General features: G+C 38.4%; 2 protein-coding genes across 2 annotated transcripts; one reads left to right on the top strand and one right to left on the bottom strand.

The window, feature by feature from the left end:
- Nucleotides 1–7600: 7600 nt before the first annotated feature.
- LOC127131922 (uncharacterized) lies at nucleotides 7601–24896 on the bottom strand (the record flags this gene model as incomplete). Its single annotated transcript, XM_051060805.1, has 3 exons — nucleotides 24508–24896; nucleotides 24153–24378; nucleotides 7601–8512 (listed from the first exon to the last, which is right to left on the bottom strand). Coding segments are annotated over exons 1-3 (1527 nt in total), but the record flags the coding sequence as incomplete, so codon positions are not given.
- Nucleotides 24897–49759: 24863 nt separating this feature from the next.
- LOC127128556 (pentatricopeptide repeat-containing protein At2g36730) lies at nucleotides 49760–51889 on the top strand. Its single transcript, XM_051057902.1, has one exon. The coding sequence runs from the start codon at nucleotides 49829–49831 to the stop codon at nucleotides 51341–51343; it is 1515 nt and encodes a 504-aa protein (XP_050913859.1). The 5' UTR covers nucleotides 49760–49828; the 3' UTR covers nucleotides 51344–51889.
- Nucleotides 51890–68335: the final 16446 nt, after the last annotated feature.

The following is a 68335-nucleotide window of genomic DNA, read 5'->3' as shown; positions in this document are numbered from 1 at the left end:
CCCCATGTGCTCAAGATGATTGGGTATGTGGAAAACCTTGAGAGGTTGGGTTTTCCCCTCGGAAAGGAACTTGCGACTGATTTGATCTTACAATCGTTGCCAGATAGATTCAGTTTATTTGTCCCAAATTTCAATATGAATGATATAGACAAATCTCTTCCTGAACTGCTAGCCATGTTAAGAATTGGTGAGCATAATCTGAAGTCAAAAGGGAAGTCTATTATGATGATCGGAAATGGATAGAGACAGAACAAAAGACCCACCAAGCAGGGTGATAAAGGGAAAGGCAAGGAAGTTGCCAAACCCAAACCCACTGTTGCTGCTTTGAAGACTAGTGGAGGCATAACAAAGGAAGGCCCCTGCTTCCATTGCAGTAAGACCGGACACTAGAAGAGAAACTGCTCAAAGTACCTGGAAGATAAGAATAATGGAGTAGAGACTTCAACTTCAGGTATTTTTGTTATTGAAATTAATTTATCTACTTCTGCATCATGGGTATTAGATACTGGATGCGGTTCTCACATTTGTACCAATGTGCAGGGGCTAAAAAGGAGTAGAGATTTGGCAAAAGGTGAAGTTGACCTACGAGTTGGCAATGGAGCAAAGGTTACTGCTTTAGCCGTAGGAACTTATGTATTGACTTTACCTAGTGGTTTAATAATTCAGTTAGAGAACTGTTATTGTGTACCTTCAATTAGCAGGAATATTATTTCCGTTTCTTGTTTGGATAAGTTTGGTTTTTAATTTATAATAAAGAACAATTGTTTCTCAATTTATTTGAATGACATATTCTATGCTACTGCACAAATGAACAATGGACTATATGTCCTTGATCATGAAATGCCTATTTATAACATTAATACTAAAAGGATAAAACCTAATGAGTGAAATCCAACTTACCTTTGGCATTGTCGATTAGGCCACATAAATGAGAAACGCATTTCCAAACTCCATAAAGATGGACTCTTGGACTCTTTTGATTATGAATCATATGAGATATGCAGATCTTATTTAATTGGAAAGATGACAAAGTCTCCATTCACAGGAAAAGGTGAAAGAGCTAATGATCTTTTGGCCCTCATACATACTGATGTATGTGGACCACTGAACATACCAGCCAGAGGAGGTTTTCAGTACTTCATCACATTTACTGATGATTTCAGTAGGTATGGTTATGTGTATTTAATGAAACACAAATCAGAGTCCTTTGAAAAGTTCAAGGAATTCAAGAATGAAGTACAAAACCAACTAGGTAAGAATATTAAAACTCTTCGATCAAATCGAGGTGGTGAGTATTTAAGCCTAGAGTTTAATGACCATCTGAAAGAGTGTGGGATCCTATCCCAACTTACTCCTCCTGGAACACCCCAATGGAATGGTGTATCTGAGAGAAGAAATCGAACCCTGTTAGACATGGTCCGGTCCATGATGAGTCATGCCGATCATCCAAACTCCTTTTGGGGACATGCATTATTGGCAGCAACTTACACACTTAACCGTGTTCCATCCAAAAAGGTTGAGAAGACGCCATATGAGATATGGAGTGGTAAGAAACCACATATGCCTTACATGAAGATTTGGGGTTGCAAAGTTTATGTGAAACGACAAATTTCAACTAAGCTTGAGCCCAAATCTGACAAATGTTTATTTGTGGGGTATCCTAAAGAAACAAGAGGGTATTACTTCTACAATCCTTCTGAGGTCAAAGTGTTTGTTGCTTGAACTAGAGTTTTCCTAGAAAAGGATTTTATTTCCAAAGGAATCAGTGGGAGGAAAGTAGAGCTTGAAGAAATTCAAGAATCACAAAGCATTGATACACCTATGGAGGAATTAGAGCAGGAAACACAAGTAATTGTGGAAGAGCAACCTGCTCAAGTAGAATAAGACCAGCGTAGGTCAAGCAGGATACATCACCTACCAGAGAGATATGGATATCTCATAACTGATCAAGGTGATGTATTACTCATGGATCAAGATGAGCCCGTGACCTACCAAGAGGCCATAACTGGTCCCGAGTCTGAGAAGTGGCTAGAAGCCATGAAATCTGAAATGGATTCCATGTACACAAACCAAGTTTGGACCTTGGTTGAGCCTCTTGTAGGAGTTAACCCTATAGGATGCAAGTGGGTCTTCAAAAAGAAGACTGACATGGATGGTAAGGTACATACCTATAAGGCAAGACTGGTTACAAAAGGATATAAACAAATTCATGGGGTTGACTATGATGAAACCTTTTCACCAGTTGCAATGCTTAAATCTGTTCGGATTTTACTTGTTATCGCTGCATATCATGATTATGAAATATGGCAGATGGATGTCAAAACTGCTTTCCTTAATGGGAATCTTCTTGAGGATGTGCACATGACACAACCTGAAGGATTTGACATACCAGAAAAAGCCCAAAAGATATGTAAGTTACAAAGATCAATCTATGGATTGAAGCAAGCTTCCAGAAGCTGGAATCTTCGTTTTGATGAAACAGTAAAACAATATGGATTCATCAAGAACGAATGTAACACCCCTTTTTCTATCCCAAAATACTTAACATATAATCAGAGTAAATAAGCACGCATATAAACAAAAGGGCGTCACATCGACGTTTTTAAAAACTAAGAGCTTTCAAAAACCAACATCATTCATCATCGATATACAATACACCTGGTCATTTCAAAATAACACATTTCAATTATCATGAATATTCAAGAATATGCGTTTGCAGCGGAAAATAATGAATATCCATGCATTTCATAAAATGATTCATGTCCCATACCATGATCATCTCTGCATAATCTCTTCAAGATAAACTAAAACCATATCCAGGATATTTGGCACTGTGGCATCCCAAACAGCGAATTTCAAATAAACATGTTCACAAGTAATAACATAATACGTATCCAAATCAGATATGAGTTCAATACTACTAATCTACCCCGTGTTACATGACCAGAGCATTGACTCACTACTTAGTCTCTAAAACAAAGCACCGGAACTCTCTAACTAATCTCGAGTGAGTTACCGCCCACTTACTTCCACAATACTACTCTGGAGTATCTGCACGATGCCATGTAAAGCAACATTCAAACAGAAGGATGAGAATTCAAATCATTATGACGAAGTATAATAAAGCACAATGATTAAATCAACAATGAACAGAATTCATTACACCTTGTATAACCATGTAAATAATATTAACCAACATTTAGTTCACATGTTGCAAACATCCGTCAAAACTCAAGGAGTATAATATTAAAATCCAATACTATATTCCCAAATATACGCGTAACTACAATTATCACGTAATCACATATTTTGCCAAGTTATGTATCCAAACATCACCAAATTCAATTACCATATCTCATACACACATCACAATCACAACAATGCATACACTCCATTATCACATAACTCTAATGTGACTCAATGCAAGACATCTGACTATATGCATGTGGTACCGCAATGTGAACCCAACGTTTCACCGCTTTCTGATTCAATATCTAGAATCCAAGCCACGCTTCCGATCCGGACAAGATCAAAGCCACTACGTCTATTTCCAATTAAGGATCAACGTCTGCTACGCCTATTTCCATTCAAGGATCAACGTCTATTACCATGTGAACCCACAGTTTCACCGCTTCCACCATGAAGCCGACCATGCCATGAATGAATGTACAAATACCAACACATATGCAATTAAGATCATCTCTACCATCTTAACATTCCACACATCCCCATAATTCAACTCGATGTATTATCCACCAATGGTACATATACACATTCATAACAGCATATCACTCACAAATATAGGCTAATTATCAAATACGCACACTAGATTTCATTTCAAATGAATACAACTTTTAAAATCTCAATTTTTCATTTTTCAACAGCGAGTAACCGGTTAACGCTCGGGGGGTAACCGGTTAACACAAAACAGAATCAACTTCTGGGCAGGTTTTTAGCAAGTAACCGGTTAACGCTCGGAGGGTAACCGGTTAACATAAAACAGAATCAATTTCCTGCGCAGATTTTTAAGCAAGTAACTGGTTAACGCTCGGAGGGTAACCGGTTAACACAAAATAGAATGTAGAATTTTTGGGCAGGTTTTTAGCAAGTAACCGGTTAACGCTCGGAGGGTAACCGGTTAACACAAAACAGAATGCAGAATTTTCTGCGTTTTTCATCGTTGGAGGACTTTCAGGCCTCCGATTTCGATTCCGTAAAAAGCCAAACATTCAGAAAATTATAACTCATACAATACTCTAAGTATATAACATTAATTTTCAGTTTTAACACAATCAAATTACCACAAATCAAGAATACTCATCAAGACCTAACAATTCCAAAACCATGCAAATTAGGGATTTCAACCTAAACATATTTCTACCCATTGCCCCAATTATACTAACCCATAATAATAAGGATTCTCCCCGTTACCTCTTCAATTTTCTGGAAACCTTAGCTTCCCTCTTGTTCTTCCCCTCTTCTCCTTACTTTTCCTCTTTTCTTTCTCTATTACCGTCAATGATCAAATGAATCCTATTTCTCACTCTCCTCACCTCTTATATCCTAGTATTATATTTGGGCTTAAAGAATGATACCTCTAATTTAATTATTAGGCCCAATAAGACCTAGTATTATACTATCTCTATTTAATTCAAATAAATTAAACCAACTCAATATGTACACCAAGTTAATTAATTCAATTATTCATTATATCTCATATCAACTAAATAATTAATTAACACACCAAATCAATTAATATATTCAATTATTATACTACCTAACAACCAATTAATTACTTAACACTCCAAATAAATAAAATAAAATATAATAATAATAATAATAATATAAAAAATAATTACTAAAATTGGGTTGTTACAACTCTCCCCCACTTAAAAGATTTTCGGCCTCGAAAATTTACCTCAAACGAACAACTCCGGATACGATTCCTTCATCTTATCCTCGAGTTCCCAAGTAATATTGCCATTGGCGGCTCCGCCCCATATCACTTTCACCAAAGCAATCTCCTTACCACGAAGCTTCTTCACTTCTCGATCTTCAATTCGCATAGGTGATGTATCAATCGTCAAATTATCCCTCACTTGAACATCATCTAATGGGACAACATGCGATGGATCCGCAATGTACCTCCTCAATTGAGACACATGGAACACATCATGAAGATTAGAAAGTGATGGTGGTAATGCAATCCGATATGCCACTTCACCTACCCTCTCGGAAATCTGATAGGGACCAATGAAACGCGGCGTCAACTTACGTGACTTCAAAGCTCTACCAACACCCGTTATTGGCGTAACTCGAAGAAACACATGCTCATCTTTCTCAAACTCAAGAGCTTTCCTCCTCTTATCATGGTAACTCTTTTGACGACTCTGAGAAGCCTTCATCTTCTCTCGAATCATCTTAATCTTATCCGTAGTCTCTTGAATCAACTCGGGTCCAACCACAACACTCTCTCCCGATTCGTACCAACATAAAGGAGTTCTACACCTTCTACCATAAAGAGCCTCAAAAGGTGCCATTCCAATACTCGAATGGAAACTGTTGTTATACGTAAACTCGATCAAAGGCAAGAAACCATCCCAATTTCCTCCTTGTTCCAAAACACAAGACCTCAAAAGATCTTCAAGTGACTGAATAGTCCTCTCCGTTTGACCATCAATTTGCGAATGATACGCCGAACTCAAACGCAACTTCGTACCCAAAGCACTTTGCAAACCTTCCCAAAATCTCGAAGTGAACCTCGGATCTCTATCCGAAACAATGCTCGACGGAATACCATGTAAACACACAATCCTTTCGATGTACAACTTAGCAAGTCTCTCCATCGAATAATCCATCATCATCGAAATAAAATGAGCACATTTCGTCAACCTGTCCATAACAACCCAAATCGCCTCACAATTACTCGATGTTCTCGGCAAACCCGAAACAAAATCCATAGAGACACTATCCCACTTCCACTCGGGAATAGATAACGGTTGCATCAAACCAGACGACTTTTGATGTTCAATCTTTGAATTTTGACAAGTCAAACATGAATACACAAATTCCGCTACATCCTTCCTCATACCTTGCCACCAAAACATCTTTCTCAAGTCTTGATACATTTTAGTAGCACCAGGATGAATACTCAAACCACTTCTATGCCCTTCCTCGAGAATCCTCTTTCTCAAATCCGCAACATCCGGAACACAAACTCGATCACGACACCTCATGATACCATTCTCATCAATCCGAAAGTCACCACCTTTGTCTTGATTAATCAATGTCATAACATCGACAAATTTCAAATCTGACTTCTGACCTTCTCTAATCTCGTCAAGAATGCCAACGTAAGCTTCAACATACCAAGTTTAACACACGAAGGCGTCGCTTCACAAACCAAACTCAAATCTCTAAATTGCTCCAATAATTCAAATTCTCGAATCATCAACATAGACATGTGCAATGACTTCCTACTCAATGCATCGGCTACAACATTCGCCTTTCCAGGATGATAATTCAAACCAAAATCATAATCTTTCAAGAATTCCAACCATCTTCTTTGCCTTATATTCAATTCTTTCTGATCGAACAAGTACTTCAAACTCTTGTGATCACTAAACACATCAAATCTCGATCCAAACAAATAATGTCTCCAAAGCTTCAACACAAACACAACGGCGGCCAACTCTAAATCATTCGTCGGATAATTCCTCTCATGAACTTTAAGTTGCCTTGAAGCATAAGCTACCACTTGCCCTTTTTACATCAGAACACCTCCCAAACCCAACAAAGAAGCATCACAATACACAACGAAAGTTTCTAACGGATCCGGTAAAATCAAAATAGGAGCCGTAGTCAATCGTCTCTTAAGCTCTTGAAAATTCGCTTCACACTGCGAAGTCCAAATGAAAGCTTGACCTTTCCTAGTCAACTGCGTCAATGGTAACGACAACTTAGAAAATCCTTCAATGAACTTCCTATAATAACCAGCCAAACCAAGGAAACTTCTAATCTCAGCAGCAGATTTATGAGCTTCCCACTGAGATACAACTTCAATCTTCGTAGGATCCACAAAAATACCACCACTCGAAATCACATGTCCAAGAAAACTTACTTCACTCAACCAAAACTCACATTTAGAGAGTTTAGCAAACAACTTCCTCTCTTTCAACACCGATAACACAACCTTCAAATGCTCGGCATGATCCTCTTTACTCTTGGAATAAATCAATATATCATCGATGAACACAACAACAAACTTACCCAGATAATCATGAAAAATTCTATTCATATACTCCATAAATACACCAGGTGCATTAGTCACACCAAAAGGCATCACGGAGTACTCGTAGTGACCGTACCTTGTCCGAAAAGCAGTCTTTTGAATATCTTCAGCCTTTACACAAATCTGATGATACCCAGACCTCAAATCAATCTTGCTAAACACACAAGCTCCAACCAGCTGATCCATCAGATCGTCAATCCTCGGAAGTGGATACTTGTTCTTAATCGTCACTTTGTTCAGTTGTCTATAATCAACACATAATCTCATAGAACCTTCTTTCTTCTTGACCAACAGAACAGGTGCACCCCACGGCGACACACTAGGACGAATAAACCTCTTCTCGAGCAAGTCTTCAAGTTGACACTTCAACTCTTTCAACTCAGAAGCAGATATTCTATAGGGAGCCATCGATACAGGACTAGTTCCAGGAACTAAATCAATCGAAAACTCAACCTCACGTTTCGGCGGTAAATCACTTATATCTTCCGGAAATACCTCCGCAAATTCACAAACTATTGGCAATTCTTCAATCGTCCTCTTCTCACGAGTATCCAAAGTTGCCAACAACATAAACAACTCAGCACCACCTTGCACCGATTCATCAACTTGCTTAGCAGACACAAACCAATCTTCCTTCGCACCAACCTCAGGAAAAATAACCGTCTTCTCAAAACAGTTGATATACACCCGATTAAATTCTAACCAATTCATACCCAAAATCACATCAAGTTGCTCTAAAGGAAGACAAACTAAATCAATTCCAAAATCCCTACTAAAGATACTCAACGGACAATTCAGACACACATAGGTAGTAGAAACAGAACCCATAGCAGGTGTATCAATAACCATACTTCTACGCATATCAGATAATATAAGATTCAACCTCTTAGCACAATCCAAAGAAATGAAAGAATGTGTTGCACCGGTATCAATAATGGCAGTCAAAGGTGTACCATTAATAAAGCACGTACCTTGGATTAGCCTATCATCGGTAGTAGCCTCCGCACCAGACAATGCAAACACCTTTCCCTTCGCTTGCTCCTTCTTTGGCTTATCACATTTGGTACTAATGTGACCTTTCTCACCGCAATTGTAACAAGTCACACTTGAACCAACTCCACACTGGTTTGCTGTGTGACCACCCTTGCCACACTTGAAACACGTCACAGAATCCTTACTACAATCAACGGCACGATGACCTTCAACGCCACATTTGAAACACTTAAGTGGAGTAGAAGATCCCCCCCCCCCCCCCCCACTTGGCTTCTTGCCAAAACTAGATTGTCTCCTCTTGTCATCATACGGTTTCCCACGATCCTGGTTTTTCCCCTTTAAACTCTTGTAAAAATAAGCACTCTCCCTACTATCCTCATCATAAATCCGACTCTTGTTAACCAACTCCGCAAAACGAGTAATCTGTTGGTAACCAATGGCCTTCTTGATATCGTGTCTCAAGCCATTCACAAACTTCAAGCATTTAGGTCTCTCAACATTAGCAGTATTGTAATGAGGACAATACTTGATAAGCTCTTGAAATCTAGCAGCATATTCCGCAACAGTACCATTTCCTTGCTTCAATTCAAGGAACTCCACCTCTTTCTTCCCACAACAATCTTCTGGAAAATAGTTCTCCAAGAAGACATCACGGAAAAGAGCCCAAGTAACCTCAATGTTGTCTCCTTCAAACCTCTGAAGAGTGTTATTCCACCAATCTTCAGCTTCCTTCTCAAGCATATGAGTACCAAACTGCACTTTCTGAGCATCAGTACAGTTCATGACTCTGAAGATCTTCTCAATTGCCTTCAGCCAAGCTTGAGCTTTATCAGGTTCATGCTCACCCTCAAAGACAGGAGGATTATTCCGTTGGAATCTCCCCAAAGCACGGAACTCATCATCATCTCCATTTCGGTTACCAGCATTTGCTTGAGGGATCTGACCAATGGAGTCAGCCAACATCCTCAGCGCCTCAGCAATGGCATCATCATTCCTACCTGCAACCATCGTCCTGAACAGCCCGAACAACTAGACAAACAGTATCGATCGTGTCAGATACACAAATCGAATACAACAGGATGGAAAACCCTAACGACTATTGACCAACTGGTCGACCATGCTCTGATACCACTAATGTAACACCCCTTTTTCTACCCCAAAATACTTAATATATAATCAGAGTAAATAAGCACGCATATAAACAAAAGGGCATCACATCGACGTTTTTAAAAACTAAGAGCTTTCAAAAACCAACATCATTCATCATCGATATACAATACACCTGGTCATTTCAAAATAACACATTTCAATTATCATGAATATTCAAGAATATGCGTTCGCAGCGGAAAATAATGAATATCCATGCATTTCATAAAATGATTCATGTCCCATACCATGATCATCTCTCCATAATCTCTTCAAGATAAACTAAAACCATATCCAGGATATTTGGCACCGTGGCCTCCCAAACAGCGAATTTCAAATAAACATGTTCACAAGTAATAACGTAATACGTATCCAAATCAGATATGAGTTCAATACTACTAATCTACCCCGTGTTACATGACCAGAGCATTGACTCACTACTTAGTCTCTAAAATAAAGCACCGGAACTCTCCAGCTAATCTCGAGTGAGTTACCGTCCACTTACTTCCGTAATACTACTCTGGAGTATCTGCACGATGCCATGTAAAGCAACATTCAAACAGAAGGGTGAGAATTCAAATCATTATGAAGAAGTATAATAAAGCACAATGATTAAATCAACAATGAACGAAATTCATCACACCTTGTATAACCATGTAAATAATATTAACCAACATTTAGTTCACATGTTGCAAACATCCGTCAAAACTCAAGGAGTATAATATTAAAATCCAATACTATATTCCCAAATATACGCGTAACTACAATTATCACGTAATCACATATTTTGCCAAGTTATGTATCCAAACATCACCAAATTCAATTACCATATCTCATACACACATCACAATCACAACAATGCATACACTCCATTATCACATAACTCTAATGTGACTCAATGCAAGACATGTGACTCTATGCATGTGGTACCGCAATGTGAACCCAACGTTTCACCGCTTTCCGATTCAATATCTAGAATCCAAGCCACGCTTCCGATCTGGACAAGAACAAAGCCACTACGTCTATTTCCAATTAAGGATCAACGTCTGCTACGTTTATTTCCATTCAAGGATCAACGTCTATTACCATGTGAACCCACAGTTTCACCGCTTCCACCATGAAGTCGACCATGCGAGGAATGAATGTACAAATACCAACACATACGCAATTAAGATCATATCTACCATCTTAACATTCCACATATCCCCATAATTCAACTCGATGAATTATCCACCAATGGTACATATACACATTCATAACAATATATCATTCACAAATATAGGCTAATTATCAAATACGCACACTAGATTTCATTTCAAATGAATACAACTTTTAAAATCTCAATTTTTCATTTTTCAACAGCAAGTAACCGGTTAACGCTCGGGGGGTAACCGGTTAACACAAAACAGAATCAACTTCTGGGCAGGTTTTTAGCAAGTAACCGGTTAACGCTCGGAGGGTAACCGGTTAACACAAAACAGAATGTAGAATTTTTGGGCAGGTTTTTAGCAAGTAACCGGTTAACACTCAGAGGGTAACCGGTTAACACAAAACAGAATGCAGAATTTTCTGCGTTTTTCATGTTGGAGGACTTTCGGACCTCCGATTTCGATTCCGTAAAAAGCCAAACATTCATAAAATTATAACTCATACAATACTCTAAGTATATAACGTTAATTTGCAGTTTTAACACAATCAAATTACCACAAATCAAGAATACTCATCAAGACCTAACAATTCCAAAACCATGCAAATTAGGGATTTCAACCTAAACATATTTCTACCCATTGCCCCAATTATACTAACCCATAATAATAAGGATTCTCCCTCTTACCTCTTCAATTTTCTGGAAACCTTAGCTTCCCTCTTGTTCTTCCCCTCTTCTCCTTACTTTTCCTCTTTTCTTTCTCTATTGCCGTCAATGATCAAATGAATCCTATTTCTCACTCTCCTCACCTCTTATATCCTAGTATTATATTTGGGCTTAAAGAATGATACCTCTAATTTAATTATTAGGCCCAATAAGACCTAGTATTATACTATCTCTATTTAATTCAAATAAATTAAACCAACTCAATATGCACACCAAGTTAATTAATTCAATTATTCATTATATCTCATATCAACTAAATAATTAATTAACATACCAAATCAATTAATATAATCAATTATTATACTACCTAACAACTGTAATACCCCAAAATTTACCCTTTCATTTTTCTTGAAAGCATGGGATTATGTTTCACATTGCATTAACATCATACTAGGTCATACTCATTGCATACTGCATTAGTGTCTTGGAAATCAGGGTTTGATTGACCACTCCTTAACAGAAGGAGCCCACACAAAGCAGACTGAGAAATGAACTTCATTCTCCAAATATACAAGTCTCAAGGGGTTCCATATGTCTTATTATGGTCCCCAGTTCATCAGTAGAAGATTCAAAGCTCTCATAGTGTGCATCTGGATTTAATCAGAAATCAGGGTTTCATGGCTATCTGCAACAGGCAATGTTTGGTGGAAAGGAAAGGGCTCATTCATGTCATGATTAGAGAGGCATCTTGGCCTAAGAAGGTTCATAATCATCTCACAAAGATCCATTGGCAATCAGTGCAATCAGTTCCTAGTCATTTTTACCCTAAAACTAGGGTTTGGTATAAAATCAGTCTATTTCTGATTCCTTGGGTGAAACTCTTTTCCATGGCCCTCCATATGTCCACAAGGGTCTACATACAAAAAATCGACTTTTCATTTGAGCCGGAGGTGCTTCAATTGATCAATGGAATCAGAAATTAGACGGTTTGGGAAAAGTCAACTGTGGGGCCAGAAAAGTCAACTCCTGACGTTTTGAAAGTGAAATCTCAAAATTCATGCCTAAGGGAGCCTACATGTGAAATTTGATCAAGGTTAGATCATAGATTCATCATTTAATCAGGAGTTGGAAAAGTTACTAAATTTGGAAATAGTTGACTTTCCATTTAAGGCAAGTTTTCAAGGTTTTTGCACCCACTTTAAGCCTATATTCCATCAAGATGCAAGCTCCATTTGAAAATTTCTCCAACATGAAAGTTGTTCCTCTTGTTCCAAACTTTCTATAGATATAAAGTTTGTTTTATTTTGATTAAAATTGAGAAAGTTATGATCGGTCAAAGTAAGACATTATTTTAGGACATGAAAGATGTTAAGCTCTTTCCACTCATCATTTCATTTTGTGTTCAACATGAAAGATGTTAAGCTCCATGCCCTCTTTCTACTGTTTGCATTGCCTTGCCATTTGGACATGTATTCATCAAGATACAAAGCCTCAAAGTCACCCTCTTGAACTTATTTCCAAAACCATGTCATGTTGCACAAACCAACCAACACACTCTTTTCCTCATTTGGCCATTTGCTTTATGTTCACTCACTTAAGTTTTACCACATTTAGCCATTTCTTTTCACACCTCATTTTCACATATGTTGTTCATGAATCCAAAAAAATCATTTAAGCCCATTAAGACACTTTAACCCTACATATTTAAACATCAAAAAACCCTAATCTAAAAAGGGTTAGCTGCTGTATTTTCAAGGCAAGGCAAGAGAGAAATATCAAGTGTCATCCCATTTCCATTTCACAAGTCCTTGAAGTTTCAAAGAGCACCTCATTCTTCCTTCCATTCTTCCAATACCAAGAGGCAGTGGACCTTGCATCCACTAGGTACCTTTACTTCTCCATTTTCATGACCATATATCCATATTGCTCATCATTTCATCCATACTTCATTTTATTTTTCATTTATTCCATGCTTGCTTCATGCTATTTTTCACTATGCCATGTTTGTTTCATGCTAATTTTTGTTGTTAATACTATGCTCTGCATGCTTGTAAAGTCCTCACCATGAGACATTATTGTTGAACTTAAGTTTGTGTTGTTAAATTTTTTGTTGAATCCGGGTGCATGAAGCCCCCTTGTTGTTCGCTTTTCTACATGCTAAAGTCATTATTTTTCATGAAACAAAGAACCATTGTGTTCTACATGTTCCATACTTGAACTTAGTTTTTTACATCATCTCATTTGGAGCCCTGTAGCATGAGTTATGTTGGTTTGAAAATGGAGGAAATGGGCTGCGTTTTTCATGTGTGCTGAATCTGGGTGCATGAAGCCCCCTTGTTGTTAGCTTTTCTACATGTTAGGGCCATTATTTTTAACGAAACAAAGCACCATTGTGTTCTACATGTTCCAAACTCAAACTTTGATTTTTACATCACCTCATTTGGAGCCCTGTAGCATTAGTTATGTTGGTTGGAAAATGGAAGAAATTGGGCTGCATTTTTCGCATTTGCTGCATTTTGCATGGCTGTTTTGTGCTTGCATGAGAGAGGGTGACGCGGCAGCCTGCTGACCGCTGGATCGCGTGCGCCATGCTCCATCCCATCCGTCCGCCTGGCTTTTTGTCCTGTAGTGGCTTTAATGAGCCTTGACCAATTGAGCAAGTTGACATACTTTTTTAATGAACATTATATTTTCTTTGTCACATGCTGGAAGTCCGATGGACCTGGGCCTGCGCCCCATTCGCTAGCTGCACCCTCATGTTTTGGCCCATTGCTATTATAACACACTTCCATTTATTTCCTTTCTTAATTCTTTTTTTATTTTCTGTTTTGTTTTTTAATTAATAAAAATATTTTATTTATTCATAAAAATACCAAAAAATATTTTTTACTTTCCTTAATGTTTTATTTAGTTTATTTAATTTTTATTTTCATATTTTATTTATTGTTAATATTTTATTTCAATTATTTATTTCAAGTGTTTCATTTTAACACACTTATTTGTATTAATTTTATTTTCATGACTTAAAATTATTTTTAACTTCTGATTTTTGGGATGAGGGTTGACCAATGTCTCATGGTAAACTTGACCTTTTATTGGAATTTTATTTCCCATTTTCAATTTATTTTGGATTTATTTTTGACCTAGTTTGCTTGGTTGACTTTTCATTTGACTTCTTTTTTATTTCAATTAATTTATACACTAATTTTCATTATTTTTGAAATCTTTTTGGGGGATGATGATGTCCTGACCCCACCTTACTTAGTTTAATTTTTCATAATTTATTTGATTAATTTACTATTTATTCTTAATTTATTTCTAACCTAGTCTTGTTGTTTGACTTTTGGTTTGACCTTTGTTTTGATTCAATTAATTCAATAACCAATTCACATTATTTTTGAAATCTTTTTGGGGGATGATGATGTCCTGACCCCACCTTACTTAGTTTAATTTTTCATAATTTATTTGATTAATTTACTATTTATTCTTAATTTATTTCTAACCTAGTCTTGTTGTTTGACTTTTGGTTTGACCTTTGTTTTGATTCAATTAATTCAATAACCAATTCACATTATTTTTGAAATCTTTTTGGGGGATGATGATGTACTGACCCCGCCTTAGTTAGTTTAATGTTTCATAATTTTCTTGATTAATTTACTATTTATTTGATAATTTTCAAGTTGACTTGACTTTTCAGTTGACTTTTCCATGATTGATGTTTGACTTAAAGGATTGCTTAGGGCAATTGAAGAGATCTTTTGATCCTACCTTGTTCATCTCATATGCCATGTATTAGAGGCTTTTCATCTTGATTTTATTTGATCCTTGCATCATTTCCCGATTAAATTATTCAATGATCCTTTGTGTTCATAGTTTTATCTGTCTGATTCATCTGATATTTTTTATACTTGTTTCTTTCATCCATGCTTCTATTGTTTGATTGCTTAACATGTTTATACCTCTCATGCATTGTCTAATGCTTCATTATTTCATTCTTTGATTATTTGACTTGATCATATACTTGTTTATATATCTTATTGTCTGATTAAACTGTGGCCTACTTGTATGTTGTATGAGGCACATATTACTATTGTTTGATTGCCATGGACAATCCCCATTCATAACAAATGTACCCCTCTCCCATGAAGTGTATAATGTTTATTCTTTCATTCTTTATTCATCTGTTAATACAAGAAATAAAATGAACATCTGATAACCATTTCAAAACAAGATCAAAACCTCGATCCAACGTCGAGTAATCATTTTCAAAACTTAACAGAACCAACACGTATTTCTCCATCCTTTTGTAAGTCGATTGCTTCATGCATCGCCATTTCTCTTGTAAGTCGATTGCTTCTAGCATCGCCATCTACCACCCGTAAGTCGATTGCTTCAGGCATCGCCATCTACCTTTATCCTCTCCTTTCTCCATTCGTCGATTCTTGTTCCGTTTAGGTAGCATCCATTAGGTAGAACCCTTTGTATGATAACATAGGTAGAATTCCCTTATTCTTTTGTATGATAACATAGGTAGAATTCTCTTATTCTTTGCATGCTAACATTAGGTAGATGTTCCCATTTGTAAATCCTAACACTTAGGTCCATATTGCATGACTATTCTAGGGCAGAGTTTCCCCATTCTTTAGACCTTTCCGAGCGTCTCTGATCCTGTGGCATGTCACTCAGTTCTATTGCAAAGAGGTAACTGCCTAAGACTCGATTCAGCGAGTTGCGACACCTGCTGCTAGGACGTGAACACATTGCCCACCTTCCTTTGACACAACTGGTGTCCTCCTTTGTAAGTCCATGTTCAGATGGCAACCCCTAGGTAGCCGAACTACGGCAACTCTGATTCTCATATTCAGATGAGATACGTAGGCACGAGATGTGATGTCTTGCCGAGTTCTTTTATTTGTTTTTGACTGACAACTAACAACTAATCCTTGCTTGTTTTCGCCCTCGTTGCGATTCTTTTCTCTCGCCCTCGTTGCGATCAAGACCTTCCCTTTCTCTGTCCCTACTTGCAATCGAGACCCCTTATTCCCGTAGTTAGCCAAACTACGGTTTGCTCTGATTCTCATTCCAGATGAGATACGTAGGCATAAAACACGATGTCTTAGCGAGCACACTTCTCTTTAACCCATAGGTAGCCGAGCTACGAAGACTCTGATTCTCATGCTCAGATAAGATACGTATGTAGTGGATGCGACATCCGTGCGAGTCATTTTCTTTTGACTTCTTTTAGTAAATAGTACATTATATAAACACACACCCTTTAGACAAGAACAACAAGAGTGGATCCCGTAGAGTACTACAGATGCGTAGGGGTGCTAATACCTTCCCTTCGCATAATCGACTCCCGAACCCAAGATTTGGTTGCGAGACCTTGTCTTTTCCTTTCCTTTCTCCAGGTTTACTTTGAGCGTTTCCTTTCCCTCCTTTGGGATAAATAACGCACGGTGGCGACTCTCCTGTCATTTCTTTCTCGCCGGTTGTTTTTTCGCATGGTTGCGACAGCTGGCAACTCTGCTGGGGACCCGGTTTCCCTAAGCGAGTCCCTCCTAGATTTTTTAGGTTTCTTGTTTGTTGGGTGTTTATTCTTTTGTACAGTTATTTATTTTTTCAGCATTTACCTGTTTTACCTTATTGCATTCATGTACATATGTTTGTTGTATCTGTGGGTTGTTTGTTTGTTGGGGTGGGATGTTTTATGAGAGATAAGCCCACTACCCAGGCTTGAGTGTACACACAGGTTTTAGAGTGGATAGTCATGAGGCTTGCGTGGCATGTTGCTGCGTTAAGTCGTTCATGAAGACCTACACCCAGACGAGGTTTCTTTGGATATGTTCTGTCCTATGGGTGTTCCATAACGACAAATGTTCCTCTAGAAATCGTCGACTCTGGTGACCATTTCCCGAGGACTCAGTCAAGGCCTCTCCTCCGAGACGTGATTATGTTAGCTCTGGTGGGCGTATTCTCGCTGATCAATCCGAGGACCCCGAGGCTGGGAACTTGCTTTAGGATGTCTTGTTGAGGTGAGTCAATGGAGGTCTTTTTGTCTCGTAATAATGCCAGACCTTCAGTGGTAAACGTATTATTCGACTGAAGGGCTGAAGCTGACGAACTTCTGTTCTTAGAACCTACCAGTGAGGGGCGGGCTAAATTCAGGAAACCTTAACCTCCAACCAACCTGGTTTTCTAGAGCAGAGCTTTGATCTTGTATTATATTCCTCAGTGGGTTTCTCTTCAGACAATGCAACCTGACAGATGTTCAAGCGGATACAGCAACCCTGATTTCCATGTCACTTCATTGCATCACATCATTTTGCATTCATATCATTTAACACATGTTTTCCACTAGGGGTTTACATCTTCTTCTTGATTCCGGTCGGGGTTTTCTGGTTCTCTTAAGATGGACATTGGCAGAAAGAGACATGTCGCCTACAAGTTTCATGTGGTTTGTTTGGATCCCACTCAGCAGCTAATGAAGTCAATGGATCATGATTCGCTAGAAGGATTCCGGAAGGATTATGGGTTGATTCTAAGTTTCGTCACGGTTCTCTCCAAAGATCAACACGATGCTCTCTTCACACTGCTGCAGTCCTATGACCCTCCATTGAGGTGTTTCACGTTCCCGGATTATATCTTGGTCCCTACTTTGGAGGAGGTTGCCAGTTTTCTCAGAGTTCCTATCAAGCCGCAGTTGATATTCTACAGTTCTGAGTTTCTGCCCGATCTCAGCATGGTTGCTTCAGCCACATATTTGGGGAAATCAGTCTTGAAGTCTAATATGTGTCAGAAGGGAGGAGTCAGTGGTTTTCATTTGAGTTTCTTAGTGGGAGAAGCCAAGAAGAAGATTCAAGATGGTGATTGGAGGGGTTTCAATGTTGTGTTGGCTCTTTGTGTGTATGGGATTGTCTTGTTCCCTAATGTTGCCAAATTTGTGGACGTAGACGCAATACGCCTTTTCGTGTTGGGTAATCCAGTGCCGACCTTGTTGGGAGATTTCTTTCATTCAGTGCATCACAGGAACGAGAATAGGAGAGGAGGAGTGGTGAATTGTTGTGCGCCTTTGTTTCACAAGTGGTTCAGTTCTCACCTACCCAAGTCAGGAGCGTTCGTTGACCTCAAGGACTCATTGAGTTGGTCGAAGAGACTGATGGGGATAAGAGCTAAAGATATTTCTTGGTGGTCATACCAGAACTTGCTTCGGGCGAATATTATTCACAGTTGTGGGAACTTCCCTAATGTACCGTTGGTAGGAAGAAGAGGAGGAATCAACTATAATCCTTCTCTAGCAGTCAGACAGTTTGGATATGCTTTAAGAACTCCGCCTTTGGAAAAGGATGTCGAAGAATCTTTGTTTTTCCATTCTTCATCTGATCTGACTGTATCTTGTAAGGCAGCTGAGGCCTGGCTCAAGGTGATCAAGAGAGGAAGGATTGTGCTTGGAAAAGGAGATTGCAGGACTTATCCTCAGTACGAAGATTGGCTTCAGGGAAGAGTTGAAGAGTTTGGTCTGCCGTTTCCTATTGAAGAACCTTTGTATCCACCAACTCCTGAGCAGTCAACAATGGTGAGCCGAGAGGAGTATGACAAATTGAAGAGTGCCATGGAGGAGCTTCAAACTGAAAACACGGAGTTGAGTGTGAAATTGCAATACTATATGCACTTATACCGTGAGGCGGAATATCAGAAGGGGGAAGCTATCAGATTGCAAGAGGAAGCAGAGAAGAAATTGGCTGTGGAGGTGAACTTCTTCAGGAAGACTGACAAAGCCTTGGGATCATCCAGTTCTGAGTTGAGGAGAGTCAAGCAGCAGTTAATAGATGCCCATGGTAAGTTAGCTGGGTGGCAAGAGCAATGGGATGCATTTTCAGCTTCTCGGAGAGCAAAAGAGGAGGAGATGGTGGCCGAATTGACTGGTCAGATGAAGAAGTTGAAGATTCAGGTGAAGGAGAAGAACAATGAGCTCCTGTGCGCCCGTTCAACCAATGGTTACATGACAGATCAACTCGACAAGGCTCAAGAACAAATTGAAGAACTCAAGATGCTGGCGGGTTTGAAGAAGCCTAGACTTGAAGAGGTATTCGAGGAGAATAATGGGGGTTATTACATAGAGCCAGCTCCGGTGGAAGAGGTCAAAGCGGGTGCCTCTATCTCGTCATTCAAGCAGGCACAAGCCTTGGTAGACTCAGGTGTTGCTCCCGGTTGGGGACGTCTGTTGGAGTTACCAATGAAAGAAGACAAGTTCGGGATTGGGTATCAGCCAGCTCTTACTTCTACAACTTCAGAACCTCAGACTCGACAGGGGCCGATTACTTTCTCCAGTGCTGGCATCATTCAGTATGGCCAGATCTCTGTAATCGATGAAGAAGATGGGGATAATGACTGCGACATTGACAATTGGGTGCGTCCGAGGATCCCGGGTGAAATTATCAACAATTGGTCTTCTGAGGAGATTGTCCAAGTCACTTTTCTGGAGGAGTAATTTTTCTTTGTTTATTCATGCATGTCCAAGTCTTACGTTCCGCCCAGGGCGTAATGACTCATTGTAGGGCTCATCTATGTGATTACCTGCACTATTTATCATAAATAAAGGACGTCTTTTTGCATTCAAATATTTTGTTCACTGTCTTTCTATTTTTGTAGTTTTCAAAAATCAAAAATCAAAAAATATTTGGCAATGTTTGTTTAGTTTTCACTTTTTTCACACTCATAAGCACATACCATCACTCATGCAGATGCACATCACCGGATTCTATTGATAACGGTTCTGCTATGGCTCGCTTCGACTTTGAAAACCCGGTCTTTCAAGCTGAAGAAGAGGGTGATGAAGACTGTGAACTCCCTAAAGAGCTTGCCAGGTTGTTAAAACAGGAGGAAAGGATCATTCAACCGCATCAAGAGTCTACTGAAGTGATTAATCTTGGCACCAAGGACGTCAAGAAAGAAATCAAGATAGGGGATGCTTTGGAAGATGATGTGAAGAAGGGGTTGATCGAATTGCTGCGAGAATATGTTGACATCTTCGCCTGGTCTTATCAGGACATGACAGGGCTTGACACAGACATTGTGGTGCACCGTTTGCCTCTCAAAAAGGATTGTCCTCCGGTCAAGCAGAAGCTCAGAAGAACAAGACCAGAGATGGCTGTCAAGATAAAAGAAGAAGTGCAAAAATAGTTGGATGCAGGGTTTCTAGCAGTTACCAATTATCCGCCATGGGTTGCAAACATCGTTCCCGTACCTAAAAAGGATGGAAAGGTGTGGATGTGTGTTGACTACCAGGATCTGAATAGAGCTAGCCCTAAAGATGATTTCCCATTACCTCACATCGACGTTTTGGTGGATAACACAACTCAGTTCTCGGTATTCTCCTTCATGGATGGCTTCTCTGGCTATAATCAAATTAAGATGGCACCAGAAGACATGTAGAAGACAACTTTCATAACCCCATGGGGCACCTTATGCTACAAGGTGGTGCCGTTTGGTCTAAAAAACGCTGGAGCAACATATCAACGAGCTATGGTGACTCTTTTCCATGATATGATTCATCATGAAATCGAGGTTTATGTTGACGATATGATTGCCAAATCTCAGACAGAAGAAGAACATTTGGTGAATCTGCAGAAATTGTTTGAGCGTCTGAGGAAATTCAAGCTGAGGCTTAATCCGAACAAGTGTACTTTCGGGGTGAGATTTGGAAAGTTGCTGGGTTTTATTGTTAGTGGAAAAGGGATTGAGGTGGATCCTGACAAAGTAAAAGCAATACAAGAGATGCCTGAGCCAAGAACAGAGAAACAAGTCTGTGGTTTCTTAGGGAGGTTGAACTACATTGCAAGGTTCATCTCTCACCTAACAACCACGTGTGAGCCAATATTCAAGTTGTTGAGAAAAGATCAGGCTATCGGGTGGAACGATGATTGTCAAAGGGCTTTTGAAAAGATAAAAGAGTATTTGCAGAATCCTCTTATCCTCATGCCTCCAGTCCCAGGGAGACCGCTGATTATGTACTTGACAGTACTCGATATTTCCATGGGTTGTGTTCTCGGTCAACACGACGAGACAGGTAGGAAAGAGCATGACATCTACTACCTGAGTAAGAAATTCACAGACTGCGAGTCGAGATACTCAATTCTTGAAAAGACATGTTGTGCACTTGCATGGGTTGCTAAGCAATTGAGACAATACATGCTGACTCACACAACCTTATTGATCTCTAAGATGGATCCAGTCAAGTACATATTCGAGAACCTAACTCTCACCGGAAGGGTTGCTCGTTGGCAAATGGTACTGACAGAGTACGACATCCAGTATACATCCCAGAAAGCCATCAAAGGGAGTATTCTGTCAGACTATCTTGCTCAGCAGCCGATTGATGATTATGAGCCAATGAAGTTTGATTTTCCAGACGAAGACATCATGTTCCTCAAAATGAAAGACTGTGAAGAGCCAGTTGTTGAGGAGGGACCTGATCTAGATGAAAAGTGGACGTTAACGTTTGATGGGGCCGTCAATGCCAGAGGAAGTGGAATTGGTGATGTCCTTACCACTCCGAAAGGTGCCCACATGCCTTTCATCGCTCGTCTGACTTTCGAGTGCACCAATAATGAAGATGAGTATGAGGCTTGTATTTTGGATATTGAGCAAGCCATTGATTTGAGAATCAAAACTTTGGACATCTTCGGAGATTCAGCTCTGGTGATCAATCAAGTGAATGGTGATTGGAATACACTTCAGCCTACTCTGGTCCCCTACAGAGATTACACGAGAAGACTGTTGACTTTCTTCACAACAGTAAAGTTGCATCATATACCTCGTGACAAAAACCAGATGGCAGATGCTCTTGCTACTCTATCCTCCATGATCAAGGTGATTCGGTGGAATCATGCTCCCAGAATCGATGTTATGCGCCTTGATAGGGCCGCGTATGTGTTTGCTGCTGAACTGGTAGTTGATGACAAGCCCTAGTATCACGACATCAAGTGCTTTTTGAAGAATCAAGAGTACCCTGCAGGGGCATCCAACAATGACAAAAAGACTTTGAGGAGATTGGCAGGCAGTTTCTTCTTGAACAAAGACGATATGCTGTATAAGAGGAACTTCGACATGGTTCTGCTCAGATGCGTGGATAGACACGAAGCGGACATGTTAATGCAGGAAGTTCATGAGGGCTCCTTTGGTACTCATGCCGGCGGACATGCAATGGCTAAGAAATTGTTGAGAGCGGGTTATTACTGGATGACCATGGAATCTGATTGTTTCAAATATGCTCGGAAGTGTCATAAATGTCATATTTATGCTGATAAGGTACATGTGCCGCTGAATCCTCTGAATGTGATGTCTTCACCGTGGCCGTTTGCTATGTGTGGCATTGATATGATTGGAAGGATTGAGCCGACTGCTTCCAATGGGCATCGCTTCATCCTTGTTGCCATCGACTATTTCACCAAATGGGTCGAAGCAGCGTCATTTGCAAAGGTCACCAGACATGTGGTTGCCCGTTTCATTAAGAAAGAAATCATTTGTCATTATGGGATTCCCGAAAGAATCATCACTGATAATGGTTCTAATCTCAATAACAAAATGATGAAAGAGTTGTGCCAGAACTTCAACATTCAGCATCACAATTCTTCCCCTTATCGTCCTAAGATGAACGGTGCTGTTGAGGCAGCAAATAAGAACATAAAGAAGATTGTGCAGAAGATGGTCGTTACGTACAGAGATTGGCATGAGATGCTACCCTTCGCCTTATGATATGCACTAACCTTTGAGACTTAGGCATTTCCTTCAAAATTCCTGAAACAACTTTGTTAACTTTTGGAATATTAATTCTTTTGTGACTCAGAGGAAGTAATCTGCCTTATAATTGAAAGAATAATAGAATTTGATACATGCATATAAAATAAACGAGACTGATATGAAATAAAGGAGAAATAAGAAATGGAATTAAGTAGAAGGGGCACCACACTCTTTCTAATCCAAGAGAGAATGATAAGCCTGTGGATGAGGATCACCACAAGAAAAGGATTTCTTGATAAGATCAATTTTGGTCCAATCCAGAACCTAAGAGCAAATACTCTCACTTACACAATGTGTAAACTTGCCAAAATTCATTGATCCAAAAGAAGATACATGCCTCCTTTATATAGGAATGGCTTAAGATGATGAAATAAGTAAAAATTAACTCCTAAGAAAACAAAAGGGTTTCAGCCACTAATTATCATGATAGTGGGTTGAGTTATTACAAAGAAAGTGCAAAATAAAGAAGAGATAGCGGGATTCTTGAAAGGGCAGAGTAATGGCAATTCTTTATTTACCACTTCTCTTGCAATTTTCGTCCATTATAGTGTGGTTATTGGTATTTCCTTTATTTTTATTTATTTATGCATTATTGGGCCTTTTATCACATGCTTGGATGATAAGAATAAACTTGGGCTCTTTTTCTTCAATCTGGCCCATGCATTCTATTGACTTGATCATGAAGTGAACTAAAGCATCATTGACTCTTCTTGCATGTGCCCTTGTCATAAGACCTCCTAAGCTTTGCATTGTATCATTTATGTCTTGGATTACATCCTCATCATTCCCTCCTTCTTGAAAATAATTCTACCTCGAATTTAGACCATCATCACCTACATCAAAAGGAGATAAATCAGCCACATTAAAAGTAGTACTTACCCCATACTCACCTGGAAGTTCTATTTTGCAGGCATTGTCATTGATCCTTGAAAGTACTTGAAATGGTCCATCTCCCCTAGGTTGAAGTTTGGACTTCCTTTGTGATGGGAATCTCTCTTTTCTCATATGTATCCAAACCCAATCCTCGGGTTCAAAAATAACTTTTTTTAGCCCTTTGTTTGCACTTTTTGCATAACTTTTATTTTTCTTTTCAATTTGCAATTTTACTTGTTCATGCAATTTTCTCACAAATTCAGCCTTAGCTTTCCCATCTTTATGCTTCAAAATAGATGTGTTAGGCAATGGTAACAAATCAAGAGGTATTAAAGGATTAAAACCATACACAATCTCGAAAGGTGAATGTTGTGTAGTGCTATGGACAATCCTATTGTAAGCAAACTCTACATGAGGTAACCATTCCTCCCACATTTTAAAATTCTTTTTAAGAACAGCCCTAAGAAGAGTAGAAAGAGTTCTATTTACTACTTCAGTTTATCCATCTGTTTGGGGATGACAAGTAGTGGAAAATAATAACTTTGTACCCACCTTTCCCCACAAAGTCCTCCAAAAATGGCTTAAGAACTTGGAGTCACGATCAGAGACAATGCTCCTTGGTAAGCCATGTAGGCGCACCACTTCCTTAAAGAACAAATCAGCAACATGACATGCATCATCCACCTTTTTACATGGAATAAAATGTGTCATTTTTGAAAACCTGTCCACAACTACAAAAATAGAATCTTTGCCATTCTTTGTTCTAGGCAGCCCCAAAACAAAGTCCATGGAAATATCAATCCAAGGAAATTCAGGTACAGGCAAATGAGTATACAAACCATGAGGCATAACTTTTGATTTAGCCTTTTTACACACAATGCATCTTTCACAAAGCTTTTGGACATCAATTTTCATGTGAGGCCAATAAAAATGTTCTTTTAAGAATTCTAGAGTTTTAGAAACCCCAAAATGACCCATTAGTCCTCCCTCATGCGCCTCTTTTACAAGTAATTCTCTAATGGAACCTTTAGGCACACATAGTTTTTTTCTTTAAATAAATAGCCATTGTGCCTAAAATACCCATTGAAGGCAGTATGCTCACAAGCTAAAAATTTTGAAGAAAATTCAAGGTCACTTTTATACAAATCTTTAATATGCTCAAGACCAAAAACTTTTGTTTCAAGAGTAGAAAGTAAGACATGTCTTCTTGAGAGTGCATCTGCCACAACATTAGATTTACCTTTCTTATGCTTGATTACATAAGGAAATTGTTCAAGAAACTCAACCCACTTGGCATGCCTCTTATTCAACTTACCTTGTCCCTTCAAATGTTTCAAGGATTCGTGATCACTATGAATGACAAACTATTTAGGCAGCAAGTAATGTTGCCAAGTTTGTAGAGCTCTCACCAAGGAATACAATTCCTTATCACATGTAGAATAATTAAGGGCAGCCCCTTTTAGCTTTTCACTAAAATAAGCAAGTGGATGACCTTCCTGCAACAAAACAGCTCCAATTCCCACATTAGATGCATCACATTCAATTTCAAAAGATTTAGAAAAATTAGGCAATGCAAGAATTGGTGCTTGGGTGAGCTTTTCTTTTAGGGTAGCAAAGGCTTGCTCTTGTTTTTCACCCCGTTTAAAACCAACATCCTTTTTAACAATTTCATTGAGGGGTGCTGCCAAGGTACTAAAGTCCTTCACAAACCTCCTATAAAAACTAGCCAAACCATGAAAGCTTCTTACCTCACTTACATTTTTGGGAGGAGGCCACTCTCGAATGGCTTTCACCTTTTCCTCATCAACGTGGACTCCTTTAGAGCTCACAATGAAACCTAAGAAAATCACATGATCGGTGCAAAAGACACATTTTTCTAGGTTGGCATACAAATTTTCATATCTTAGCACTTGCAAAACAACCCTTAAATGAATGCAATGATCATCTAAGTTCTTGCTATAAATCAAAATATCATCAAAATACACAACAACAAACTTACCCAAGAACTCCCTTAACACATGGTTCATTAGTCTCATGAAAGTACTAGGTGCATTAGTTAATCCAAAAGGCATAACCATCCACTCATACAAACCAAATTTTGTTTTAAAAGCAGTTTTCCATTCATCCCCTTCCCTTATTCTAATTTGGTGATATCCACTTTTCAAATCAATTTTAGAAAATAAGCATGCACCAAACAATTCATCAAGCAAATCATCTAGTCTAGGAATAGGATGCCTATATTTAATGGTAATATTGTTAATGGCCCTACAATCAGTGCACATCCTCCAACTACCATCCTTTTTAGGGACTAGAATAATAGGGACAGCACAAGGACTTAAACTTTCTCTTACCCATCCTTTACTTATCAATTCAGCAACTTGCCTTTGTATCTCTTGAGTTTGTTGTGGATTGCTTCTATATGCTGGCCTATTAGGCAAAGATGCTCCTGGATTGAGATCAATATGATGTTCAATTCCTCTTATAGGTGGTAAACCACTTGGCACCTCTTCCGGAAACAATTCTTTAAATTCCTGCAAAAGAGACTCAACACAATTTGGCAATTTTTTTTCATTAGAAATAGTGGTTAGCAAAGGCACCTCCTGGCAAAAGAGCAAGTACAAAGGCTGGTGTGACACAATTGCTTTTTTCACATCTCTTTTATTTGCAATTAAACTTTGTTTCTTTTCTCTTTTATCATTCTTTTTCTTTTCATTCTTTTCTTTTTCTTTTTCTTTTTCTTTTCTTTCTTGATCATATTTTTCTCTCATTTTTCTTTGATCTTCTCTCACCTCACTAGGATTTAACGGTACAAGATTGATCTTTTGATCATGATACATAAAAGATTACTTATTGGAGTACCCATCATGATTGGCTTTTCTATCAAATTGCCAAGGCCTACCTAATAACAAATGACTAGCTTCCTGTAAGACCCCAATTTTGACCCTAAGATCCCTCATGGCATCATAACATTGCATTTGCATTGCCTCAAGGATCTTTAGCATCTTGGTTCCCTTTGCCTTTGGGTGGGACTCCTTGTGATTGGTTTGAGATCACCAAGCATGCTTGAATTATACATCATTGTTTCTCTTACTTTTGTTTACTAACCAAAAGCACAAAAATGTGTCATTAACATCTTTTGTTTGAAGCTTGAGTATCATCCAAGACACTTTGTGGGTTCTATTTAGATGATCAGTCAACACAAGGGAATGGCTTGAGATACTTCCAACAGGTTCAAATGGGGCCTATTCATCATTCAGAACGCTAACCTTGAAGGAGCAAAAATCTGCCTCTGAGTTGTCATGCTCGCTAGGCGAGCAGCAGGGTTCGCTAAGCGAACTGAGCTGTCATGCTCGCTAAGCGAGCAGATCCTTCATTTGAGAAAAACAGACTGTAAAAAGACTGGAGACTATTACAAAACCCTGGAGGAAAAGAGGGAGAAAAGAGGCAGAAGAGAAACCTGCGAACTAACCGGCAGCAATCTCCAGGCAGCTCTGAAAAGTTCACTCCGACTCACACACTTTGCACCTCCGTCTCAGGCAAACCCTAACATTGCTTTGCAAACCCAGCCGTGCCATTCGAGTTTAATCGATCTCTCCAATCAGGTTTGCCTTATTCCCATAATTTTATGCTCTTAATTTGAATCATCTGAGGTAACATTAGGTTTTGCCCACAGGTTTATAATTGTGCATGAATATGTAAACAATACCTTGAATGTTTAATAGTTTCTTTTCTGAGATGGATGCCACAGGGTTTGGAGTCCCTAAAATCGTACTGTTATCCAGGGGAAATCCAGAACCCGCGGGCGTTCGCTAGCACCTTCGCTAGGCGAGCATGTAGCGAAGCTTCGCTAGCACCTCGCTAAGCGAAGCAGTAGCGAATGTGACAGTAGCTTGTTTTTCCGTTTGATTTCAGATCTGTTTTCGTGTTTGATTATAACATGTTTTACGCCACATCCATGCATTATTTACCTGTTATTTCTAACCTGTTTGTTGAGTTTTTGTGAGGGCTCACATACTCTTGCAGGGATAGCTTGCTTGGTGTTCCACTTTATTTGTGGGATACCACCTGGAGGTCTATTCCGATTACCTGTACTGACTGACTTTCTTTGATGGTGTTAGCTTGGAAGAGTCTTTGGTTTTCTTGTTTCGTTAATTGCTGTTACTTCGGATCTTTATCCGCGTGGTACCTTTATTTTTCCCGCATTTTACCACTTTCTTAGGTTTCGTATAGCCTCTCGTGGCATGTCAATTAAGGTTGCGCGGTTCCTTCATCTAGGACTTCCTTTTTGCATAAGCATCCCTAAAACCCCAAACAACTCATTGATTTTTCTTCTCCTAAGAACACGTTATCTCCTTCTATTACAGGCGAGTAAGTCTCCAAAGGTCGAGCATCCGGTAGATTGTGTAGTAACGTCGTTCACCCCAAAACACAACCCTTACCCCATAGGTGGTTGAACTACGTTTTGCTCTGATTCTCATTCCAGATGAGATACGTAGGCATAAGATACGATGTCTTACCGAGCACACTCCTCTTTAACCCATAGGTAGCCGAGCTACGAAGACTCTGATTCTTAGATTCAGATGAGATACGTATGCAGTGGATGCGACGTCCGTGCGAGTCATTTTCTTTTGACCCTTCTTTTAGTAAGTAGTACATTAGATAAACATATACGTTTTTCTCATCCCTTCAATCATGTTTGCACAAATAATTTTTCACAAAACAACAACCTTTGCAACAAATGTGAAAAGGGCTCCCTAGGAGTACCTAGGATGCTTTGGGTGCCTAACACCTTCCCATTGCATAACCAACCCCCTTACCCAGATCTCTGACATTTTTACTAGTTTTTGATTCGATAAAACTTTTAGGTTTTTGTTCGCTTTCTAACCATTCCTTTGGATAAATGGAAGTGCGGTGGCGACTCGACTTGTATGATTTACCTTGGATTTAGTCAATATCTCTAATGGTAACGAATACCCCGCTACAGAAAAACGGCGACTCTGCTGGGGAAAACAATTTGCCTAGTGGGTTTTGCCTACTTTTCATATTTGTTGTATTGTATATTTTTCTTTGTGTGACATATTTTTGTGCAATTTGGGATTACTGTATTGTATGTAATGATTGAATTGCTTGATATTAATTCCTTGTATGCTTGATGATCTTTGTGAGATGAGTTCTATACCCGAACTCGAGTGCACTTAGGATAGGAGAATGGCATAGTCTTGTCGACTTGTGTGGAGTTATTCCTTAGCAAGTTGACTTGCAAGTCCATTCACTTGGTGGAGGTTATGTTGGGATCAATAATGTCACACAAGTAAGTTGTAGTTAGACATTACTCTTTCCAATATAGACCTTAGAAGCCAAGGACCTTAGTTTACCAAGCCCATCTTGGCCTATTCTTAGGATGTAGTGCGAAAGTCGTTCAAGTGTAAGATTTGATACGATTGTAACACGATACTACACTCATAAGAGTCTCTCTTGAGAATATTTTTGGAATACGAGTAGTCGTTTCTCCGATAATATCCAAAAGATGGGATGATGACTATGGGAACCTTTTGTAGAACATGTTTGGCAGGTTTAAACCTTAGTACACTCCCTTTGGGTGGTTCTTAACCTAACTCCATGCTCGTGACTTACAACAAACCCTTGATTCATGGTTGATCCGTTCATGAATCCTTAATATCAATGGAACTTGGGTGTTGATAAGGTGTAAACCATAATCCACCAAAATGGATGGTTGATATTAAGGATAACATGATCCATCCCATGACCTTTGTTTGGTGTGCTTTGCTTGATCCTTGAGTGTGATTGTTGCATTCATGCATTCATGCACCCATTTGCATCCATATCATCAATAAATAAGAAAATTTTCAAGGAACTTAAGGGGTTTATTTGCAAAATTTTCAGACATGGAAAGACAAAGAAGGAATACAAAGAAGTACAGCTTCAGGCAACCAGATTTGAAAGAGTTAAGGAATCTGACATCCTATGTATTAGATCCTTTGGGTTTCAAGGCTCGTTTTGGGAAGCTTCTTCCTCTTCTGACTACTCAGGTGGATGAAGGATTGATGAGTGTATTGGTGCAGTTTTATGATCCCTTGTACCGTTGCTTCACATTTCCGGATTTCCAGCTTTTGCCTACCCTTGAGGAGTATGCTTACCTTGTGGGTATACCTATTCTAGACCAGTTGCCGTTCAGTGGCTTGGAGAGTATTCCTACTTCTCAAGAGATAGCTGACATGTTACACATAGATGAATCTCTGGTTGGTGCTCATATGACTACCAAAGGTGGAATTCAAGGTCTCCCTTCTGAGTTCCTCATTGCTCAAGCTACTATATATGGGAAAGCCATGATTGAGGACGCCTTTGAGGCCATATTTGTACTTCTCATCTATGGATTAGTATTGTTCCCCAACATCGACAAGTTTGTGGATGTGAGCGCTATTAGGATCTTCTCTACTCTTAATCCTGTTCCGACTCTGTTGGGCGATACCTACTTCTCTTTGCATATGAGGAATGCAAAGGGTGGTGGCGCCATTGTGTGTTGTTTGCCTCTGTTGTATAAGTGGTTTATTTCTCACTTACCTCAGACGGTCGCTTTCAAGGAGAACAAGGAATGTCTACGGTGGTCCACGAGACTTATGTCTCTCACTAATGATGATATCTATTGGTATAACCATGTGTATGATGGTGTGCGGATTATTGACTCTTGTGGCGAATTCTCCAATGTACCTCTTCTTGGTACATGTGGTGGGATTAACTACAATCCTGTTTTGGCACGTCGGCAACTTGGGTTCCCCTTAAAGGATAAACCCAATAACATTCTGTTAGAGGGTGTATTCTCTCAGGATGGTAAAGATCCTCTTTCAGGATGTTTTATAATTATTTCTCTTATTCCTTAGGAATGAATAAAATATGGTAGAGACTCTGTGATTTCCCCCCCACAACAATCTTTTTCTAAGTCTTAGAGGCTGAAGTCTTTTAGTAGCCACTTTTCATCAGAGGCATATTTCTAGACTCTAACTGAAGCTACTTCTGATCAACATTAGACTCTGATACTCCATTCAGAAGCAAACACTATTTTTTTTATAAAAACCACTTTCATATTATTTCTGATGAAACCAAACCTTTCAATTGCTAAGGGTTTAGTAAATATGTCAGGCCATTGATGATCAGTATAAATGAATTGAATATCTATTATTCCGTTCTGAACGTAGTCTTTAATAATGTGATGTTTTATTTGAATGTGATTTTTTCTAGAATGTTAAATTGGATTTTTTATTAAACAATTAAAATAAATATAATCACGAAAAATAGGAATACTGTTTCCACAAATTTCATAATCCTCTAGCTGATTTTTCATCCAAAGAAGTTGTGTACAACATTTAGCTGTTGAGATGTATTATGGGTCCAAACACCTTTAAGTGACCTAAACTAGGTTTGACACCATACCAACATTCTTCTGGTGTGATACCTTCAAGCCTCTTTTTTGGACATCTGTTCAATATGTATGTTATAGTCAACACAACCTCATCCCATAACTCATTTGAGAGATGCTTGTATTTTAACATGCTTCTCACCATATTCATAGTGGTTGTGTTCTTTCTTTCATCAATACCATTTTGTTGAGGAGTGTATGGTGGCACCACCTCATGCACAACCCCTTCTTTTGTACATAGTATGTCGAAGTCTTTCGACACGTACTCTCCATTTCCATATTTCCTCAGGACCTTAATCTTGTGATCACTCTGTCTTTCGACCATTTCTTTGAACTTGGTGAAAACATTGGTCACATAACTTTTTTCTTGATTAAGTAGGTCTACAACTTTCTGTTGTAATCATCAATAAATGTAACAAAGTACTTGCTACCTCCAAATGAATCTACCTTGAGAGGACCACACACGTATGAGTAAATTATCTAGAGAATGGATTTTAACTTACTTCTTGTATCCTTGATGAAGCTATTCTTTTGTTGCTTTGCTTGAACACATTATTCACATACTTCTTCTGGAATATGGATTTTTTGTAGGCCGAAAACCATGTTCTTCCTCTTCAGATTACTAATGTCATTTAAATTCAAGTGACCAAGTCTATAATTCCACAACCATTCATCTCTACTAGTTGTAGTCTTCAGGCACTTGTGTTCCAACACATCAAGTTTAATCCTGAGGTTCTATTCTAAGACATAGGAGCATTCAAGATTAACCTATTTCTCGAGTCGATCACTTTCATCATTCTATCTTTTATCAATACTTTGTAATTCCTCTCAATTAGCTGACCATAATTAGTAGATTACTATTCATCCCAGGTATGTATAACACATTGGAAATTACCAATCATTTACCATCATTTCTCCTGATTAGAACATCACTAATACCTTCAGCATATAGAGTATTATCGATTGAAAAATTTTCTTTGTTTTTCAATGGGGGATTGATATTGATAAACTAATCTTTTCTTCTAGTCATGTGCGATGAGCAGACTGAGTCGAGATACCATTGATCTTTGAATCTTTCTTCTTCTTTTTTTCTGACCATTAACATTACTTTATCTTCTGCAAGCTTTGCATCACTTTCTTGATCTTTCTTGCCTCCTCGACATAGACTTGCATAATGGACATTTTTTTTATAATTGTAGTACTGAATATGACTTTTATCAGGTTTTCTTCCACCACCTCTTCTTCTATCTGCATCACCACCTCTGTGATTGCACTGGTTAAAATATTGTCTCTAATTTGATGAACTACCCTCTTGATGGTTTCCTCTACATTTGCCTCCATAGCATTTTCTTTTCATTTCTTTATTCGACTGAGATTGCAAAGCCATGTCAGTCTTCGACTTTCTTGCAGTTCTTTCAACCATTCTTTGTTCGTGAAATTCAAGGGTCCCTTGAAGCTATTCGTTTTTCATACTTGACAAATCCTTCGATTCTTCTATGGCTACTATCAAATGATCGAACTTTAGATGCAACGACTTTAAAATCTTTGAGAATATAGATTTTGATGTCAACACTTCTCCACACGTTTTGATTTGATTCACCAGTTTCGATTACTCTAGTGAAGAAATCAGTCACACTTTCATTGTCTTTCATCTGAATAAATTCATACATTCTTTTGTGAGATTGTAACCTCACATCCTTCACTTTCTCAGCACCTCCAAATGATTTTTCCAGGATGTCCCATGCTTCCTTTGAAGAATCTACATCACCAACTCTCTCAAAGTTGTCTGGATCAACACATTGATGGATTAAAAATAGATTCATGTAATCTTTCTTCTTCAAATATTTGTGTGCAACCTTTTGTTCATCCGTACCATTCTCTCCAATTTGTGTTACTCCATTTTTCACAAGATCCCAAGGATCTTGATAATACAAAACAACCTTCAACTGCTTACACCAATTTTTATAATTCCTACTGTCATACCCCAAAATTTGCCCATTAATCTTGCAAAACATTTCTCGAAGCACTCCAACTTATTCTGCAAGGCACTGACCTTAAAGGAACAAAAGCCCAGCTCACAACAGACCCAATCCAGGAAATGGCCCAAACTGGCATGCTCGCTAGGCGAGCAATTCCTTCGCCTAGCGAACCCTTCGCTATACAGCTCGCCTAGCGAAACCTGTGAACAACAGAAAATTCTGGGCTTCATTCTGAGCCCATTAGGTCACAAAAAGAGTATTATAAATACCCCAACTTCAGTCAGAAAAAGGAAAAAAAACGGAAGGAGAGGAATCGGAACCCTAGCCATCAAACCTTGGAGGTCAACCAAGAGAATTCAGAGCAACCCTGAAGGAAACCCTGAAGGCAACTCATCTGCACAAAGGTTACCTCCGCCCAACTCAATCCGATATCAAAGGTGATCTGCCAATTCAACGTTGCAATTCAATTGCAAACAGGTTTGCGCATCACTACTGTTTTATGCTTCCAAAACTGTAATCTCTAAATACATAATGCATCATGATTGAATTTTTGGATATGTAATTAGATTTTGCATATGAGTTTAAGTATGCCTGAATATCCTGAATATTTGACCATGTTATTTCTGTAATTGAATGCCATAGGGCGTGCAGCAGGCTGAGATTGTATTGTTCTGAAATTCGAAACCCGCAGCCGCTCGCTAGCACATCGCTAAGCGAGCATGTAGCGAGCATTCGCTAAGCCTTCGCTAGGCGAGGCAGAGGCGAACGTGACAGTCGCTAATATTTTGGTTGTTATGTCTTATGCTTATCTGATCTGTTCTATGTTAATCATGCGTTATTTTGCCTGACATTCTTACTGCTGTGTTTCTTTTTGCGGTGTAATCCTCGATTGCACCCTGATTTGGTATTCTGACCTATTTGCTGAATATTGTAAGGACTCACATACTCCCGAAGAGGGTAGCTGGCTAGGTATTTCACTTTATTTGTGGGATACCCTTGTGGAGATTCATCCTGATTACTTAATCGATTTTAATGTGGACCTAATTACTTAATTGATTTTAATGTATTAATGTGGAGATTCATCCTAATTACATAATTGATTGTAAAATATGGCCTTTGAATATGTGATCTTGGACCTCTCTTCGTTGCCTTACGGTACTACGGTATTACGGTCATGTCCCGCGAATGTGGGGATACACTTAGCGAAGACCCTTCGATTAAATCATCATGTCCCTACAAAATAAATCATAGTCCCTCGGATGTTGCCTTCGAATATATGATTTCGTCCCTCGATGACCCTTCGGGGTAGCCTACGGTTAAATGATGATCGTCCCTTCGAATGCTAAGGTATCCTTACAAATGTTGCCTTCAATGACTAATCGATGACCCTACGATGACCCTTTTACATCCAAAAGATAAAACTACTTACTTCTCAATAGTAAGGACAGTTTTACCCTCCTAAGGACAGGAACTGTCCATAACGACCTTGGGTAGGTATAACTCTTAATTGCTGACTCACAACCTAAAACACTTTTCACACCTCACAACTTTCAAAGCATCTTTTGGAAAATCACCACTTGGTATACATTCATACTAGAATCATTACCGAGTTATATTTTTCTAAACAACTTTCAAAACTAAACGAGATAACCACTTGGTATACATTCGTACTAGAATCATTGCCAAGTTATATTTTTCTAAACCGCTTTCGAAATTAAACGAGATAAATACTTTGTATACATTCGCACGAGAATCATTACAAAGTTAAACTCTCTTTTCAAAACATTTTCTAAACAGCTCTCACACACTTTTTCAGACAAGAAAAACATAAGTGATCAAGCAATTAAGAGCCCATGGATAACCATGGATACAAAGGGTGCTGACACCTTCCCTTTGTATAATGTACCTCCCGAACCCAAAATCTAATTGAGGTCTTTCCTGTTCTTTTCCACCTTTCCTTATTGGATAAAAGAAAAGTCGGTGGCGACTCTTGCTATCCGCGACATTGCGATTAAAAGCAAAATACACAAAGTCAGTTCACCGTATGACACCTATCATTCAAGATTGGAAGATTCGCTGAAAAATGGTCATTCAGATGATTCATTATGATTCAATGTGTCCCAAAGATCACATAGTCAGTGCTCTAGATACCATATGTTTGGAAAAACCAATCTTGAAGTTAACCGAATCAATCTTGATGAACAAGAATCAATCTTTCTTATTGATCACCCGTCTTGTTCTTCAGCCTTTACTCAGGTGAAACAACCATTCCTTGGTTGCAAGATGATTCTACATTACACGGAGAATTAAAGAAGAAAACAACACAATTGAAATGAGAGAAAAGAAATTCTGGAGGAAGAAGAAAAATGTATATTGTTGTGCAAACTGACTCTAAGTGTTTGCTACAATGTGTGTTAATTATAACTATGATTTCTGAAACTACACAATACAACTACAAACAACTGAATGAATCATTACATTATGAAATAAAGCTCCTCTCTAATAGATGATATTACTTGCACTCCAAGTAAACACAAAATAACTAACTCAACTAAAATTCAGCTAAGTCAGACTATTTTGAGTATGTTGACTCCTTCGACAACTACATGCTTCGACCGCATGCTTTGACAGGTTGTATTTGACTTTCTATCAAACACATCAAATACAAACTCTGTTCGACACAAACTAATTTTGACACCCGTCGAATACAAACACACTATTTCGACTTTGACACAAAGAATTACAAATTTAACAATATTATCACATTTGTACAATTTATTTTAAATGGCCATAATTGTAGAATTTGCACACACAAATCTTATAAAACTGGAAAATTAATAAATAAACCAAATTAAAATATAGGATATAATTTTACATCATTCCATATATTTAATCAAATGAAAACATACGTGATAAATCAATAATGTATTTTAATTTAAAATGATTACAATAATATAACTTGCAGAAAAAAAACATTTCGAAATTTCAATTAAATAAAACAAACTAAATTAAAATATAAGAAATAATTTCACTTTCTTTAATATTTTTAATCAAATAAAATTATAAGTTTTAAATAAATAATTTATTTTATTTAAAATAGTCACAATAGTAGAACCAGCAAAAAAAATGCAAATAAATAATCAACCAGAATAAAACATAAATAATAATTTTATATTCTTAAATATTTTTAATTAAATGAATAAATTTATATGAGTTCTAAAGTATAAATTAAAGACTATATTCATTGTATTATTCAAAATTAAAAAATGAATAAAACTATATGACTCCTAAATCATAAAATAAATATGATATAAATAAATCAAATTTTCAATCAAAATTGTAAATCATATAAAAATAAATAATTTTGGAGTCAGAATAATAGTGAGAATAGAAAAATATTGTGATAATATTTAAATATTAAATATAATACATCTAAAAATATTCTACTATTGTGATAATATTCTAATAAATATAGCAAATAAAAAATATCTCTAAAAAGTTTTTTTTTATGAAACATAAATTCAGTAAAGTGTTCTTTATATGAAATTAATGAATCTTAAATATTAATTAAATCTAATGGTTAATATTGATAGTTCTCATTTTTCTCAATAGATATCAGTTAAGCTGACACAAAGAGTGTCAAAAAAAAGTAAAAAGACAAAAAAACAAAAACAAAAGAAAAGCTAAAACAATAAAGGTTAAGCAAAGGTAAAAGAACATTATGTTAGTATATTAGGTGTGAGTATGAGCCAACATCGAATGGAAAAGTGAATGTTAAACATTTTATTAATATGTGGTGTCTCTCTCACTTGTGTGGTTGCTCCTAAATCCTAATGTGATGACCCCTTGACCCTCTTATGACTGAACAATGGTATCCGAGTATAGTTCGGCTATGGCTTGTTATAGCGAAAGTCTTCCTGACAAGGGTGTTCAGGCGGTGTGTTATGTTGAAATCATCCAACGGAGGTGCAAGTAGATAAGGATGAAAAAGCTTTCATTTGAGGGGGAGCAATACCCATAAGAATGAAGGGATTCACACTTGAGGGAAAATTATTGATATATTAAGTGTGAGTATGAGTTCCACATCAGATGGAAAACTGAATGTTAAACACTTTATAAGTGGGAATGCACATAGACCCAATGCCTTAAGGTTTTAGGTTAATATGTGGTGCCTCTCTTACTTGTATGATTGCTCCTAAATCCTGATGTCATGATCCACGAACCCCCTCATGACCAAATTGTGGTATCAGAGCCTAGCTCGACTAGGGCTCCTTATATCAAAAATCTTCTTGACAAGGGTGTTCAGGAGGCGTGTTCTGTTGAAGCCATCAAACAGTGGTGCAAGTAGATATGGATGAAAAACTTTCATTTGAAGGGGAGAATTACCCGTAGGAATAGATGGACTCACACATTGAAGGTGATAAAAGTACACAAAAATGGGGTTGAATTGTGTATAAATAATTATTTCAACTTCTGAAAACTGACTTCCGAATTTGAACAAGTTCAGAATATGATCTTAGAGATAGTAGTGGAATATAAAGATTCAAAAGTAAAACAGAAATAAAAAACGACACATAGAGTTATCCTAGTTCCTCCTACAAACTAGAAGTGGTTTAGTCCCCTTGTACTACAAGATATTTTCACTATAATCAAACACATTACAACTTTCTCAAGAAAACTAGAAAGAGACTCCAACTGCTCAATCACACTAGAAAGAGACTTATGCTCAAGCACACATGCAAGAGACTTCAATTGCTCAAGAAAATTATCAAGAGACTTCCTAGACTCTAAACAATAAGTTTAGAAGAATAAATAACAACTATATTTGAGACATACTCAGAGGTTCAAAAGTGATACAACATATACGAAGACTCTTAATACTTAAGACTTCTAAGATATACAAAGATAAGAAATCTTAAGGACTTATGCAAAGAAACAACTTTATTCACATAAGCTCAAAGTTGTTGTGTAATATGTTGTTAGCTTCCTTCAAATATTCATCTCTTTTTATAGAGGTAATAAGAGACATTGTAGGATAACTTGAACAAAAGGTCTTTGCTGAGAAGCTTTTCCAAAAGATACGCCGGAAGTTGTTATACAAAAAGTTACTGCTTTTTGTAACAACTTTATCCAAAATACCTTTTACAAACCAGGTATCTACTGAGTTATTGGAGTAGACATAAGGAGACAAGTCAACTCTTCTCCAGATTTGTGCTACAAAACCCTAGTTGAGATTCTTCAAAATCTGGTTTTGACAAAGTAGATTTACTTCAGAGTCTAAGCTTTGTTCAGAAGCTGAGTTCTATTGAATTGGTCTTCAGAGTCCGAGTCATCGGATTCTGAACCTTCAAAATCTGAGTCTTTAGCTTCTCTTCATATGCTCTTTCAGAGTTAGAACCATGTTAAAATTTATCTTATGATCCTGCACACTTGAACATATGATAGTATACCCTATTGTTCTTTAAGTACTTTATTATCATCAAAACTTAAGGGATCTGAACAATTTTATTCCAACAATCTCCACCTTTTTGATGATGACAAACAAAAGTATTTAAGAATAATCGTTGGTCAATTTAACTATCTTAAATGGCATCAGGGTCTGAGGTTTGTAAGCTCCCCTTGAGTCTAATAGTTCAAAGGTTGAGTTTTGAAAGCTCCCCCTAAGTCATATCCAAGATAATTAAAATTATCTTAATAGCACAAATAATAAACTTCGGAATTTAAACACAGAAGCAAGAAAAAATAAGTTCCTGTTAGATAGGTTCATGTGCGTTAAAAATGCCCATACCTCCTTAAAATACAGTTTTCGCTTTTTCCCCTTTTCCCTATAAAATCCAGTTTAGAACATGCAAAAATATACATTCCCCCTTCTTTCATAAAACTTCTCTCTTGATCAAGAGTAGAAAATAAGGTGAAAACACTGAGAATGGTTCTTCTGAAGAAGTTAAGAAGGCTATGAAGGTTCAGAAAGATGAGAAGGGTGATGGAAATTATCTTGGAGCATCTAGAGTTAGAATAACATCATAGACAAAGATGAAGAATCCTAAGAAGATGGTCTTCTCTCTATGTTTGATTATCCTCTTGTATTGCTATTTTATTTTCAAAGCCTTGTAATCCTTTCTCAATGAATAAAAGCTAAAATCTTTTTTTAACCATCAAAGTTATGTGTGTGTAGTAAATTTTATTTTGTTTTTTCATAAATTTACACTAACTGATGTCCAAAGAGATTGTCGAAACAAGATTTTATTTTACCAGACATAATATCCCAACATTGATATAACTCATAGTTTAAAATACATAAGCAAATAAGACTAAAAGCTTAACAAATATAAGTTCAAGTCAAAAAGAATTTTAATCATTAAATAAAACCAGTTTAGGGGATGCAAAATATAAGGTAAAACAAAACAAATAAATAAAACAAGTTATAAATCCTAAGACTAGGGTTTCTTCAGAAGCTCCAGGATAGTCTTCAAATCAGAATTTATCTCCTCTTGCTTAGCAACCACAGAGCTGAGCTGAGCATCCACTATTTCCTGATGACTTACAAGGTTGGAAATATGAGAGCTCATATCTTGAATCCAATTGCCCATTTGAACTTGAGAATTAGCAACATAACCTAATCTTGCCTCAAGTTGATTTTGCCTCTAACTAGATGAAGCAACAACTTCTGATGATAAGATTATCTAATTTTGTATGACAGAGTCAATAGAGGATATGCAAGCATCCCATTTTGCAGCATATGCTATAGTGTCAGTGATAGCATGCCTATTAAGGATAATCTCTCTGACCTTAAAGTAAAATCCATCTCTAAACTCTTCTATTTAGGAAAGAATTTGGATATGAGTGTTTTGGTTAGGGTTAGAAACAAGTGAATGTGAGAGACAAAGAGGGATGGGGATTTATTTTGTATGAGAAGGGGTATATCCAGTCCCAGAGAGTTGTTATGTGCGATCTTCTGCCACAATAGCAGTCTCTCTGACTGGAGATAAAGGGTGAGGTTCAGGCTGAGGTTCATCAGATACGACATATTCAGACTGAAGAGTAGGTTAACTTTGACTTTGTTGTTCTGAAGGCATAGTAACCATTTGGACTTTTCCAAGAACTTATCCTCTAGCTCCTTCCATGTTCGAATGGTTCAATTTGGAAGACATAGTAACCAATCTTTATCCCTTCCAATGGGTGAGAACAACTGTAACTTTACCCAATCTTCCGACACACCATCAGGCTTGCACATTGAAGCAGTTTCGTAGAAGAGTGCAATACAAGCCCATGGATATCTAATAGCGTTCCCGTCGAACAGATAGTCTCTTAGACCTAAAAGCACAAAATTATTAATATCAAAGTTAGAAGGATCTTCCGGTACAAACCCTCTAGAAAGTTGTCCTTCATTAGTCTATTTTCAATAATCCCCCATAGTGAGGGGTTGTGGTGATACCATATTATCCTCCTCTTCAGAATCCGAAGAAAGTATCGATGGACCACCTTCATTCAGACTCGCTGCTCTAGCTTCTTTTCTTAGAGCACGTAAAGTTCTTTCAATTTTCAGATCAGATGGTAGTAATGATGATCCTGACCTACGCATACAAAAACAGAAAATATCTCAGTAGCACTATGATAAAAAAGAAAATAAACTAAAAGCAATAAAAACTAAGAAAAACAAAATACGTTGCACTGTTGCAATCAACAGTCCCTTGCAACGGCGCCAAAAACTTGATGACTTCTCGACAATTGTACTGATAGTGTTGTGGTAATAAAAAGATCGAACCCACAAGGATTATGTTCGAACAAGTCAATAATTATGAAATGTAAAGGAAAACAGTAAATGGGGGGAGGGGGTTCAGGTTTTTAGACGGGAAAAAATTACGAGTTTAAACATAAGAAATAAAGACGGTTAGGTTGTGCATTAGAATCCCCTTATCCTCTCTTGTTGATGTATGATGTCTTGTATGAATGGTCTTATCCTTATAATCTCACGGAGAATTAACAAAACCGTTATAGCCACTCCCCCACAAAATAACTCACTAACCATTACTCGGAGCTTTCTATCCCTAGTCCGTAAACGTAAGCAGAGTTAGGCGATGTATAGAACGTTAATTCCCTATCCTACTAATCGAGGTCTCATATCCCTATTCAACTAGTGTAAGTAGAACAATTTCCATATATCCAACATATAGGCTAAGGGTGAGTAACTCATATGTGTCCAATATCAGATTAACATATTATCTAAAATAAAAAGCATTAAGAATAAGCAACAACTGAATAAAATTATAATTCAAAGGATTCATACAAAGTCAAACCAACATATAATACCTACAAGATTGAATAAGATTCATCATCACACAACCTAACCTAGAGGATCTTTAGTTACTCATAATAAAATTTACAATACCAATTGAGTAAATAAGAATATCACATGAATTCCCTTGAAGGATTGGCCTCTAATGGCTTACAATGCTCTCAAAATCACCCTTTGATGCTGTAAAATTGTTCTTCTAGTGCAAGAATTTGTAACCCTTGACAAACTGATGAAAATCCCCTTAAAAACACCTAGAAAGGGTCTGAATGCGTCAAAAAACGTCTAGAAAAACACTTATCGAGCGTGTTATACAAGCATGACGCATGCAATGTAACTTTTTCAACTCTATCGCGCATGCGATGGCGCGCATGATTATTCCTGTAGCTGCATCAAAAAAATTCTGGAACTAGCTATGACAACAGATGACATAAGAGAGTCCACATGTTGTCTAGATTTCCTCTTCAGATGCACTTCTTCTTCTTCTTCTTTAACTGGAAGAATCATTTTCCTTAGATTCTTTTGTTTGAAATCAAGCTCAGGGATTTTTTTTTCTTCACAAGGGTTTAACCTATACCTCCATTTCTAGTTTTGGTAGGCATAATCTCAGTTTTGAAAGCTACCTCTTCATTCCTTCTATAAGGATTTCTGAGCATCACTTAGAAGCTTCTTCTTAGCAGGCTTCTGAGTCACATGTTCTTCTTCTGAAGTAGGTTGCTTCCTCTTCCTTATTATGATGTGAACATCAAGAGATCTATCTGGAAGATTCTCCATGGTCATAGTTACCCTAGTTTATTTCTTGACCATCATAAAGTATTGTCTGATAACTTCTAGTTTGTCTTCTTTAGTAAGCACATGATAGTTTTCTATGTATGATCTACTTTCATCTCTTCTGATTCTGATAGGGTTAGGAATCATCATAATAACCTTATTTTTGATGAGTTGCATGTTTTCCAGAACAGTTACTGGGAGAGCATTACCATAGTAGACTTCTAGGTCATGAGTAGCATTTAACTATTTCAGAACATCAATTAGTCTGCACGAATAAAAGAGCTCAGAGAGTAATCTAGAATAAGGAACACTCTTTTTATTGTACTTTTGAGAATCCTTGATTGACTCACAAGGATGATGAAAGATGTAAGCAGAGAGATTGAAAGGCTGGTTATTGATCAGAAACCATAGAAAGTGTTAGTGATCCCATGAAATTTGATCAGAACTTCCTTCTTTGGGAATTAGACTGCTTATGGTAATCTTGAAGAGGAGTCTGAATGGAAGATGTAGATTCTTCACTTTTCCAAAATCTTTTTGATTCTCATAAAGGTTTGGTTTGATCTCAGAGGAAAACTTGGTTCCATCATTTGAGTTATGTTTCACAATACTAATATTCTCAACACCAATCACTTGAGAAATATTGTCTTGGGTGATAGAAATATCAACTCCCATGATAGAAAAACTGATTTCGGTTCATTTAAACTCCTTTAAACCCATTTTAGCCATTATTTTCCCTTTTAGGCTCTTGTCATTTTCTATAACATTTCTTACTTCAACCAAAGCAACAAACTCATCATACACTCCAACCCTTTCCCAAAAGTCCTTGATAAGAAGAGAATATGTTGGACCATTTAGAATGTTAAAGTAGTTCATCCATCCTTATTCTTCAAAATGCTCACTCAGAGGATACCCATTTGTAGAAAAACTCTTGAAGTCCACTACTTACTCAATGATGAGTTTCAGATATTCTTCTCTAAGCAACGAAGGTCTAGGATGATCTAAAGACTTGCACCAAAATCCAAATTAAGAGGAATTTGTTGAGAAAAAGAGGATGTAATTGGTGGAGTTTAGGGTTTTTATAGGTTTTGTTTAGAAAAATGAAAGGTGTAGGAGAGAGTAATGGTAAGTGTGTGAAGAAATTAGTGATAAAGTGATTTTTGTTAGAAATTTGAAAGGTTAATTTCAGTTTTGATAAAAACTAAAAAGTCATCATTCATAGTTAATGACAAAGGAGGCATTTAAACAAAATTCAAAAAGAGTTTTCATCATTACCCACATGACTCTACCGTAACTGCTACTATGCATGCTAGACAATTTTAAGACACATGGAATCTTAAGTGGAACAGATGTTAGAACACAAAAAAATTCCACTTAAATGCTATCAGATGCAAATAATATTTGTCGTACCCCAAATTTTTCCCACCGTTGTCTTGATTTACATGGTCATTGATTGTCAAAGTTTATTGATTCTTTACTTTTTGCATTAATCTATTTTTATATGAGTACCATGCATCTGAGTCCAGAGTCAACCCCATTGACCCAAAAGTCAAAGGGGGAATTATTAGATTATTAATATTAATAGTATTATTATTATTTATATTTTTATTTAGGTCTAGTATTCAAGTAGTCAAGAGTCAGTTTTTATTATTATTAATTTGTTATTAGTAAGTCAGATTTTTATTAGTTTTTCTTAGTTTATGGACTGGTTCAAGGTCCAGGAGTCCAAAAAGTCCAAGCCAAAGTCTGTGTACCTGGTCAAAGTTGAGGACCAAGTTCATCCAAACCCTAAATGCGCTACAGTAATTTTGTAGGCGAATCAAATCAGCAAAAAGTGCATAAAAAAGTAAAACCCTCATATATGAAATTCAGATACATTTCGTACAATTTTATAAAGGACATATGACCGAATAAACAAAAACCCATGGATTATCGGGAATGCTACTTTTGCTATAATCAATATGATCTAAACAACATTCCTAATTTAAATTTAACCTAATACAATATAAACTAAAGAGATTTGCGAGATGAGGGAGAAAAAAATTAACAAAAAACCCTAATGTGCTGCAATATCCTTCCACCACCCAAAAGCTGCTTGAGCTTACCTTAAAACCCTAAGCTACTTGAGCTTAACTTTATAGTCAGTCCAAAGAAATATCTTCATACACAAACTGGAAAAGAAATAGTTATAAAAAGGAAGATAAAAAGAAACAAAAAAAGAAAAGAGAAAGGGAGAGCTTACGTTGTGGGAACTTACTGCGAATCAAGTAGGTGTTGTTGTTTTCTTTCTCTAAATGTGACCATGTGGAATTTTGTAATATTTGAAAAGACTAAGTGTTTGGGATCCCAGGGTTTACTGTGTTTAACTATGGTTTGTTATTTGTGTTTGATTGGGTTTTAGATGTTGATTTGAGATAGGACTTGTTAGATTTGTGACGAGCCTAGGGTTTCCAAAACACAAAGGGTTTGATCCTGATGTTTGGGTTAGATTTTGTTGATTTTGAATTAGGATATAGGATTTGAAGAAGATTCGGAGGGGAGGTTGTGTTAAAGGTTTTGATGTTTGAGGAAGGAAGAATGGTTTCTGGAAATTGGATTACGGTTCCTCTAAGTCTAGAGGTTGAAGATGAAGATGTGAGGGTTAAGGTTCTTTTGAGTTGGGTTAGGGTTCATAGGTTTGGATGAGGGTTAAATGTTAGGGTTATTTTAGGTTGGGTTAGGGCTCATAGGTTTGGATGAGGGTTAAGGGTTAGCGTTCTTCTGGGTTGGGTTAAGGTTCATAGGTTTAGCTGGGTTAAGGTTGAATGTTTGAAGATCCTAGTTGAACTTCAACCGGAGATATGAGGGTTACGATGTTTCATATAGTGGTTAGGGCTTTGGGGTGGTGGTATTAAGTCTAAGGATGATAGGGATCTAGAGAGAGAAGAAAGCATAGAAGTAAGAGGGAGAGAGGGGGTTGAAAGAGTGAGAGTAGAGAGAGAATATAAGAGGGGGAAAATGAAATGAAAATATGAAAAAGGGGTTTAAATACTCCCTCTGACGCGCAGAGGATCTTCAAAACGTGGCTCCTCTGGGGGACATAAGACCAAGTAGTCTCTCTTATCCCATGTAAGCATGTATGCCATGCTATTGTGTTGACTTTTAATCTATTCCTCTCTCATGTTAACTTTCTGATCCAACGCCCCTCATGAGATCTCATTTGATCTCCCTTCATTATATCCAACGTCTGAGGGAGAGAGTCAGCCTTTGACTTCTCTTGTGGTCTTCTAGGCCTGCGTTGGGCCCTTCTATTTAGGCCTTGCTTTCTTTGCTCTCTGCACCCTGCTTATTGATCCAATTGAAACGAATACACCTTATCCTTGGCTTTTGTTTATTTCCATTTTGTTTTATTATCTTGTTTTTTTATTTAGTTATTATTTGGATAATTCCTTAGTTTATTAGGTTTTAATTCTAATATAATTTATATTTTAATTAATTTAATTGGATTTTAAATTTGGATAATGTAATTTTTAAAATCATAAAAAACAAAAATATTTCTCTATATATTTGAGTATTCAAAAATAACAAAAAATAATTGACTGGTTGGCATAACGCCTTATCGATCGATTATTCAAATTAAAACTTTAAAATATACTTAATCCATCAAACTTCATTTTTCATCTAACTTAACATAAAACAAATATCCTTTTCATAAACTAAAAATAACCAACCAATAAGTATGAACTACAATGACTTTGATTTTTCTCATTACTTGATGAGAAATATGCAGGCACAAGGTTGCGAAAACCAAGGCGAGTCCCCTAACCAAAAACTAACTTTTTCCCTTTTTTATCCCTTTATAATTACCTTTTTCCCATGTAAATAAATACAAGTAGAAATAATTAACATGCAAACATCACTTAAAAAACACAATTAACCCTAAGCTATAGGAGGTTCTCGTTGAGTATAATAGAGGTGAGGGGTGCGTAGCACCTTCCCCTCACTTGACTGACTCCCGAACCCATATTCGGTTGCGATGAACGTCTTATCCTTTTTCTTTAGGGTTTTATCATTATTTCTCATATTCCTTAGGAATGAATAAAATATGGCAACGACTCTGTGATTTTTACCACCACAACAATCTTCTTCTAAGTCTTAGAGGATGAAGTCTTTTAGAAGCCACTTTTCATCAAAGGCATATTTCCTAACTCTGACTAAAGCTACTTCTGATCAACATCAGACTCTAATACTCCATTTAGAAGGAAACACTATTCTTTTATAAAAACCATGTTTATCCCTAGAAAAAAACTTCATTCTCATAAACTTAAAACTTGGATTCTGTACTTGAATTCCTAGAAAAAACTTCAATTCTCCAATCATGCTCATCTCAAACACAACCTGCATAATCTCATAAAATTCTTTCCAAAGAGATTCATTAGTAGAGCAAAAAATTATGTCATCAACATAAACTTGGACAGTTAAGATTTCCTTATTCAGAGTCTTTCTGAACAGTGTAGTGTTAACTTGACCTTTTTGAAAACCATTTTCAAACAAGAAATTACTCATAATCTCATACCAAGCTATTGGAGCTTGTTTGGATCCATAAAGTGATTTCTTAAGTTTAAAAACAAATTTTTGGTGGACTGAGTCCTCAAACCCGTGGGCTTGTTTGAAGTACACTTCTTCAGAAATAACTCCATTTAAGAAAGCACTCTTGACATCCATTTGATATAAAACAATATCATGATTAATAGCATAAAAGAGATTAACTATGATCGCCTCTGACCTTGTAATAAGTGCAAAGGTTTCAGAGAAATCTATAACTTCTTGCTGACTGTAGCCTTGAGCTACAAGTCTAGCCTTATTACTTACCACTTCTCCTTGCTTATTCAGTTTGTTTCTAAACACTCATTTTGTTCCAATAATATTTTTCTAACTTGGTCTGGGGACCAGATCCCAAACATCATTCCTCTAGAACTGGTTTAGCTCTTCTTGCATAGCTATAATCCACTCATCATCTGATAAAGCTTCATCAACAGAAGTTGACTCTATCATGGAGATAAATCCTAACATAGAGTGATCATCTCTGAATGTTGATCTGGTTCATAGAGGATCATGTTTACTCCCAAATGATTAGCTCTTCTAGATGAGAAGCTTTATACTTGAAAGAATTCTTGGGTTGAGATGTAGCTTCTGAACCATTTCGGGCCTCTTAAGAATTTGTAGCTTTTGGGTGAGCTTCAGAAGTTAGGTCATCTTCTGGTTCACCAGCATCTGAGCATCCAACTTCTGAGCTCCTAACTTCAGAAGGTCCTGCTTCTTCAGAAACCTGAATATCTGAAAAACTCTCAACAAGCTCTGACATATTATAGTTAGGATCTTTGTCATCAAATTTGACATGTATAAACTCTTCAACCATTATGGTTTCAGAGTTATACATGTAGAGGTTGCTAGAGGCTTTAGTTTTTTTTTATGGTTTAGGGATTACTCACGGTAGCGAGAAACCTTATTCGATGGTACTTTTGGCTATGAAGAGAGCAAGCTCGGTGGGGTGAGAAGTTATGTATTCTTGGTGATATTTCGTGTGTATCTGGGTTATCCTTTCTCATGCTAGGGATGAGGTATTTACAGAGGCTCATGAATCCAAAGTTAGATTTTCTCGGGAATGATAGACACCCACTTAGTCATAGTAGTGGACCATTGAGTCCATACTTCCTAGGAAGATGCACTTTAGTTTGTTGACTATGAATTCTCTATGATCGAGATGTGTATTTTCCCATGTTTCCCATGACGGGGCGAGTATAAGGCATTTAAGGCGAGGTTTCCCCCAATAGTGGGCGGTAGAAAGTTGTCTCCCCTTACCGGCGGCCACGATTTCCTTGCACTTGACGGGTCTTTACGAATATATCACTATAAAAAATATACACATTCATTACTGATTTATAATTCACAACAAACTTGTTCTCTCAATTTTCAAAAGAACTTTGAATCTTGTTTTGAGTTTTACAAATTAAATCTTTTCATCTTCAACCTCTTTCACATCTATTTTTGTTTGGATCTACCTCTCATCTTAAAGTGTGAGATTTGTGAGGAGGATTGTGATTGTGATTAACGTTTTCTTTAAGGATTTCTTGAGGATTTCAGGGATTTACAGTTGTGTATGTGTTTGTGGTTGAGGCTGAAAAATCCAGCGGAAAAAGGAGGCTTTTAGATCTTAATTTGATAGAGTTGTGTAGAAGCCTACAGACAAAATGGAGTTCTTCTCAATCTTCAAACATCCCAAGGCTCAATATACCTGTAGGATCAAGTAAAGATCGCTTCATAATAAAGACTTGAAGCAACATTCTTAGAGCTGGAAGATTTAAGTCGATTTTGAGTAACAATTTCGAAAGGATTCAATGTCAGATACTGTGTACAAATCATCGATGATTCGAATTAATTTTTTAAATATTTTTAGCATTACTCAGATTGTGATTGTACTAAATAACTTTGTAAAACTTTTCAAAATCATAGTGGAAGAACAACAAAATTTTAATGGGTAACCATTGGAGAGTGGAATATATACATATCGAGGACGAATCGACAAACCATTATACATCTGATGTATTATCTTCTTCTTCTCTCTCTATCTCTCTCTATATTTTAATTTTGATTATAATCACATGATTAAGTTTAGCGCTTTCTTAGAGTCGCATGTCGTTTGGTTTATTGCCTTAATAATGATTTTTTCTAAGTATAGGTTTTGTTAAATTGTGATTTCAAAAAGGTTGTTTCATAATAGAGACTTGGAGCAACATTCTTCGAGCCGGAAGATTTAAGTCAATTGAGTAACAATTTCGCAAGGAATCAATGTTAGATATTGTGTGCAAATCAATGATGATTCGGATTGAAAATTTTATATATTTTTAGCAATATTCAAATTGTGATTGTACTAAACAATTTGCAAAAAATTTGTCTAAGTTTATGGATAGAAACATACTCTACTATGGTGCTATGCTGCAAGCTTTCTCCAAACTTTTTTAGTGTCTTAACAATTAAGGAATTTTTTTCAGATTCATTACTTTTTGATGAGTTTTTGACTTTGTTCACCTTCTCTTTGGTAATCATTTTCTTTCTTGATATATATGAAATTGAAGCCTTCATTAATATTTAACAAGAATTAAATCGAATAATCTAATTCGAAATCAATTCTAATATTAAATGATTTCAGCCCTCTTAATCACAATTGCAGAAAATCAAACATTGGTCCTCTCTATTAAATCCAAAATCAATCACAATTAGATCAATTAATATATATATATATATATATATATATATATATATATATATATATATATATATATATATATATATATTTGAAATGCTTTTATAAGCTCTTGCTAGATTTCGAAACGTGTGTGGAATAAATACAGTTTAGACGCACTAAACTCAAACCAGAATCTCAAAACCCAAATGCATGGTTCGATTCAAAACATTGCTAAACACACCCCCTCTCACCAACAAACAACAATGTCTCTCTCTCCTCAACTCTTGCCATTCCATCAACCATCTTCATCAACTCCAAGCACAAATTCACCTCAACTCCCTTCACAACGACACCCACTTGCTCTCAGAATTCGTCTACTTTTGTTCCCTCTCTCCCTTCAAAAGCCTCACCCATGCACGTAAACTCGTTTATCACTTTTCCAACAACTCATCGCCGATTTCATGGAACATTCTCATCAGAGGCTATTCATCAAGTGATTCTCCAATTGAATCCATCTGGGTTTTTAAGGAAATGCGAGAAAGAGGTGTTAAACCTAATAAGCTTACTTTTCCTTTTGTTTTCAAGTCTTGTGCGGTGGATTTGGCGTTATTCGAAGGGACTCAGGTTCATTGTGATGCTGTGAAGTTTGGTTTGGATTCTGATGTTTATGTTTGTAACAATTTGATTAATTTTTATGGGTGTTGTAAGAAGATTGTTTACGCGCGGAAGGTGTTTGATGAAATGTGTGTGAGGACGATTGTTTCTTGGAATTCTGTTATGACTGCTTGTGTTGAGAATGTTTGGTTAAGTGATGGGATTGAGCATTTTTTTAAGATGAGGGATTGTGGGTTTGAACAGGACGAGACTAGTATGGTTCTGTTGTTGACTGTTTGTGCCGAGTTGGGTTATTTGAGCCTTGGAAGATGGGTTCATTCGCAGTTGATTTTGAGAGGGATGGTTTTGAGTGTTCAGTTAGGTACTGCTCTTGTTGACATGTATGGTAAGTCGGGAGATTTAGGTTATGCTAGGGTTGTTTTTGAAAGAATGGAGAAGAGAAATGTGTGGACTTGGAGTTCTATGATAACGGGGTTAGCGCAACATGGTTTTGCTGAGGAAGCTCTTGTATTGTTTGAGACGATGAGTGATGAAAAGAGAAATAATGTTTTACCTAATTATGTTACCTATCTTGGTGTTCTATGTGCTTGCAGCCATGCTGGGATGGTTGACGAGGGTTACCGATACTTTCGCGAAATGGAATTTGTTCATGGGATCAAGCCTATGATGGTTCATTATGGAGCAATGGTTGATGTATTGGGCCGCGCTGGTCTTCTTAGGGAAGCTTATAGGTTTATACAGAGCATGCCTTTTGCGCCCGATCCAATTGTGTGGAGGACTTTGTTAAGTGCGTGCACGGTTCATGATGATTGTGACCGTGCGGGGATAGGGGAAAAAGTAAGAAAGAGGTTACTTGAAATGGAGCCAAAGAGGGGAGGGAATTTAGTTATTGTTGCTAACATGTATGCAGAAGAGGGAAAGTGGGAGAAAGCGGCGAACGTGAGGAGGGTAATGAGAGATGGAGGGTTAAAGAAGATGGCGGGAGAGAGTTGCGTTGATTTGGGTGGTTCTATGTATAAGTTCTTTGCAGGGTATGATTCTAGCTCACATTTGGTGCCTGTGTATGATCTGCTAGATGGATTGAACCTGCACTTGAAGATGGTTCATTGATTTTGTTGTAGAAGTTGCTTTCAATGAATTATATTTCGAGCTGAAGTTGAAAATTTTAAATTCTTTGATCATCTACATATGGTGGCAACTTTTGAGCATGTGATGAAGAAACCATAACTTTGGGTTTGTGGTTCTGACTTGTTTCGGTGACATCTTATACGGTCCTCTCCTCTGTTTACTTTTTGACTCCAATAATCATATCATTATTTTCTGCAATTCAATAGATGAAGACTCCATGCATCCAAGTTTTAGCTACCATTCAAGTCACAACTATCTAATTTCAAACAGTCAACTATCATCTTCATAACAAAGTAAGCATTATCGTTCTATCAATCACACTAAACTCAACTGACAAGAAACAATAGGCAAAGTTTTCGTCATCCACCTGAAACAGAGAAATCCATACAACTTTTTCCTTAGATTTTCTTCCCCTCATTTTTCAATCATATCACAATTTATGGTGTTGTTTCCTTCTCTTTTTCTTCAGTTAAATGTTGAAATTTCAACAGCTGAATTTTTTAACATGATGCATAATCATTTGGCTTCTATTGTGTCCAACAAAAAGGAGTATGAAGTAACTAGATATATACGACCTCAAGGAAGCCTTGGAGAAAAGTTAGAGTATATCTTAGATAATATTTAGTTTTAGTGGTGTGTGTGTGAGAATGTGATTGACAATACAATAAATAAATAAAGTAGATTTTAAGAGAGATCACACAAATGATTTATCTCGGTTCACCGAAGTGGTTAGTCCACCGAGGTGGTTAGTCCACCGAAGTGGTTAGTCCAGTCCTTACCGTCTATGAGATTTCTTTATGGCTTATTGTGGCATAAATTCACGATTAAAATGGTACAAAAGAGTTTGAAGAATTTGTTGGACCAGTCATTACAAACTCTAGAACAATAGGCATGGCTCCATAAATTTGTAGGATTTGATTTCACAATCAAATATAAGTCAGGGAAGGAGAACGTTGTAGCAACTGTCTTATTTCGAGTGTTCATGATGGTTTGGTCTGAGCCTCAAAGTCAGCTTCTACAAGAACTCAGAGATGAACTGACTCAACAACAAAAGTGGCGAGAGATTCTGTAATGCAACAAACAAGGTACTGACCCAGAACTCCCATATGTCATGGTACAAGGCGCTGCCATGGGCAAAGTACTAGTACAATACAAGATTGTAGACAAACACTGGTATGTCACCTTTTAAAGCATCGTACGGGCGGGATCCCCCAACTCTAACCAGGTATAATTATAATGCCACTGACCATATACAAGTTCAGTAGAAGTTCACTGAGCAAGATACCTTGCTTGCACGTCTAAAGTCACAGTTGTTGAAGGCATAACAAGTCATAAAAAACCAGGCTGATAAAAATCAGAGGGACTTCATTATGGTCAAGTTATAACCTTATAGACAACATTTGTCTGTATTAAGGAAAGAATTACAAATTGTCTATGAGGTACTTTGGACCATTTTCTATAACTAAGTGAATCAGGGTAGTTACGCATAAGCCAAAACTGCCGCACACAGAAATAATCCATCAGGTGTTTCACATTTCCTAACTAAAACCTTTTAAGGGAGAGGTTGGAGATGCATATATGTCATTACCATTATCAACTACAAATAACGGGATCATAGCCCAACCTGCATCAGTGTTGGATTGCAGGATGCTGATACATGGAGAGCGACACATTCCTTAGGTGAAAATTAAATGGGAGTCAGGGTTAGATACCACAAGGGATGATGTCAAAGATACTAATACAAAATAGATATTTCGTAACACCATATTACAATGGTCATCCTGTTAACCGTGATAATAAAAAAATTGGGAGTTTTTTTCTTCTATTTACTAAAAGACATTTCACTACGGTCATAGTTAACAGCTGTAGTGAAGTGCACCTAGAGTGAAAGGATTCGAATCCCAGCACCAACAATTTTCCATTTATCGGGACATAATGTGTTTTGTATTAGACATATTGCTCATAATTTCATGCGGGAAATCAAAGATAAGACGTTGCGTAAGAAGGTTGTCAATGCAGGTTATGCATTATCAGAACCTTCTTTCAAACACTACAGCGAGGAAATAAGATTGTCGAACGAAGACGCGGTACGGTGGATCGATAGTATTCCGTTGGAGAAGTGGACTAGGGCATACGACAATGGTCAGCGTTGGGGCCACATGACAACAAATCTTGTGGAATCAATGAACTCTATCTTCAAAGGCATCTGTAACCTACCAATAACCACTTTGGTGCAGGCTACATATTTCAGGCTAGGGGCGTTGTTTGAAACCAGACGCTCAAAATGGAGTTCAGGGTTGCAATCTGGACAGTTGTCCAGTGATGCTTCAATGAAATTCATCAGACATGAAGCTGCCAAAGCATACACACACGTGGTTACGGTATTTGACCGAACTAAATGTTGGTTTAGTGTTGCCGAGTCCATGGATCACAATGAGGGCATGCCGATGGGACAATACAGAGTCGAACTAGATAGAGGTTGGTGCGACTGCGAAAGGTTCCAAGCCTTTCGTACCCCCTGCTCCCATGTCATTGTGGCATGCTCAAAGGTTCGAAGGGATCCATCCTACTTGCTTTGCTATCTGAAGTTTACAAAGTCGCCAGCCTTTCAAATGTTTATAAAATTAGTTTTTCGGTAGTGGCAAAAGAGGATTATTGGCCAGAATATCAAGGGGACATCGTCTGGCACAACGAAGTTATGCGAAGGAAGAAAAAGGGTCGCCCTAACAGCACCCGGATTCGAACCGAAATGGATACGACGAACAAAATGGTTAGACTATGTAGTTCATGTTGTCAACCAGGTCATGATCGGTCACCATTTCCATTGAATTCCCGCCGCTAATCCAACATATTTTCATCACCTTGGTAAGAGTTATGTTTGTTTTTAGTTGCATTTGAGTCAATTAACATGTTTTGTTGGTTTGGTATTGCATTGCATTCGCTTACGAGTTTATGTCAAAAAAAGATCTCGTTTATGCTTCGTTTGGTAGTGTCATTGTTCCAGGTTTGAAAGCAAGAATGGTGAGGTTCTGGACACTCGGAAGGACGAAAATATGACAGAACAGCAGGTCAACACGGCCACCCGTGTGCCACCACACGACCGTGTTGTTGATCAAGCAGAGCAGAAATGAAGCAGAAAACAGAGATCAACACGGCCACCCGTGTGCCACCACACGGCCGTGTTGATTAAAACAGTGCATTAACACGGGCACCCGTGTGTAGGGACACGGCCCGTGTTGTTGCCACTGTAACGTATGCTGAAATTAATTAATCCTGAAGAACAACACGGCCACCCGTGTGCCACCACACGGCCGTGTTGTTTGAACGCAGCTTGTAAAACCTAATTTTTGCTGTTTGACCCGATTATGCTCATTAAGGGTAGTTTGGACCTTTAGCTTGGAAGAGAGTCATCTGAAACTATAAGAGGGCTTGGAAGAGAGAGAGGAAGGGACCTTTTGACAGACGAACGAAAGCATTGCATTGGAGAAGATAGTGAATACGGCGGATTTGAAGACGGCGAGATTCAAGGGTATCAACCATTGAAGACCAAACTCTCCTAATTCTTTGTAATGTCTAATCTTTACTTTATGAGCTCTTTAAGTAATATGAGAGGCTAAACCCCCTGATGCTAGGGGGTGGTCCTGATGTTATCGCATGTTATGAATTTGAACTAATGATTTCTTGATTACTATGTTACGTATTTCAATTCAATTGTGTGATTTTATTATGCTTTTGTATTGGACAAATACAAATTGATCTATGACTTTCAATAACAGGACTGTGATTGTTAGGTTTTTCACACAATTGGGTTTATGAATGCATCATCTAGGACTAGTAACTTTCGTAAATCACCGTAAACCTTGATATTTTGTATGATTAAAACCAATGATTAATTGAATGGATATTTGAGTAAGAATTGGTAGTTTAATAGTTTCTTCCTTAAGGACTTAAGTAAGAACATTCTGAGGTTAGGTGATTGAATGTTTCATATGTATTAAAGAAATCTTGACTGAATTCATAACCGGTTAACTCAATCACTCACCCTAGCATCTTTTATCTTAATCAATTATTTTTACTATTTTTGTGTTTACTATTTCAAAACAACCAAACCATTATCTTTTTGTTCTGATAGAATCAAATTAAAATAAGTATTTCCTACGCAATCCTTGAGATCGATACTTGGAAATAAAACTCCTTATTACTACATCGGTAAAAATAGTACACTTGCTATTTTGCCGATCAAGTTTTTGGCGCCGTTGCCGGGGATTGCCAAAATACCTATTTTAATTTTTATTCTATTGAAATTTTGTTGCTCGTCAACCAAAATTTTATCTGTGACAATCTTGTTAGTCAATTCTAATATTTGTCTAACTTGTGTATGCGAGGTAAGGCCTCAGCAGATTTTTCTTTTGACGCAGATCCCGAAAGAACTCTTCGCGCTAGACTAAGACAAGCTAAGCGAGAAAAACTAGAAATAGCAGAAAAAGCAGAGAAGGAAGTTGTTGCAGTGCACTCAGAGAATTCAGATTCAGAAGCAGAAACAACTCCCAAGGTCATGGCTGCAGAACCACCACCACCAGAGAGAGTTCTCGGTGACTATGGTGGAAACAACACTGCGGGTGGTCGTATGACAATTGTCAACCAACCGGTTAATGTGGAACAATTTCAGCTGCATCCCAGCACAATTAATCAACTCGAAAGGCGGTCCTTTTCTAGAAGAGTGAATGAAGATGCCAACAAGCATCTCCAAAGGTTTTGGACTATGAGCACAACGCTGAAAATGCCTGGACATAACGAAGAAGCAATAAGGCTTCGTATGTTCCCATTCACTTTAGCAGATGAAGCCGAAGAGTGGTTCTATTCCTTACCTGCTGGCAGTATCACTACATGGGAGCAGATGGAAACAACATTCTTGCAGGAATATTTTCCCGCATCTGTGTCACTGAGAAAAAGATACGAGATCCTTAACTTCAAGCAGAAGGAGGGTGAGTCACTAGGAGATGCCTATAAAAGATTCAAGAGAATCCTAGCGGCTTGTCCTACTCACAACATGGATGGAACTGAGCAGATGCAAATGTTTGTTAATGGTCTTCGAATTCAAACGCGACAAATCCTTGACTCAGCAGCTGGTGGCTCAGCTAACTTTGCAACAGCCACCGGTATGAAGAAGATAATTGAAGCAATTGCCTCAAATGAGCATCTGGAGTTGTATGATAGGGTGTCAAGCAAATCTACGGTAATTGATTTGAAGCTTGAAATAAACAAACAGGTAAAAATTGAAGAAGCAGTTGCTGCAGAGGTGGAGAAAAGGTTGAAGGCACTAAACATAGGTGCTCAGAAAGTGGCTCAAGTACAACAGGCACCAAACGATGTGTGTGGCATTTGTAATGGACCACACAATACTGTTCATTGCTTTGCAACACCACATCAGATAGAAGATATCAAGTTTTTAAAGCAAAACAATCCCTACTCCAACACCTACAATCCGGGGTGGAAGAATCACCCCAACTTTGCTTGGAAAGATCAGAAGGGGAATGTGCAACAGCAGGTACAAGGCCAATATCAAAACCAATATCAGCAACAGCAACAACAGGTACCTAAGAAGGCAGATTGGGAGATTGCAATTGAAAAGATGGCAGCTCAAAATATGCAATTTGAAGAAGAGACTAGAAACAATCAGAAAAATACCACCGCCTCCCTAAGGAATCTCGAAGTTCAGCTGGGACAAATAGCACAACAACTAGCAAGTTCTCGAACACCAGGTTCCCTACCGAGTGAAACAATTCAAAATCCGAGAGGTCAGGAGAATGTTAATCCTGTCACGACGACAGAGAAAAAGGTTGCTAAAAAGAAAAAAATGATATCACCGAGCGAGCCGACTAAAGAAGAAACTACAAAAGGAACTAAACTGGTGATTAAGTTGCCCTATCCTCAGAGAATGACAAAGAAGGAACCTAGTGAGTCAGACTTGGAGAAATTCATGACAATGTTTAAAAGGATTGAGGGTCATATGGCTTTGTTTGAAGCACTTGAAAGGATGCCCATGTACAAGAAATTCGTGGAAGAGGTAATGGCTGAAAAGAAACCAACCACTGAAGAACATGTACCTGGTAAGGAACAATATAATGCACACTCCCTGGAGCAGAACATTCCTAACAAATAAAAGGATCCAGAAACCGTCACAGTACCATGCACAATCAAAGAAAGAACCTTCAAAAAGGTACTAATAGATTCTGGAGCTAGTGTGAATCTGATGCCATTATCGATCTATCACAGGCTGGGTATTAAAAATATCTGTGATATAAAGACCAATCTGAAGTTTGCAGATCACTCAAGAAAAGATGCATATGGTCTAGCTGAAGATGTGCTGGTAACAATAGCGGACTTGACTTTCCCAGTCGATTTTGTAATCCTGGACATACCTGAAGACAATGAGGCACCCATCATTATGGGTAGACCTTTCATGAAGACGAGTCGATGCAAGCTCGACATGGATGAGTGCACGTTAACCTTGAAAGTTCACAACAAGCAAATAACATTGAATGCTATTGAAAACCAGGAGATGGAGGAAGATACAAAATCTCAGTATCAAGTAGGCTTAATCAGGACATTGAATACTATCAAAGGCTCACCACTGCCAGTAGCCACCCGAAATGGAAGGATTCCTAACACTGAAAGGATAGTTAAAAAGGAATCGTGGCACAAAGGAGTCCACACTGATAAAAGAGACAACGTCCGTGTTGTGGACAAGAGGTGCAACAAGGTTTTGAACCTGAAATACCCCCCATGATAAGGGAAATGAACCGTCGAGCCATGCGACGTTAAACGAAGCGCTTTGTGAGAGGCTAAACCCCCTGATGCTAGGGGGGTGGTCCTGATGTTATCCCATGTTATGAATTTGAACTAATGATTTCTTGATTACTATGTTACGTATTTCAATTCAATTGTGTGATGTTATTATGCTTTTGTATCGGACAAATACAAATTGATCTATGACTTTCAATAACAGGACTGTGATTGTTAGGGTTTTCACACAATTGGGTTTATGAATGCATCATCTAGGACTAGTAACTTTCGTAAATCACCGTAAACCTTGATATTTTGTATGATTAAAACCAATGATTAATTGAATGGATATTTGAGTAAGAATTGGTAGTTTAATAGTTTCTTCCTTAAGGACTTAAGTAAGAACATTCTGAGGTTAGGTGATTGAATGTTTCATATGTGTAACACCTCAAAATTTGCCCTCCTCTCTTGGGACTAGCTTAACATATTGCATGTAATTTTTAGGACATTAGGCATTGCATGTTGCATATCATGTGGTCACATGGTGCAAGTCATCCTCCTAAGTCTTGATCAGAAGATAAGAGGTCATGTGCAAGCTAGGGTTTCATTGGACTGGTCATTAATCATCTGAGGGTGTGGAGGTTCAAATTAGGGTTTTGATTCTCAAGGAGATTGAGCTACATCTTGGTTGAGGTGATACATCATCATTGTCAGGGTTTTGATATCATCCAAGAGATGCAAGTGTTTGATCATATACCTTGGGATTAGGGTTTTGACCACTGGTCAACCCTAATCAGTTGCATTGGGCCAATCAGGGCATAGCAGGAGATGGGGTCTATGATGGATATGGGGATCATTTCATGATTGTATTGAGCTTATTGAGGCTAGGGTTTCATCCTTGAGCCATTTCATCAGAAGATTGGGGCTCATATTGATCAGTGCATTGCCAAATTCATCTATCAGTTGAAAAAGTCAACTGTGGTCAACTGTGCTTGATTTTATGGATTTGGAGGTGGGAGAGAGTTGGATATACTTCATTCATGTTGAAACAAGTGTTATTTGACATGTCAAAGCTCAAGAATGAAGAAAATAAAGTCAGGACAAAAATTGCCAAAAATAGAAAGTGACTTGTAATGGAAGTTTCCAAAAATGGAAAGTTTTTCATCACAAAATTACATATCCAAAAAAGCTTCAAATGAAAATTTGTTCAACATGAAAGTTGTAGATCTTGCTCTCACCTTTCCAAAAAGTCCAAGAACTTGGAATTCCCATGTATGGTTGGCAAGTTATGGTCCATTCATTTTCCAAAAATGCCTATAATCAAAGTGGCATAACTTCTACATGGAATGTCCAAAATGGATGATCTTTTTATGAGCAAACTCCATTTCACATGTACTTTCATGGTGCATAATCAAAATTCATCAAAAATGGTCAATGCAAAAGGTCAATTTTCAAGTGCATCAATTAAAATCCAAGGGCAAAATGGTCCAAGTTGAGAAATACATGGAATTTTGGAATGAGGATTTTTGCAACACATCACAAATGCCAAATAGAAGTTGTTTGAGCTGTCATGAGCTGTCATGGTTCAATATTTGGCAAGGGCATTTTGGAACTCTCACTTAAATTTCACATTATGCTAATCACATGAGTTTTTGCTAATTGGTGATTAAGAGAGTGATTAAGGTGAAGTATAAAGTTCTAATCATAACAGAATGTTGATAAAAATCACAATTTTCAAGAATCTAACAAACTTTCCCTCCATTTTCTCCAAATTCATCAAGAACTTCATCAAACTTTTTTCACCAAAACTCCATCAATGCTCAACGAAATTGGAAAATTCTTTTTGATTCATCTTCCATGAACTAGGATATCCAATTGTTTTGAGGAATCATTGCAAAAACATTCAGATTCGTGGACTGTGCATCATGAACTCATCAATGGAATTTTGAAGTTTCTTCCAATTTAAGCAATCTTGAGCTGAAGCACGAGTTCCTATCATCTTCCTCAACCTTTATCTGCATCTGTTTTAGATAATTGTGCGCAAAAGCTTCAAGAACACCAGCTGCCATCTCCAAGGTACCAAAATTCGAATCTCACTATTTCTTAAATTGTCATATGCTTTTGAAAGATCATTCAATGTAGAACACGATGCAACTTGTGGTTTGAGAAATGATTGACTGTAGGTTGAGTTATCGCGATTTGAAGTTCGATGTGCTTAACTTAAAATGCTCGATCCGTGCTGTGTGTTTAGTGTTAGGGAAAATAGATTGCATGTTCATGATCCTTGTGGAGAGACGGTTCTTTTGATGTGCCATTTGTTGATTTTAGTTAAGGTTCATGAATTATGATTTCTGGTGATGAATGATGAAGAACGATGAAGTTCTTGGAGTTTTCTGGAAAATTTGCCTGTTTGATCTTCCAATTGCCTTTGCCATTTGAATAATGTGTTTGGCGCCACCAAGAGCCAATCAGAACACGCCTTGGTCACTTAACCAAACGGCGTCGTTTTGGCTTGTGATTAAAAATTACAGAAATGCCATTGGCGCATTATTTAATTATTATTTCTATTTTGTTTTTCCTTTCATTTTCAATTTTGTTACAAGAACTTCAATAAATCATAGAGAGCTCATTTTTTATCCAAATTGAGTGAGACTTTTTGCATTATTTTCATGATGATGTGTAGAATTTTATGGTTATTTTTGTGGATTTTTTGCATGTGTAGAAAAATAATTGGCTTAGGGTTTGTTGAATATGTCACATTTTTGTATGTTTAGCCAAAACCATCATGAAATGCTCATACCTTTAAAGAAATGGATGAAAATTTTTGTGCTTGTTCTGGACATGTTGATGGTGATTTGCATGTGTGGTTTGTAATTTTTGGATACATGGTTGATTAGATATAATTTTTTGAGTAGAGGTGTGACAATTTGTGTCACACCAAGCTAGGTCAACTTCATGGTTTTATTTGCCTGGCTTAGGAATGTTGAATTGCTCCAATTTTTTGTGTGGATGAACATTGATATGTCAAGATTACATGTGATTTTTTCTGGAACTTTTGATGGAATTTTCTAATTGATTGATAATTTTCTTCCCTGTGTGGTAATTTTGTGACATTGTGTGACACATGTTTGTATTTCATTTGTGAAATTCTCATGGTGTATTGGATGAAGATGAAATTTGACATGGGGATTGTAGACACATCATAGGACATCATGGTTTTGATCCCATTCATTTCTTAATTGTTGTCACTGTTTTATGATTTATGGAATTTGATGCTTGTGTTGATGCCTTGAATTGGCTTGTATAAATGTGTCTGGACTTCTTGATTTTCATTGACTTATTTCCTTTTGTCCAATTGAGCTGAAAATTGACATTCTATACCTTGAATGTGTCCTGTTTAGGTGTGAATTTTTGTGGAATTAATTGAATTGATTTGGTATGCTTTTGAGTGAGATAGTTCTGTTTGGTCTTTTGAAGTTGCAAATTGCATGATTGATGTTAAATTGTGCATGAAATGATAATGGTGATTGATATGAGCATGGGACCAATTGTATTTGCTTTTAATTTGTTTAATGTGATTTTGGTTGGTTTGCACTTGCTGTTTAGAACTTTTTATCCCCTTTGGACCCTAGGCTTGGCCTAGTGGTCTAGTTTCTCACATTTGGTTTGGATTTTCAGGTTGAAATGCAAAAGGCTTAAGGGAAAAAGTGCAAGTTGATTGAATTGAGTTTTGTTTGATGTTGTAAACTAACATTGGCTTTGTGTTGTAGGTTTGATGCTTGAGCTTGAGCTCATGGCTTGCACTTATGTGCATTAACTTGTGTTGTCTGTATAGATTGACTTTTGCTGTTTACTGTTGGTTTGTCTGAGTACTGATGATACTTGATTGATTTCAGGTACATTTAGTCGCTTACAGTTCTTTAAGAACTTGCTTGCTGCTGCTTGGTTTTTTAAACCAGTTGAGGTAGACTCTCTTGTCTTCATGTAGTCTGGAAGACCTGGCTTGTTATTTAGCCAGGCAACTGTCTGAAGTCCTCCTTAAGAGGCGATGTCTGTGATTGTTTACTTTTGTGCCAAGCAGGTAAAGACCTCTATGAGGCAATTGGCGAAACCCAAGGGATATGCAATCTATCCCCCGCTATTCTGTTGAGTCGTCCTTCTGCTCACACCACTGTGTTAACGCATTGGGACATTAACCCAAGATCTTGTACTTTGTACAGTTGTGTCAGAGTCTTGAGCGTAGAAGGGTCCCTCCTTTCTGGACCCACGCTCCTTTGTCTGAAGCTCTCCCTGGCCAGGGGTAAGAGCTGTGAAGTCTAATCTTCACTCACCTTTCATCAGCTTCACCTTAGCCTCTCAATGGCAAGGTTAAGAGCTAACTCTACCCTTGTACAGATGACTTGCCTTGGCAGTCGAACCCTTTGTTTGAGCCTCACTTCTGACTGGATATAGTGTGTGCTTTGTGAATATTTGTTTGAAATGTTTGTTTTATTGTGATTGATGCTTGCATGCTTGCTTTCTTCCTGGATAGGATTAGCTTGCTGTTGTGCAAGTAGGTAGAAACCATAACATAGGGCAATAATGCATGATAACACTAGGCTCGAGTACAGCTCCCTGGTAGTGTGTCTCCCCTTGGTTTCTGGCTAGAATTTCTTTCCCTTTGAGGGGAACTACATCGCCCTGATCCTCGTTCCAGACGACGTATGTAGGCAGGAGACCGTGCGAGGTCTCTCCGGGCACTTTTTTTCCTTTTTGTGTGTGTTTGTTTGTTAATCATCTTGTGTGTCAGGATATGGACGTAAGCCCAGCGATTGGCTGTCCGTATCCTGAGTGTGTTTGTTTGGTTCGGAAGCCGATGTAAGTCCAGCGATTGGCATTCGGGTTCCAGGTTTGCCTGTGGGTGTGTGTGTCTTGTTTGGCGTGCGTGAGCCGAACTACGGCAGCTCTGATTCTCGTTCCAGACGAGATACATAGGCATAGGATGCGACGTCCTATCGAGCTCTCTTCCTCTTAACCCCACCTGTGTTGTCTTCGGTGCGTGTGTGTGTGTGTGGTGTTTTAGCAATCTTCTCTTTCTTTTAGAACGTGGATCCCGTCGAGTACGACGGACGTGAGGGGTGCTAATACCTTCCCCTTGCGTAACCGACACCCTTACCCTTTCTCTTTGGTCGCGAGACCATGCTTTTTCCAGGTTTCTCTGAGCGTTTCCTTTCCCTATCTTGGGATAAATAACGCGCAGTGGCGGCTCTGTTTGTGTTTTTGTTTCAGCTCGCCGGTTGTTTTTCACGGATGCGACAGCTGGCGACTCTGCTGGGGACATACGGATGTTGACCTGTGCTGGTCCATATTCCCTAAGCGAGTCTCTCCTAGCGTTTTAGGATAGGGTTTAGGTTGCTTGTGCCGCTTTATTTATTGCATTTATTATTCTGACTGTGTATATATTTGCATAAATATTTGCATGCATCATACTATCATGTTGCCGTCCTCTGTGCAGGTGGTTCCTCTGTTTTGGGGTGGGTGTTCTGAGTGGGGCTAAAACCCAGGCCCGAGTATACACCTAGGATTAGTGTGGTCTCACGTTCCTCACATGTTGGGTTGACATGATTGTTGTGACGTGACATACCACAAGCCGGACGAGGTTCTTCTGAGAGGGCTCTTCCTTGTGGAGTTTCCACTATGGTTGAGTTTTATCTCTTTTGAGCTGTTGACTCTGGTGACCGATCATTTCCCGGATCTTTGGTTTAGACGATCTCAGGAGAGCTACAATGGCACACCCGAAAGGGCAAACCCATTGAGTATCTCTGCCCGATTGTCGAGACTATTGTCCGCCTTAGGATGACCTGTTTAGAATTTACCTGTGAGGGGAGGGGGTTCTTACAGATGCATGTTCAGATGGTGACTTTGATGGTGACTATTGGTTCCGTTGATCAGAGTCCTATTTATAAGGCGGATTTATGGGCATTTATTTCTGAGACGCCGGAGTGCTGTCCGAGTTATTTATCAGTGGGAATCCGTTTATTTCAGGATTCCCCGGGCCGATTCAGAGGTTATGGTTATCTGCTCAGAGATTGTCCGATGATGATGATGATGTATCTTTCATTTCCGTTTATTTCAGAACCCTCGAGTTGGATTTGTGTTGGCTCAGTATCTCAGATGGTTGTGATCAGTTCAGAGATCAGGGCTGTGACTCAGAGCAACGGACGTTCAGATGACTTAGAGGATGGCAATGCATTGCATTCATACATCAGCATCATTAACATTTTGCATGTTTCCGCATCTAACTCATGTTTATCCATATGCAGGGTACATTCTTGATTGAGATCCTGGTTGAGAGATATCCCTGTTCCAGATATGAGGACTGACTTGAAAGCCGATGTTGTATACAGCTTCTTTGACCCAGAGATCCGTGTGCTGAAGGAAATGATAGCTTTGATTACACCCGACCATGTGGGGATGTTTCGTGAGATGTATGGGGGTATTCTGAAGATGGTTTTCAGACTCACTGACAGAGATAGGGACGCCATTCATACTCTTCTCCAGTTTTATGACCCGAGTTTGAGGTGCTTCGTCTTCCCAGATTACTTATTAGGGCCTTTGATGGAGGACTATGCGGATATCTTGGGCATTCAGATCAGAAATCAGGTTCCTTTCTTTGCTACCAAGGAAGAACCTGATATTGATGGGATATCCCGTGCTCTTTATTTGAGTCCGGAAGTGATTAAGGGGGGTTTGAAAGAGAAGGGGAAGTTGCCTGGTTTTCATCTGAGCTTCCTAGGGGTAAAGGCCAAGGAGCATGCTGAGTTGGGTAACTGGGAAGCTGTCTGTGCTTTGGTTGCTGTGGGCATTTATGGAATCGTCTTGTTTCCTAACCAGAAGAACTTTGTGGATATTAATGCCATCCGCTTGTTCGTTCAGAGGAATCCTGTTCCTACCCTGGTTGGGGATGTTTACTACTCGGTCCATAATCGGAACGAGAAGAGGCGTGGGGGATTGATTAGGTGTTGTGCTCAGTTGTTATGCAAATGGTTCATGGGATATTTGCCTACCAAGGGTGCTTTTGTTCTTCTTGACCATACTGTCAGTTGGGCGACTAAGTTGATGGGTTTGCGAGCCAAGGACATAACTTGGACTCACATCGATGAGGCGGGACGAGATTTCATTTGCAGCTGCGGGAGTTTTCCTAATGTGCCTCTTATAGGAGTTCAAGGGTGTATCAGTTATAACCCGACGCTTCTTAAGAGACAAAGGGGATTTGCTATGGAGGTTCCTCCTCTCGAGTATGAGATTCAGGACTCTTGTTACTTCCCTGTTGAGAGTAACCGGTCAGCATTGGAGAAAGTGTCTGAGGCATGGCGTAATATTCAAAGGAAAGGCAAGATTCCTTTTGGTAGAGCTAATAGTAAGTCTTTCCCTTTGTTTGATGACTGGCTCAGTAAGAGAGTGGAGCTCACTTGTCTACCGTTTCCTATGGTGGATCCTTGGTATCCGTTGATTGAGGAATCTCTTTCTTCTGTCAGTATGGAAGAGTTCCTAGGGATGAAGCGGGAGAGGGATCAGTTGCTTGTAGAGAAAACGGAATTGGAGATGAGTGTCGCTCGGGTTCAGATGGCTAACCAGGAGATTAGAGTGAAGATGGAAGATCAGGATAAGCGACATGCCCTGGAAGCAAAACGCTTTGAGATGGATACTGCCTACTATGGGAAGGTCAGTCAGGCTTTGGCATCCTCAACAAAGGAGCACGACATCACCAAAGAGAGATTGGCTAGGGCTTTAAAGGTCATTGAGGATCAGAGGAGGAGGCAAATCCTCGTGAGGGATCAGAGGGATGACAGAGTCAGAGTTCTCATCGCTGAGTGGGAGGCCAAATTGAAGGTTAAGGAAGCAGAGAGCATGAAGATCATCGCTGAGAGAGATCATTACATTGCCGAGAGGGATCATTACATGGCTGAGAGAGATCATTACTTCAGGCAGATGAAGATCTATCAGAAAGAGGTGGGGAGATTACAGCAGGAGAACACTGAGCTCAGGTTCGCCGCAGAGTTTGCGAGGATGGTTGATGATATAGGGCCGTCTGTGGGACCCTCATCAGGCTAGCCTTTATTATTTGTGTGGATTACCGTCAGGCCTGTTGACGGAATTCTTTTGCTTGTATTTCTTTCCCGATTCTGGAGGATTGTATTTGATTTGTATTAGCTGTGATGTATGACTATGGCACTTATTGTGCATTTTGCTATGTGATGTTGTTTTCATTCAGTGATCGATCTTCAAGCTTTATTTGCTTTCCCGTATGCACTCACACAGCACACACACATGGTTGGGGGGGTATATTGCTAAATCATGTATCTCTGGTCTGGATGACGAAATCAAACGATGAATGTCAAAATAGTGCTGCCGAATTATTATTTGTCTCAATGAAGCCAGGATCAAGAGACAGAGTGTTCCTCATGTGGATAAACACTGCATTCATGCATGATCATAATAACGTGTTTTTATTTTGCAGGTATCTATTCTAACGTGCTTGATTGTTTCAGGAATCATTGCTCGTGCTCGCAGAGTTGTACCTTTGCACTCAACTCGTCCTCACAGATACTTCACGCGATGCAATACTCCCAGGCTGATGGATCTTCCGAACACAGATATCCTCGAGTTGAAAGACAAGATGAACGAGCTGATCAACATCATGCAAGGCTTTGCAGTTGGTCAGAAGGCTCTAGCTGATAAAGTCGAGAAGCTCGAGCGGGCTTCAGCAGCAAATAGTGGTGTAAACCTGGATGGTGTCTCCAACCAGGGGCTGGGTGGTTCCAGAGACGGTGGTAAGAGAACAACCGTGGGGATAGTGAATAATGCTGCTGGTTTTGGTGGTGCCGGTGGTCAACCTGGGCAGAATTTGAAGGATAGCCTGTTCCCTCCTTTCTTCGGGGTCGACGACGACAGAGAGGAAGACAGGGAAGCTGATCAGTTTTCAATGCACAATGAGCCATTTGGTCCCTACGGTGCCCCACCACAGAACAAAGAGATTCAGCTGCTGGCTGAGAAGATCCGAGCTTTGGAGAGCTATGCCACTCCTGGGGTGGTCAATATGTCAAATATGGGGCTAGTGGAGGGGATTGTGATCCCGCAGAAATTCAAAGCGCCCACATTTGATCGGTATAATGGGAGTTCCTGCCCCGAGACTCATCTGCAAGCGTTTGTCCGTAAGATCTCAGCTTACACCATGGACCAGAAGCTGTGGATGTACTTCTTCCAGGACAGTCTGTCCGGAGGCTCACTAGAGTGGTACACCAAGCTCAAGTCCTCAGATATCAAGAATTGGCAAGATCTTGGGGACGCATTCTTTAAACAGTATCAGTTCAATGCTGATATGGCTCCGAGTCGTACCCAGCTGCAGGGTATGTCTCAGAAGAATAATGAAGGGTTTAAGGAATATGCCCAACGGTGGAGAGAGTTGGCTGCCAGAGTGCAACCTCCTCTTGTTGACAGAGAGATGTCGGATCTTTTCATGGGGACCCTGCAGGGGGCATTTGCTGAAAGAATGGTTGGTTGTCCGGTGACCAACTTTTCTGATATTGTTGTGGCAGGGGAAAGAATAGAGAGCTGGTTGAAGCTTGGGAAGATTCAGGGTGCAGCTTCGTCGTCTGGGTCGAAGAAGCCCTTTGGGAACGGCCAGAGAAAGAAAGAAGGTGATACCAGTGCGGTCTACGCGCAGCGAGGACCCAGTAGGGATCGTTACTTCCAGCACACTGCTGCGGTAACTATTCCTTCTGAGCATCAGCCCGCACAGCAACAGCAACAGCAGCAACCTCAACAACAAAGACAACCATTTCAGCAGAGGCCTCATAGGGCTGGTTATCAGGTGCGGGGAAGAATGAATGACCGTCAGTTTGACAGGCCACCTGTGACTTACTCTTTCTTGTTCAAGAAATTGCAAGACTTGGGGTTGGTACAGTTAAGAACTTTGGCACCTTTGAGACCTGATCAAAGGCCAGCCAATTATGATGAGAATGCAAAATGCGAATTCCATTCGGGTGCTCCCGGACACAATATAGAGAACTGTAAAGCTTTTAAGCACACAGTTCAAGACCTGGTGGATTCGAAAGCTATCAACTTCGCACCATCTCCCAATGTTAATGCTAATCCCATGCCCGCGCATGGTCAAAGGGGGGTGAATGCAATCTCTGAGGAGAGTAG

This window comes from Lathyrus oleraceus, chromosome 3, assembly GCF_024323335.1.
Source record: "Lathyrus oleraceus cultivar Zhongwan6 chromosome 3, CAAS_Psat_ZW6_1.0, whole genome shotgun sequence".
Taxonomy (NCBI): domain Eukaryota; kingdom Viridiplantae; phylum Streptophyta; class Magnoliopsida; order Fabales; family Fabaceae; genus Lathyrus; species Lathyrus oleraceus.
This window is presented reverse-complemented; position numbering and strand designations above follow the sequence as displayed.

Excerpts from the sequence above, each read along its gene's own strand:
- LOC127128556 (XM_051057902.1), top strand. The coding sequence starts at position 49,829 with ATGGTTCGATTCAAAACATTGCTAAACACACCCCCTCTCACCAACAAA.